Here is a 72,089-nt window from a genome sequence, read left to right as displayed (position 1 = left end):
TGACATTACACACAGCGGTGCAGACAGACAACATCCTCTATTGATGTGTATTGAAAGCCATGTCTTGTTTGTAGTTATCAATCAGTGCCGTGGCCTATTTTATAGACGGGTCATGTGTTCATTGATCAGCAGGGGAGGGTGGGGGTCATGTTCAACTCCAGCTGTGTCAAAGCAGGCGATCGATAAAACTCACACACTACGTTGTAGCAACCGACTAAGCTTAGTTCAAACTTTTCATGTTATTTTCTTGTGGATTGAAATGTTTGCTGTCAGTGGGTTATGTGTGTTCTCTGATCACATGACTTCCTGTCCATGCACTGATATCACCACAAGTCAGTATCACATCACACCTCCTTAGTGCTGATTCACACCGGAAACTCATTTGTGCATTGGTGATGAAGTGACTAGCAGTAAGTAAAACATGCAACATTACTTTCGTGATGCAGTTTATACTCCAGTGGAGCAGTCATTTATAATTGGAGGGTGAGACAAAATTAATATGATAGCTTCCTCTTTTTTAGACCCTTTTGTTCTCCTGGTTCCTTCAAAAGTCTGCCGAGACGGTTTGCTATTGGTCATCAGTACTAATTTGGGTGTCAAAGTTCACCAGAGGTCTATGTGAAGGATACCACAAACACAACTCGACATAATGTACACAAAGAAATTACTGATACGGAACAAGAACATCTCAGGTAAGTGTCTGATATTTGACCATGCATTGAATCAGGGTACATGTTCTTTTACATAAAGTTGTCTCTTGTTTAGATTAGGATCAATTAATGTCAGTGTCTTAATATATTTGTCAACCAATTCAAAGCTGCCAGAATTGTTAAAGAAAACTGTCATTATAAATCTTTCTGTTTCTAATCCCCTTCAAAGTACTCTCCTTGAGATGTGCTTCTTCCATCCTAGGAAACATTTCTTGTAGTTATATTTTATCAATGTGTCCAGAGTCTCCTGTGATTCCTGGATTTGTTCTACAGTAGCGAACCTTCTCCCTTTTAGTCTTGATTTTAGTTTCAGCAAGCTGTAGGCAGACGCTACTGAGCAGTGAAGCCGATAACTACACCTGTGCTATTGATGGCTTCGGGGAATATTTGGATCCCCCCCCTTCATGCCTTATTTGATTCTGTAGTACTGACATCACTTTTTGTGTCCACAATTTAAAGAAGGGGGTTTTATGTTTGTGTGTGTGTGTGACACTGTGTATGGCCTCTCTCTGAGTCAATGGGGATGTGATGAGGTAGATTAGGTAGACAGAATGTAGCGTTTTGTTCTTGACCTTATATCTTTGTGAAGACCATTTTGAGCTTTAAACCTCATGAGTGACGACATTTCATTTCTTCAAAGGGTTATTAGAGGGTTTGGACTTGTTTTTTCCAGTTAAGGTTAGAGTTTAGCTTTAGGTCCAAATAAGGAAACACATCATCCTGCAACACTGTTTAGGTGGATTAGGAGAACATTATAGCAATGTGGGTCCTCACAAGTACACTACAAACTGTGTGTGTGTGTGTGTATCAATTCTCCTTTCTCCTCTTCGATTTTCACCACTACTCCCCTCCTCTCCTCTGTATCACCACTCCATCATCTCCGTCTCTTCTTCCTCCTCATTTCTCCCTCTTTCTTCCCTCATCCTCCTTTCTCTCACTCTTCATCTTCCTCCCTTTCCCCTCTGCCTTTTGCTCATATCTATTTCTTCTCATCCATCAACTTCTTTTCCTATCATTTCGTTTCCCTTTTAACTTCTATCCTTCTTCTCCTTAACTCCTTTTTTGCTCTTCTTCTTCTCCCTTCTCTTCCTCCTCCCCCCAACATCTTCATCTTTCTTCCTCCATTTTCTTTTCTCCTCGTCCTTTCATCCTCTTCCTCATCACCTTTCTTTTCTCCTCATTTATGTTCTCCTTTATATACTCCCTTTTCCACAGTCTACCTCGCTCCCATCCTTAATTAACATCTTGCCTTTAATACTTCCATCTCCTCTCTTCACTTTATTCACCTCTCCCTCCTATAACTTCCTCCATCAGAACCTCATTTTCCTCTTTTTTTCTTTCTCATGCCACATTTTCCCTCCTCATTCTTCTTCTCCTGCTCCTCATCTCTCTTACTGCACCCCTCTCCATCCTCCCTCTCCTCCTATCATCATTACCATCATCCTCATATACGTTATTATATCTCTCTGTGTTTCACACACCCACACACACAGGTGACAAACTGAGGTGCAAACGTGCAGCGTTTTCAAATGTCCTCATTTATATGCTGTCTCACTGAGGCCATTCTAATTCCTGATAAAGACAGGAGAAAGGAGAGCTTCTCTGTTCCTTCACGGTATCTGCAAATTCAACAACTTCCACAGCAAACTCCTCTTTCTAATCACTTTATGTTCTACCTTTTCACCAAATTCAGCTTGCTTGACACTCAACATTACCAATAGTACAGTTGAGTGAAAAATTGTTTCCAAAGTTCAAAAGATGTTGCAATTAAGGCCTAAAAGAGAACATGGGTTTGAAGGAAATTGAATAGATTGTTTATAAAGATGGATGTAGCGATCACCCATTGATTCCATTTGGAGCCAGTTTGAAGCTCAGAGTTGTTATGGTCAGTGCCACCTTTTCCATTTGGAGCCAGGACCTTCCAGATAAGGAGTATCGGGTGTTGCCTTTCACACTCTGGAAACCCACTCCGAAGGCCGAAGCGAACGCTAGATTACTGCACACTTGGGCTAACATTAGGTACTTAAGCTAAATTTTGCTAACAAGGCAGTATCGTAATCAAGTAACATCAAACACACCGAAATATTACGACAGTAGTCTGAATTGGTGTGAGTCCCAGAGCCGAGGAGAGCAAGTGACCCCTAGCACACTTATTAGAAGGCCTGAATTTCGCGATTGAGACCATAATGACCGGTTGACTCAGTATTTCTAGAGAGAACTTGACGCTTTTTGAATGGGAGTCACCTGGAGCCAGCATCTGGCATCCGTTGATGGCATTGCACTTTAAGGTACTTCCACACTACCTTCAGCTTTAGGCCATGGTAGTTGCCGTTTGGTATGAAATGATGATGAGGGTTATGATTGAACTGGGAGGAAAAATATTATGTTTGTAATAGAAGATTCAATAAACACCAAATTTGCAGTGACTTTGTCTCTAAAATGAATCAATAATCATGAATCCTAAGCTATTTTACCCACAGGACATTAATATTTTATGCACTAAATTTCATCCATCACATCACGAGTGACCTATGTAACATCGCAAACATCAGTCATTTTTTGTGATGAAGCAAAATACCCTATAACCATACGGTGTGGAGCCTCTGCACTGAGTTGTGAGTGTGCTGGTGTCACAAATGTGATTCAGTTGAGTGTCCTTCAATTCAAGTACAAAACATTAAAAATGACCATAACTGGGAGTTAGGTTGTCATGCACCGTCAACTATGAAACACCCCACTGGCTCTATTTATTCTGGCATACTCTCTATCCTTCGGCCAGCATTTTTCAAGCCTCCATGAGTAGAATTGCAGACCTTGGATCAGCAGGCACGCCTCCCTGACTATCTTATTCTCAGCAACCTGGGAAATAAAAGCTGTCTGCAGAACAACTCTTCTCGTGTAGGGTGCTGCTGTAAAAGTCAGCCTAAAAACTACATGATTCTCACAACCTTGTTGCTTGATTTCCATTGAGAGTAACCAAAAGTGTTTTCTGTGAAAACTAGGACACATGAGTGCATTCCTCCTCCTCTAGATCTAAACAGGAGAGAGAGAGAGTTGTCTGTCAGCAAGATCAGTCTGCATGATAATACTATACTATATCTTATGCAGAAAGAATAAAAATGCATGCAAAAATAACATTATATTTATCTGGAGAAGACTTTCATTCAAAACATTTTACAGTTCTCTAATTAATATTGTTCTCTAATTAATATTCTAATACTGCTAAATTTTCCCTTTTCTTGTGTTTGCTCATTAAGCCAGAAATCTTCTGCCTGACTGTAAAAACACTTGACATCAGCAGACTTTCAATTTTTCTTGACTGTGATACACTATCTCTTCTTGCCACTAAAAACAGGAAGTATGATAGGATGTGTCAGGAAAGTGAACTAATCAGATATGCAATTATTACAGAATGATTTACCCTTAATCTGACCAACTATTAAAGAAGGATTTACCTTGAGTTTGGTGCCTTAGAGCAATCAGCCATCCTGATAGATCTAGCTCTTGGACTGAAATACCAACTGTATAAGTTCATCTTAACTGTCAGGAGTGGGATTTGAACCCACGCCTCCATTAGGAGACCAGAATTCCCTTTATTCAGGAAGGATAAACCTTGAGTCTGGCGCCTTAGACCACTCGGCCATCCTGACAGCTTTGCTTTCAGAGTCCAGTCTACCAGCCTTCTTTCTCTTTCAAAGACTGTGGACACATTATCACATCTCCCCTCTCTTTAAAATGGTGGGCTTTTCACTCCTCCTTCAAGTTGGGCCATTCAGAATAACTATAAACACATTTGTTTTCTGACGAAGTCGGACAAGAGGTCATGCAAACTTCTTTTTGGGCTTAACCTGAGCATTAGACCACTTGGCCATTCTTACTTCTCCAGTTGACATCGCCCAGACTACATAGTATTTGTATTTAGTAAACAATGAATATTGCGTTAAATGGTACCTCTTCTATTCACTAAAAGAGATAGAACTGTCAGGAGTGGGATTTGAACCCACGCCTCCATCCGGAGACCAGAAGTCCCGTTGTTCAGGAAGGATGAACCTTGAGTCTGGCGCCTTAGACCACTCGGCCATCCTGACAGCTTTGCTTTTAGAGCTTAGTCTACCAACCTTCTTTCTCTTTCTGATGTGGACAAGAGATAGTATGCAGCGTTTTCTCTTTGGTAAAATTACTAATTATTTCTGATGTGTGAGCAGCAGAAGTTGAACCTACACTTCTGTTTGGTAACAAAAAGTACTATTCGTCAGGAAAGACTAACCTTGAGTCTGACTGACCTATATAGCCGTTCAGAACAACTATAAACACATTTGATTCCTGAATGGACGAGGTTAGAGAGGAGATCATACGTATTACTTAATATTGAGCATAACCTGACCATTAGACTACTCTGCCACTCGGCATTCTGACTTCTCCGGTTAATGTCACCTAATCTACATTGTACTTGTTTTCAGTAGATGTTGAAGATCACTTTGAAAAGTACCTTTACATTTACAAAAAGAATGTCATCTGTCAGGAGTGGGATTTGAACCCACGCCTCCATTAGGAGACCAGAAGTCCCATCGTTTAGGAAGGATTAACCTTGAGTCTGGCGCCTTAGACCGGCCATCCTGACTATTTACTTTTTTCTGTTTAGTCTATCAAAAATGTTTCTCTCTAAAGAACAGAGTATACATCAACAATATAATCAGGCATTTATGACATAAGAGTGGGATTTGAACCATTGCCTTCACCAGGAGACTAGTGTATATTGTAATTGTATTCAGTACATGGTGAAGGCAGCATTGAAGGGTACATCTTCCTTTCAAGGAAAAATATTTGACATGTCAGGAGTGGGATTTGAACCCACGCCTCCATCCGGAGACCAGAAGTCCCATTGTTTAGGAAGGATTGACCTTGAGTCTGGCGCCTTAGACCACTCGGCCATCCTGACCAGTCACGCTTGGTTAGTCTTGTCTACCAAATTTGTATTTGTATTAAGTACAGTGTGAGCAAAGAAATCTCCCAAATATGTATCTTTATTCACTACACTGTAAGGATTGTATTCACTAAAACCTCTCTGAAGGGGATATGAACACTCAACACCACTGGGAGACCAAAAAGTCTGATTGCTTGGGAAGGACTAATCCTAAAACTGGTAACTTAGACCCTTAGGCCATCCTGACCACTTATCTTTTTTCTGTTTAGTCTACCAAAAATGTTTCTCTTTCAAGAACAGAGTGTACATCAGCAATATAATCAGGCATTTCTGACATAAGAGTGGGATTTGAACAATTGCCTTGACCAGGAGACAAGTGTATATTGTAATTGTATTCAGCACCTGGTGAAGACGGCATTGGAGAGTACATCTTCTTTTCAATAAGACATTTAATGTGCCAGGAGTGGGATTTGAACCCACGCCTCCATTAGGAGACCAGAAGTCCCATTGTTTAGGAAGGATTAACCTTGAGTCTGGCGCCTTAGACCACTCGGCCATCCTGACCAGTCAGGCTTAGTTGGTCTTGTCTACCAGAGAAATCTACCAAACATGTATCTTTATTCAGTACACTGTAAGGATTGTCTTCACTAAAAGACTAAAAATATGAACACTCAACTCCATTGGGAGAACAAAAATTCAATTATTTGGAAAAGACTAATCCTAAACTGGTAACTTAGACCATTAGGCCATCAGGGACTGCTTGTTCTTTTCCTGTGTAGTCTATCAGCATGTTTCTCACATCAGCAACATAATCAGGCATTTCTGACATGGGAGTGGGAGTTGAGCCCATGCCTTCATCTGGAGACTTGTGCGGTTCGAGTTGTGTGATCTATATTGTATTTGTATTCAGTACATGGTGAAGATAGTATCACTGATGATTACATCTTCATTTTCACACCAAAAAAATTGACATCAGGACTTCTGGAAGGTCTGAGTCTGGCGCCTTAGGCCATCCTGACTGTCAGACAACCTTGCATCTGTGCCAGGTTTCACAATATTGTTTAATAGTGAGCATCAAATACTTCCACTGACTGTGTTAAATGTGTGGTAGAAGCCAGATGATAGACTAAACCCAAACACGTCACAAACATCCTCAGAGACAAAGAATTTTTCCAGTGTAGCAGCACTGACATAGCAGCCATTGGCGGAGACACAGATGTCCAGGGTATGTCTAGGTTGATAAATAGCAAATGATGCATAAATAACAGATGTGCAAAATACAGCTAAATGTAAAAATATCCTGAAGACTGTATATTAGGCTCCCTGCACAGATTAACAAAAGTGATTCTTTTAAATCTTTTAAGTCTGGACACATAGAGAGCTGGTTGCAAATGATTTCTTGTTGACCATAATTGCTTCATATTTCCAAAACTTAAAGTCCCTCTCCAGTCATTAAAATTTATTTTCCTTCTTGCTCCTTCTTTTGGATGTTTGACCTTCATGCGTAGACTGATGTATGTGTTTGACACTAGAATGCTGCTTTCACAGTCATATGCTGAAGGGTGGAAGTTTCCCTGAGTTCACCTTAAATCTGACTTTAAGGCATGTACCTATGAGCATGATTAGTGAGATCACATGTAGTTTGGAGCCAATTGTGGACCAGTATGCAGTTTACATAAGTGTGATGTGGAAACTTGAAAACTTCAGTACCAATACACTGAGAATGGACGAGATTAGATGGTCTATTTTTCAATGAGGGACAAGGAGGGGAATTTTTAACCTGTTAATCAAACCTTTTTGTACAAAGACTGTCTTAAGACTGTCATCTTTAAGAAACCAAGGCCATACTCAAGTCACTTGGTGGTAGAGGTGGCTCCTGATGGGCCAAATTTGGGTAAATGGTGTGTCCATTATGATTTTAAAAGTTATGTTTATGATATACAGAAATTCACTGTAAGTAAATTAGTTTAGGGATACGAAAAGCTCCTCAAAGTTAAGCAAGGGGACCCAAGGTTGTCATAAAAGCAGCCACTGCAGTCAAATTTGTAACTGGGTCAAGAGAAGCAGCTGTCAGGAATGGTCTTTGAACCCACGCCTCTATTTGGAGACCAGATTCCTCAGCATCAGTTAAAGGAAGGATATCCCTTGAGTGAAAAAACACAGACCCATTATTTTATCATGTGCAGAAACCTTTATGCATTTTGTACTGTATCACTTGTCGCTGTTTTATTTCATTGTTTACATTTTTTAAAGTCTTGTGATTTCACACAGTAACCTCGGTGAACATCGGCTTATTCGCTAGTTGGATACGATGGAAGATCCAACTCCAGGTAGGAGTATTGAGTAATCAGGTTATGATTTGATTATTCTGTTACATGTACATACAATATGTTCCCCAGTATCTTTGCTTTCTCTGTATATTTATATCTACCTGTTTACTTCAGGAGAAACATGTGAGATTTATGACTGAGAAATATGAAGATATAAATAAATAAGCGAATAAATAAACATGTCAGCGGCAAGATTCTAACCCACAGCTCCATTTGAAGACCAGAAGCCCTGTTTAATGCAAATGGATTAACACTGAGCCTGGCGCTGTAAATCAGCAGCTTTCTACACTGATGTCAACATGGCATCTTCGCTGCTACACTTTTCAGACCCTGCAGTTGGTGCTGATCATTCTCTACATTCGCACCTTCTCCTCCTCCTCCTTTATTTTTGAGGTTTGATTAATGGTAGAAGTTGTTCAGATGAAGGCAGAGATGATGAATAGCTGTTATCTAATTCTAAGGGTTTTTTTTTTTTTTTTGCTCCAGTTACAAATCTGTCCTAAAATATGGTTTTGACTATTTGATGCCTTCATTTTGGCCAGATCTCTCTTTCTCAAGAGATTTCCTTGTTGAACAAAGAATACAAACAAATACAAAATTAAAAAAGTATTCATTATGCTACAAGTGTTTCTGGGGGTTCAGTCTTTACTTAAAATGTGCATGACAGCTGGACATTTGGTATGTGGCCAGTGGGCTAAAAAACACAGCACACGCTTAACTCATCATCTCTGTTGAAGATTATGGCGTTTCCCTCTGCCAGGCCGCGTAATGTTTACATTCAACATAATGATTAGACTGCACGGTCACATCTGTCAACTCACTAACACTCAAACACACACACATACACACACACACACACACACACACACACACACACACATTACCACTCCATTCACAGCTTTCCTCTTCCTGCTCTCCACATGTTATGTCATGTTCGCTCATCATGTAGTAAATCAATCGTATGTGTGCATCGATCAACCCAGATTGGTCAACAATGGCTGAAACAATCCAGACATACACATTTGCACACACACAAATATTAATACGTGTAGACATACATGTTCACACGGACATTTTCAGGTGTATGTATGGATGAAACACACACACACAAACTCAGATGAACAAATGCACTAAAGAATACAGATGTAAACATGGACACACAATGCATATTTTCATTCAAACACAGACTTTTATGTGCTCAGACAAAATTAAGGCCTCTCAGATCATCCGTGAAAAATACCTGCATTTGTTTCGCTATGTCTCTCGCCCGCTCTCTCTCTCCTTCCATCTGCCACACACCGAGGCAGAGGCTTAGCATCCATTGTATTTAACCCAGTCATCCTGGTGTGTACGAGTGTGTGTGAGCTTTTCATCCACTACAAAACACACGCCAGGAGAAGAGACAGATGGAAACGGAGAGAGAGAAATATCAGTCCAGATTTAGAGAGAGTCAGTTATAATGAAAAGAGAGATGGAAAATGAAAGGAAGTGAATGAAGACAACAATTCCTTGGCAACAACCCTACAGTGCAATATACACAAGGTGCAATAGAATGTATATAATATCCATTTATTGTCAAACCTGAGTTTAAAGGGGCTGTATCATGCACATTTCCAGGACTATATCTTTATTCTGGGCCTCTACTGGATGATCTTTTCATCATTTACATTTCAAAACCTCCTTATTTGTCTTATACTGGTCCTTCATGCAGCCCCTCAGTTCAGCCTCTGTCTGAAACAGGCCATTTCAGCTCCTGTCTCTTTAAGGCTAATGAGCCCACTGTGTTCTGATTGGCCAACTTTCAGAAACTGCCTAAGTAGACTCCTAGCAGCTAGCAGAACAAACGGTTGTAGTCGGCTTTCACTTCTTTTTCTCGTCCTTTACTCAAAATGGAAACCTCTCAAATACATCCACACACGTTTGATCTGAAATGAACAACGTGAGCAACCTATGGAACAACCTTAGAAACGAAGGCTTTTTGTGGGCATACACGAACGATTGATTTGATGGGGGAGGAGAAGTAATTTCAGAGCAGCCTGAAACCTACACGGGTGATTTCAATGATTTTGTCTGATTAGGCCTCTTCTCATGACTGTGTGGGCGTGTGCAGACCGTGTTTGATTCATTTCCCTGATTCTCGTGTTACTGTAGCTTTATTGCACCTGTTAGAGCAGGACAAATTACACCTTTCTCATTATTATTAGCACATAGCAACTCATGCAGTTCACAACACAGCCTGAGCACTAGTCTAATTAACAATAACTGAAAAACACCTGTGTGGATTTGCAGAGTCTTTAACCTGCCCAGAACAGTGGGATTTACAAACTCATGCTGTGCAATCAAACATCATTCCAACTCAAGTGGAGATCTCAAAGTTAAGCAAATATATCTGGCTGATGTTTGGGGAAATGTGCATAAAACGATGCATCAAGAATATCATATAGCCTTGGAACGAGCTGATACACTCTATATATACATATGTGTATATATATATATATATATATATATATATATATATATATATATATATATATATATATATGTGTGTGTATATATGTGTGTGTGTGTGTGTGTGTGTGTGTGTGTGTGTGTAGATATGTCAGTCAGAATAAGATTATTTTTCAAACCTTAAAGCTGCTTAAAGGGGAAATGAGAAGGAAAGTGGACGTTCAACGGTTAAACATTTTGATACTCGGCCAATAAACTTGATTCAGATTCTGATTGTGACATTCAGAAGGAGAGAGATGGATGAGAGAGAGAGAGAGAGAGAGAGAGAGAGAGAGAGAGAGTGTTGGCAGGTCATACAGTCAGCTGAGAGAGCGACAGAGTCACACAGAGAAGGAGAGAGAGAGCGAGGTAGAGACAGATAGGCAGTGTGGTGTAGCGACGCTGCGCTCTGATTGGCTGAGAGGACCTCTTGTATCTGAGTGGAAGGAATGAGAGCAAGAGAGAGCGAGAGAGAGAGAGAGAGAGAGAGAGAGAGAGAGAGAGAGAGTTGACACTGCCAGCCAACACGTGCTGCTCCGTCACATGACTCGACACTCTCTCTCTTTTCTCCAGCCCTTTCTCTCTGTCTTTCGATATTCACTCGCTCGCTCTGCTTTTTCTCTCCCTCTGCTGAAGCTCTGGTCTTTCCCCTCTCTCTCTCTCTCTCACTCTCCTCTTTGCTCTCTTTCTCCTCTTTGCTGTCTCTTTTTCCTCCTCATTTTGCTCTCTTCCCTCTTTCTTCCCTCTCTCTTGCATGCTCCCCCCTCCTCAATCCCTTTCTCTCCCCTCCTCTTTTCACCCTTCTCTCTCTCTCTCACTTTCTCTGTCCTCTCTTCTCAAGTGTCTGCTGCTCTCCCTGCTTTCATTCTCTGTTTTTTTATGCATTGTGTGTAATCTAATTAACTTCATTTGCATTGTTTTTTAAAGCCCGAGCGACAAAGTGCACGAAACAGCCAGTATAAATCACAGAAACACATTTACTATGTAACCATTTCTGCAAATTTCTTATGTAAATACATCCTTGCATTTCCTATCTGTCTCTCTCTTTTTCTCAAATTAAAATATGAGCTTTACTGGCATGATCATAATCAAGTACAGGGTTGCCAAAAGTAGCTTGTACAACATTTACAATCTCTGTCTTTGCTCTTCATTTCTCTCTGTGTCATCCCTTGCTTCCTCTCTTCCCTGTCCTCACTCTCCACCTCTTTTTTTTCTTTCCATTCATCTCTCTCTCTGTTCCTCACTCAGTCCTTTAAGTGTCACTCATTTAAATTCAGCTCCTCAATACGGTTGATAGTGTAGTCAGATGGTTCGTGTCTCTTCATGCTCCATGTTCCCCTTCAGTCGCAACAAACACGCTCTACTCCCACCTAATACAAACACAGATCTACAGCACACACAGGCGAGCATGTGTGCACGGGCACACACAAATCATATTGTAGAGGAAAGAAAGAGGACAGGATGCATTTTTTTTTCCTTTAATGCAATTCTTATTATTATAGAAAGATTTTCCAGCCGTGGCAGTATGAGAACAAACCTCCTACAGTGCATGAAACATAAAAAAAAAACATACACAGGGACATTTCTTGAGCTCTCTTTTAAATTCATACTAACCAGTATTTTGCATTTATTAAAGCCCTGACTGTGGGAAAACCAACTGGCAATTACCACAGCTTGAGACGGAAGCCAGTGCAGGAGTACCTTACAGTACAATACCACCAGCGGCCGCTGGATACTGGTTACAACTGACTCCCATTCAAAAAGCGTCAAATTCTCTCTAGTAATACTAAAGGACTCGCACTGAGTTGGACTATTGTTGCAATATTTCAGTAAGTTTAATGTTACTTGATTACGATACCTGCCCTATAAGCACAATTTAGCTAAAGTAGCTAATGTTAGCCCAAGTGTGCACCGCGCGGTGCACCCAGTAAGCTAGCGTTAGCTTTGTCTGAGGTAGCGAGTTGTGTTTGCAGAGCGTGAAAGGTCCTGGCTCTGGGCTTCGAACCGGCTCCAACACAGCAACCAATGGGTGATGACACACCTTGCTACATTCATCTTTATATACAGTCTATGGGGAAAACTCATTTTGGTGAAAGGATGCAGACCCAGTACCAAGAAAAAAAAATTCTTACAAAATATTTCCTTAATCAAGATTCCTTATCAAGATGCAATCAGTTCTTCAAAGTGAAACCCTTTAACCACCTCATTATCCTCACTTTTCTTTACACCGTATGAACATGACACTACTTCCTGCATTGAAACTGAATGCTATTAAACATAAAACATGTCCTGCAGAATCATCCAATGGTATGAATATAGTTAAATGGGAAAGTATGAGCTGAATCAACTTAAATCTTGGATACCCAAAAATAAGTGCTTCTATATAAGGTATAGAGTATGACAGGGGTATGCAGGGTGGAGGTCTTGGTTAGAGGTCAGAATTCTATTTATAACATGACCAAAAGTCCCACTGCTACACATTGACCTAATGTCCCAGGGCAGTGTTCCTTCCTAACCTCCTGGAAAAAAAAAAAGACGGCAACATTACGCTATCGGGAGGATCATAAAAAAGGAAGTTCAAGGTGGGAACTGCAGAGGAGGGAGAAAAAGAAGGAGCGGTGGGATGATGAGACACTGAGAGGGAGTGAAAAATAGAAGCAATGAGCTAAAAAACAAACATTCAGAAAGGCAGAAAATGGATTCAAACTCCAGCAGAGACAGAGAAGTCTGGTAATTTAGATTTTTACTTAACTGTAGTTGAAGAGGAGAGTCCAGATAGTACAGATCCAAGACCATCATACTAAGCATCCAGACCATCATGGATCTCATTTCAATCACTCAGTGGCGCTTAAATTTCTTATGGGAAGGATGTTGACAGAACAAACTTTTAAGATTTGGAAAAAATGATGTGTAAAGTAGTTAAATTTATTTCATCCTTTAGTAGATTCAGTGCAAACCATGTAAAATCAGAGATGATGCAGGATTTCTTCCTCGCTCATTGATTGGAATACTTTTCAGCAGCAGTGCGCTCAGTGCTGCCACCAGTGGCCAGAAGGTGTATAAATGTTTTAATCATTGGTACCGCTGGAATATAGCGATATTATCTCTTGTAATTGACACTCAAACTGGTGCAGACCAGTTAATAGACTGATATTCTTCCCTGAACCATCATACATTACATGTCTGTCCTGAATCACATCCAACAATACAAACACAGATTTATTTTTAAGTACTCACACATCTACATAAGTCTCGGTAAGTAAGAGTGCTTCTACGTGTGTATAGGTGACTGTAATGGTCCTCAAATCACAGTTATTTTTAAGAATTGCCGTGTAGCTTACATAACCTGAAAAAGTATGTCTCTAAAATCCAAATGTCTTATTTACTTAGTTTATGAACCTTGTGATGACTGTGTTTTCTCTCTGCGATAATGGATATTTTCAACCTCTATGATTTTTCCACTCTTTAATCAAGTGAAAAAGCCTGTTAGCGTGTTTATGACTGCAACAGGGGGTCAGAAGCTTAATTTTTTGGGTCACAAGCTAGAAAAGCTGTAAATCAGAGGATTAATAGTTGCTGTGCCAGCTCATATAATAAACAGGGAGCTAGGTAGCCTTGTGTCTTGCAGTCCCTTTGGGTTTATATTTATGCATGAGGAAAATCTCCAAGACGACCCACACCTTCGGTAAAATCAATCCACGACTCCGCGAGGGCATCCTTTGCATGGATTATAGGGCCTTTGTTGCTGTTGTGTGTGTCACACTCAAAATAAGAGTAAAGAAGAGTTTCTCAGATATTAGCTTTTTAGTCAACAGAGCACGCCCTGCAGCAGGTGGACAGCAGCGGTACTGATCCATATGCTGCTGTTTGCTTTGTCACGGCTGTCAGAGGGGAGGAACGTGAGACGAATTGCGCTGCTTGTGCTGAGCCTACAAGGAATATTGATCGGAGCATAAACACATGCATACTTGCACAAACACACACACACACATATGCATTCACATACACACAGGCACAAAAGGCAGATTTGCTCACACATGTGCAAGTGTGGACAGATCTATAAGTGATAGATGGACAGAAAAAAGGCCATGAGGGAACAAGTTTATATTTACAATGCATTATTCTCAGCTCTAATGCAGGGCTACTCTAACACAAGTCATACAGATCCACTTACCAAATTATCCACCGCATCACAGGTCCAGTAAAGCTGCTGTTGTCACAGTAAGTTACAGAAACTTCAGAACTTTGTACATGAACAGCGTTTCTGTATTAACGGGAGATTTGACACCTTCGTTGCGCAACCAAGTCCGAGAACGTGGGCACAAAAAGTGTGATGGCCAGGCGACACTAGTGTAAATGTTCATTAATGAGCCTGCTGCCGTGTGAGTTCTTCACTGTATTAATTGTTGAAAATGTCATTGATTTCACAATTATTCAGCTGAAGGCTTCAACTGCTGCAGTTTTGTGGTTCTCCTCTCCGTGTTTTGTGGATACACTGTTTCATTACAAAGAAAGCACAAAGGTATCACATTTCTCATTTCTTTCCACTCATCTTTAAATACAGTTTTCACTAACCTTTCTTTTTGGTATTGGCAAAAAAAAAAAAAGCCATTTTACCTTTTCAACTGGAGCTCCAACATCCAACAACAACTTTTCTAAGTCATGATAACATGTGATGTGATGTGATGTGATAGGGAACTTTTGTTTGCCTACTGAGTGTGTACAGTGTGCTCTAAAAGCTTCAGAATAGTAAATCCTGTATATCAAGGTGACCTTTAGGCAGGAAAAAAAATAATACAGAGTCCAACTGTGTTTCACCTCACTGATTCAGTGACTCACTGCCACTAATCACCTGCAACTCACAAGACGGTAGCCTCTGCAGGAGATTCAAAATCATTTTGAGGTGAATCTCCTGCATGAATCTCCTCCTCTATCAATATTCTTCATCTCTTGCGGTGCAGACAGTTCTTTATTGAGTGTAATTAAACTGAAGTGGTGAAGTGAAGTGAAGTATGTTTTTTTTTTTTTTTAAGTCGGACCTCTCTAGTTTTGATAAAAGAACATTGTGTTATCTGTGGAGTTTTTAAAGAGGCTACAGCTGACTTCTTTTTAAATTACTTATAACACTTTTTACTTAAAAAAAACATTTTATTACTCGTCCGGGGTTGGACTAAGAATCCAAAGTGCTGTCCTGTAAAAAGACTCAGTTGTCTGTTTAAACCAACTGTCATTAGCTGTTACCAAGAGTTTTCCAAACCTATTAAGTTCAAGACCCAATTTTTAGTAAATCTAGTGCTGCCCTGAGAATTAAAACTGGGGCTATGCTCATTAAACCAGCCTCATTAAACATCTTATTACTCTTATTACTTTCATTATGTAAAGATGTAGTAGCAATCCTCCGGTGAGGCGAGACGGTGATCCTGTGAGGCTCGACGAGCAAAGCATCAACGCTGGCGGAACTGAAGATTCAATTCCACATGGAGCTTAAAAGTTTTGACCGTTGTGATCACACACCCAAGCTAAATATTTGGTGCTACGTACTGTAAGTGTTACAGTTTACTTAATCTTCCTGCAAACTACCTCATTTACCTATAAGACTGATTCCTGATGAAACTGGTGACTTCTTGCTGCTCTATTTGCACTGTTGAGTCTGTGTTCAATAATGTACTGCCAAACAGGTCATTTTACTCATTATCATTTGGAGCTAAAGCTTCAATGTAAATCTGTGTGATTTGTTTGAATTGTTCTGATTTCTTTATGTATATAACTCTGCAAAAGTGTCCACAGCTCTGAAAGCAAAGAGATATCAAATGTGTCTGACAGGATTCAAGGACTAAATTGTGCAATGCTAACTTACATGTATGCACATAGGTATTTAGGATTTACTGGAAAATACTGGAAAAATAACCACAATTATTAATTTAAAAGAAACAAAAAACTCCTGTATTGTGACATGAGACTTGTTGCAGACGTGCAGTTTTGCTTTTTCCAATGCGATCACGATTTAGCTTTTTGAATTGTTTCCAAATTAACACTAACACATTTTGAACGTAGATACAGAAAAGTTTCATACATACGGTTTATGTATTAAACAACATGAACCAGAAAGAAAACAAAGTGTATGGCTAAATCCAAAACCATCAGCCAGTTTCACAATCAAAACCCAGTTTGACACACGTCGCTGTTGCTGGACAAACATGTTATGAAGCCAGAATATCAGCATTAACGAGCGTTCATGCATTCAGTTTAACTTACCACTTTTGAAATGGTTTCTTACTGAACCCATAATTGAGCAAGAGACACTTCACACTTCAAGTGAAAATGTGAAAACTGTGACACGCTTTTTATGTGAAAGTGAAGTCATGTTGAAATCACATCAGTTCAGGGAAATCTTTAAACATGATTCACAATTCCAGATAAAAAGGAAGAACACATTCAACATATGACTGTAATTCATTAAAAATTTTAACCAGTGAACCTGTCACTGAAACTTTTAAATGACATTTCAAGACCTACTTGAACACTTAAAAGTTTTCTATCATCATCATAATAATTGCAATAATAGTAATTATACATTTTATTCATACCGTGCTATTAAAGTCGCTCAAAGACAAAAAGTCGCGCACAGCAACAACAACAACAACAACAGATCAGCAGGAAAGACACAGTGTTAAAAGTAGAAATATACAGTAAAAAGACATTTAAAATTACCAAACTAAAAGCTGAACATTCGTTATCCATGTTGAAAAGGTGAGTTTTGAGCGCTTTTATAAAAGTGTCACAGGGCGTTTAACTTTTGCTAAAATAAATCAAATTATTCAATTGAGGCGTTTGCTTGTTTCTGGTTGACCTCTGTGTGGGAGTGTGCAGCCAGCAGACTGAGTGTGTGTGTGGGGGAGTGCATGGGTGTGACCCGGGTGTTACTGTATTGACTAAGAGTTCATGTGAAGAAAGTGTAATGAGAACTGTAAGTCATGTGTGTGTGTGTGTCTGTGTGTGTGTGTGTGTGTGTGCGTGTGTGTGTGTGTGTGTGTGTGTGTGTGCGTGTGTCTACAGTATGAAAGTACTTTGTTTTCTGTGAGATTTTATGTCTTTGTTTGTATGTGAGAGAAAAAGTGAGCAAACATTGACTCATCTGAGGAACAGAGGAATCAGCCACAATGTGGGCTGTTTATATGTGTGTGTGTGTGTGTGTGTGTGCAGGTATATGTGTGTCCGTGTGTGTGTGTGTGTGTGTGTGTGTCCAGTCGGCTGTGAGTGTGTGAGGCTGACTCAAAGCAGCGTGTGTGTACTCTGCGTTGGATGTGTCGCATTCTTGTCATTGATGTTTCAATGGGCCGGTGTCTGTTCACGGTAACTTCTGCTCTTCAGCCTCTAAAGAGGATAACAGGCTTCAAACGCCTCAGAAAACTTATTTAAGAGAGGCAAGTTTTTCCAGTGATAACATTAGTTTTTCCTCAAGTAAACATTCAGATATTCTTTTATTTACTATCTGTCACCGTTAAATTGTAGCATAAAGAAATGTTTTAACAGGCTATTAAATATGCTCATATGATGTTTCTCTGTGCTGCTGTAGGGAACGCTTTAAAAATGGATGAAATATGAAATATTTGGTGTACATAAAATATGAAATATGCAGTATATCAGCAGGTCAAATCAGAGGTTTGGTGTATTTTCTGACCTTGTGTTGAACTTTGGTTAATCCCAACCAGAGCAAATGTAGTTTTGAAACTAGACAATCTGTCATACATCTCACTGTTGTGTCTGGTTCAAGCAGCTTTTTTCTTTTTCAGAGAACAGATCAGTGCAGAAGTTGTGAAATTTCAGATCTTGTATGTAGTTTTGAGAACTTCTTGCTTAAAAGTCACAGATTCATTTCCACTTTGGATACAGTTTGTAGAGTAAAAGAGACGGACACAGAAGTGCCGGTATAAAAACAAGCAGGATATTTAGGAATAAATCTATTAGGATTGCAGAAGCATTAAGTTGCAGTAATTTGTGGGTGCAACAAATGTTGCAATAAATACTGTGGATGTGCATTTTTTCTTGTAAAAAGACATGGCTGGTGATTTTACTATAGTTTTCTTATTGTCAATGAATCTCATGTGCAGAACCAAACCAACAATGAACTCATCCTACTTACAAGTATTGTGTGTGTATCTAAAGCCTGATATATCTTATTCCTCTGTGCCGTAGACCTCTGCTGTTGTCCAAAAACTATTAAAAACATGTCAGTGAGTCACACCGCTGCACTGAGTGACATGTTCTTTCGTCCCTGAAGGCGGTTTTTACTGTAGCTTGTTTGGAAACAAGTAAAAAAGAGAATAAAAATAGCAGTAAGATAGTAACCGGCCACTCCTAAGAGCCGTTTCTAACCATCATTTTCATGGATGAAGGAACGTGTCACCCAGTGCAGCGGTGTGGCTCATTGACACGTTTTTAATATTTTTTGGACAACAACAGAGGTCTACGGCACAGAGGAGTAAGATATATCAGACTTAAGATAAACACAGAATACATGTAGGTAGTATCAGTTCATTGTTGGTTTGGCTCTGCACATCAGATTTGAAAAATATAGAAAATCAGCAGCCACATCCTTTAATTCATAATTTTTTTATTAGTTGCAGAAATATTACACCGTTTACATGTATAATATCTTATACATGTATTCTAAAATGAAATTGTTGTATTCATTATAAATACAGCTCTCAGAAACCATCAACCAAGATCCCAAACGCTGTATTTGCATAATTTGGCAAATATTATTACTGTATATTTGTCTTTCAAGATGTTTCGTATGAGTTTAAAGACAGATCACTTTCACTATTTCTGTCACAAATTCATGATTAATGTTGTAAACACGACTTCCTCTCAAAGAAACAGGAAACAGGCTCATCAGCTTTGTGACAAAACTGATGTATGTCTGAAGGTTATAACCATCCATTAGCTGAATATTCTGTATGTTTTGCAAAAGGGGAAAGTTAAACATAGATCTCATGAAAGTAGCGCTTGACTGCAAGAAAGTTTTATTTCCTTAAAGACGGAGGCCTCAACATTTCTCAAAAAACTATATAGACTCAGTGAGAGTTGTGTAAGGCACTCCTGAGTCAGGAACAAAGCAAAGAACAGAACAGATGATTCAACAAAGACTGAAGTGAACAACAGGACTTAAATACAGAATGAACTAACGAGGGAATAGGGAACATGTGACTAGACGGGAGGACAGGCAAGGTGAGCTGATTGGCTGGGGGGGGGGGGGGACACTGGGAGCAGGGCAGGCCTGACCTGGCTGATGCAGGGCAGCTGTGGAGGGAAAAGCAGGCTGGAGAGGAGCACAGGAGGCTTAGAGACTACAAGGAAATAACACAATAAAGACAGGAATGACTGGATAGTGACAGTGTCGAGATGTCTAGACCACCTTTACATCCAAAATGTGAAAGAACAGCCTTTCTGAGTTTGTGTAAAATGAGTAAAAATCAGCTTTTTGAAAAGACTTTTTGATGTCTTTAAGTTTGGAGCCAAGTTCACTTCCTTTCTGGCTGCTGAGTCTATTTTTTTTTATCTGATGTGGTGCGTTTCCTTACAGACGTTCGGAGGTGTTCAAACTGAATTCTTTTCATCTCAACTGTTGTTAGTTCACACCTACTTTCACACCGCCTAACAGCCCGCGGACTAGACTGTTGTTTCAACCTGACGGAGTTGGCTGGTTGTCAGCTGCCTTTCTCAATCGCTGTATGTAATCACTGCATGTGTTTTTTTTTCTTCTACAGAGTCGTCTGCATGTATAAGGAGCAGCCAGTCAGGATTATTGTAGTCATTGTAGTCAATGCAAATAAACTGTAACCAGGAAGAAAAACATTCAGGGCTTAATCAGTCAACCAATTGATTTCCTTAAAGTAACTGAATTTAAATGATAACAATAAAAATCCTTCAAACTGCAAGACTTGAGTGTTCGCCCCGTGAATCTTCTTCTTGTCAGACTGGAGAGTCTAAAGACTAAAACTGCACTGAAACCATTCTGGGACACTAAAAAACTCCAGACTAAGAATAATCTTTATTGATCCGCAGCTTTACAAGAAGAAATGCGTCTGGTTTCACTTCAGGTTTAAATGACTGAAACTGAGACTGATGCAACACATAATAGATCTTTGTTACTTAATATAACATATGAGAGGACTTGTGGCTGCTTGTTGGATATTACTGTTTGTCTAAAATTGTTTTGACAGTTGAACTTTTTGTGGCCTTTTTTTAATTTCTACTAATGTGTCACTTATACAACTTGGCAACAGAATAAAATAAATGTGACTTACGGTTAGAATAAAGTTCATTTTCCATGTAATCCAAACTGTAAATCATTACATGGACTCTAATTCGTTGCCATTTCCTTGGAAGTGATCCCGACTGATTTGAGAACACACCTTCAGATACCTGCCTGAATCAACAGCGCTGTCCTCACTTAAACCCGCCTTCAGCACACACACGGATGGAGCGGAGACAGAGGAGCTGGTAGAGGAACAGCGGAGGACGAAGAGACGTACAGTAGAGTGAGCGGTAGGTAGATGTTGGCATGATGGAGGGAACATAAATGCTTAAATTAACTAAAATCAACGACCTTGTTGCTCAATTAATAAATAAACCACATTGTGGACTGCTGAAGGAATGAATGTAAGAATGCATGTATGATCAAGGTGATGAATGAATGATTAATGAGCATGTCTTATTAGATTAATGAAAAGAAAGAGTGTGAGCAATATGAGGGAACATTTTAAGAAAGCGAGACAAGAAAACTATGGAAGCTTATTGCTGCCACACGTTATAACATGAAAAGTTTATTGTTATAACGATAATTTCACGTTATTACAACATGCAAACTTGTTATAACAAAATTTTTCTTGTTACAACAATATACTATTTATCTTGTTATAATGTGAAATGTTTTGTTATTACATGATAACTTATATTATTATAAATGCTAACGAGACAAGAAAACTACGGAAGCTTATTGCTGCCACGCTAGAAAACGAAAAAACAGATCATTATCACGTTATAACATGAAAAGTTTATTGTTCTAACAAGATGTTTTCATGTTATTACAACATGCAAACTTATCATGTTACATCAAAAAACTTTTCTTGTTATAACAATATACTATTTATCTTGTTATAATGTGAAATATTTTATGTTATTACGTGATAAGTTGTGCATATTATTATAAATGCTGTGTATATATGGCTCATTTACATGAATGGTTCTACTTCATGCTTGTGTTATTTATGGTGGATGATATTGTGATAAGTATGTGTTCACTCAGAAGGATTTTAAAATGCACGGCGCCGTACAGAAGGTCGAAAGGAAGTGGTCATTTCTCATTGATCAGCCGGAGGATCGTTATTATTCAGCTGACGTCGGAGGAGTCCACCAGAGTCCAGAAGCATTAACACACACACACCAAGGAGAGTGTGACAGGTCGCCGTCCTCTGACTCATTTTAAAGAAGCGCTTAACCAGGTGGAAGCGTGAAGATAGATCTCTCTCCACAGCCTTCATGGCAGGATGAAATGGCCGCAGCATGTTTTAAACGTAGATAGAGCCACGCTTTTATCTACTAACAGCTGGAGGAAAATTAACACATGAGATAGAGGGCACGATATATATACTCCTCTTCACACACCAGCACTGGGAAGTGGACCATTTCATGCGTAGTAGATGGAGAAAGTGTAGGATTGAGTGTCTTGTAGTTGGAGTTGTAGTTGTAGTTTTATTGCAAAAGGCCAAGTGCCAGTTCAACCTTGTTATAACAAGTTTGTATGTTATAATAACGTGAAAATATCTTGTTATAATGTGAAAAACATCTTGTTATAACAGTAAACTTTTCACATTATAACGTGATACTGATCCTCTTTTCTTTTGTCTGGTGTGGCAGTAATAAGCTTCCATAGAAATAAAGAGAATACCTGATACTGGAATTAAAGTCATCTTCATTAAAGGGACCAGTGTGTAAGATTTAGTGGCATGAACATGAACATGGGACATGAACATCAAATTCATGGTATTATATAATGTATAATCTAGTTGTAACAGTTTTATGCAACATATTTTACAAGAACGAATATGGGTTTTATCTCACATTTACAGGCTGCAATAAATGTGTTATGTAAATGTTTCATAATCAGCCAATCAATCAAACTTTATTTATTATATGGCACATTTCAAATCAAATCAATTCAAAGTGCTTTACAAGTGATTGATAAAATGAATAAGAAAACAATAAAAGTTAGGGAGTTATGATAATAAAAGATAATACAAGTAATAAAAATAACAATAAAAATAAAAAATAAAGTTACACAAAATAAATAGATTATAATAAAACAGTAAAATGTTAATAAAATGAAACAGAATAAAATATATAATAATTATGGTAATAAATAAAAGAAGTATATCAAAATAAAACCATACAATTATAAAACACTATATAAAAGCCAGACTAAATAGATGGTTTTTAGTTTATATTTAACATTACTATTATTTTCAGCTCCTCTCAGATCCTCTGAAGGCTGTTCCAGCAGCTCGGAGCGTAACGGCTGAAAGCAGCATCGCTAAATGTTTTTGTTCTGCTTTGCGGATCAGTTAAAAGAGAAGAACCAGAGGAACTGAGGGAGCCTTCCTGGTTCATGGTTCATTCATTCAATAAAAGCATTTCTGAGAAGTGCAAGGCCGCATAGCGCCTTATAAACTAATAAAAAATAATCTAAAATCAATACGAAAACTAACAGTTAACAAGTGTAAAGACTTTAAAATAGGATTGTTCTGGATTATTTGCAGCTTATTAATTGTATTCTTTGGTAAACCAGAAAGGAGCATTACAACAGTCCAACCTGCTGCTGATAAAAGCATCAGTGTCTCTGTGTTGCTCAGAGACAGAAATGTCCTCACATGAGATGTTCTTCAAATGATAAAATGCTGTTTTTTTGTGACAACCTGCACATGAGCCTTGAAATTTGAGTTGAAAGAGGTTGTTTAAAGCTATAATATGTTACTATTCTGCATTAAAATATCTAAAAACTAGACCTATGTTATATATTTTGTTGAGTTGTGTACTTACATTATTTCAAACCCAGAGGAATCAGTAATTTGAATCAAGGTAAAGGTCCGTTTCATTTGGTTGCCTGTCAGTGGCGTGATACCAAAGAGTAAACACGCATACAATACATCAGCGGCATTGTGGTTGAGCGCCAGAAACTGTCATAAATTGACTTTTATTCAGTTTTAAGCCACATTTTTATGATAAACTTTTTAGATCTTGGTTGTTTTTTAATCAGATGAAGGATTTTTGTCATCGGACGTCTGGATCTTAAGTTATCAGAGAAACAAGCTGAGCAAACGTTCGGCTAACAGCTCCTCCCGGACGTCCTCTTTCTCCCGAAACAGCGTGGGAGAAACACCGATTTTTAACATAAATCTTCTTTACTCACTGTTTTTACAATTTTATTCCCTGTGTGTGTTTGTTTTGGAGAGGAGGAGAGCTCTGCGGATAATTTGGCTGCCGGTAAAAAAACCTGCCGAGCGTCTGGATCTTAAGTTATCAGAGAAACAAGCTGAGCAAACGTTGGCAGCAGCTCGGCTCACGGTCCCTACCGGACGTCCTGTGACTGCAGAACAGCGTCAGAGAAACACTGTTTTTACCGGTTTTCATCACCAGGTCTGTTTGTTTTGGAGAGGAGGAGACCTCTGCGGATAATTCAGCTCCCGGTAAAAACATCCTGAACGATGAACATTGATGTAATCCTAACCTGGGGAAGCTGGTTGTTTAACAATGAAGACAACAACTCCCATGATCCCACGCTGCTTCACAACATCATCACACTCCGTCTTTTGTTATTGTTTTGATTGAGAGACGCTTAGCAGCAGAAATTACATATTGTGCGTTTAAATATGTTTCAGTTGCTGAAACCAGGTTGACTTAATTTAGATGACGATGCTGAAATCCGCAATAGATACCAAAAAAACATGTTTTAATTAAAAAAATTCTCTATTAAAAGAGGTAACTCCAAGCAACTGACACATTTAAATGAAATATAAAGCTGAAAAGTTACACTTTAATGTGAGTTTTATTTTTTTTATATATATAAATAGTCTGATATACATTGTTTTCATTTTAAAAAGAGTTTAGTGCGAGCTGCATTCAGTAAAGAATTAAACAAGAATGACTCACAGTATGAATGTGTGTACGTGTGTGTGTGTGTGTGTGTGTGTGTGTGTGTGTGTGTGTGTGTGTGTGTGTTTGTGCATGATCAACATTTTGGCAGGTTGCCTGTCATCCAACCTCTGCTACTCTGAAAATACGCACGCACACGCACACAGCCACCAGATGTAGCCTAGGCCAGATTAAAGAAACAGATTTCCAAAATGAGATGATGCACATGGAAACGACCTTCCTTGTGTGTGTGTGTGTGTTTGTGTGTGTGTATGTGTATGTGTGTATGTGTGTGTGTGTGTGTGTGCTACATCTACACTGCATTGTGAGGACACACCTAGCAACAAACGTTTGTGTCTCACAAAGTTAATCTTTTACTTTCGGGTTAAGACTTGGTTCGGGGATTAGGTTTATCATCAGGGTTAGAGATGCGGGTTACGCGTGTCATGCTTTGGTTTACCCACATTATATTCAGGGAATTAATTTAAGTCAATTTGTCCTCACAAGTATAGTTTACGTGTCTGTATGTGTGAGATAGATTTCCCTTGACGTGTCCTGATACTACCTCTATCCTCTGACTTCTTTTTTTTTTTTAATCTCACATCTGCCTTTTCACTCCAACCTCTTTCTCTCTCAGCCTCGACCTCACACTGCCGTCTCTCCATCTCTGTCTGCTGCTCTCTGTCTGTGGAAGAAACAGCACTTTAAATTCAGTTAGCTATTTTATAACCAGATAATAAAAAATAAGCTACTAAACTTTTGTTACATATTATTCATCCATCCAGTAAATCTACCTTTACCATATAATCCAGTCTTGTTTATGTCTGTAACAGTAATTTTCTGTGTCTGAGGCTTGTTTATTTTGTTTATTGGATCTATTTATTTCTGAAAAATGATCCACGTCCATCAGTAGTTAACCTTTTGTAATCAGATTTACACTCATTTTCTTTAACCCGTAAGAACCCAAAGTGACACAGGTGAAATCCTTATACAGCTTTATCCTTGATTTTTAACTCATGAAGTCCCTCAGTGACATCTACTGAACATCCTGGTGCAGTCATATGACAATGTGCGAATCTGTGTACCCGTGACATCACTTCCAAAATGGCGGTGTACCCGGTCAGCAAATGTGACAGAACTAGCTAATTTTTAAAAAGCTCGTTTTTTGTTACTAAAGGTAAGTTTCAACCCATTTAACAATTCTGATGCTTTAATAAGACCACATGTCTTGAACAAATTGATATAAAACAAGTTAGGGAAATATCGTTATGACATATATGTTACATTACAGATCTTTGACACTGAAGGTTCCTTGTGGTCCATTTTGGTCTGTTTTATATTCCCCATAATTTTCCATTGAGGAGAAATGGGTTCTTATGGGTTAATATAACTATGTTTACTGCAGTAGAAGAAAACAGTTAAATTACTTATTTTGCAGCCGAGTTTTAAGTATTTATGATACACTTAAGATTAAACCACTTCAACTACACAGAACAATTCATCAATGACCCGATGTTGTTGACATCTGATATATAAAATATGTAAACCCTCATTCATCCCCTATAGTAAAGTTATATTTAATACAAGCCAACACTTCCAGCACAGGAAACAGGTAAGAAAATCACAGCAGCTGTCGACCAATCAGATTCCTTGTCGGAAGCTGCGGGTTGTGTAAGGACTATAGTGTGTTTTCTACATGAAAGTAAGTGTTCAACACACCAACGCACGGCCATGAGATACAGGAATAGAACATGACTCATGTAAGAGAGTCTTGTCCTGCACATAGACACACATGCACACGCAAAATGCTAAAATATTCACTTGCACACAAACAAACACATATGTACAGTACACAAGGAAACACAGAACGCATGTTTGTGTGTGTGTGTGTGTGTGTGAGAATAACAAGAGGAAGCAGAGACTCACAGAGACAGAAACACACACTTAATGACTGATCAGCAAAGTTACATATCCTTGTAGTCTTTAAGACTGTGCTCCATTCATATCCAAATTCATAATCACTACGCAACTTGTGCTTTTCTCCCTTCCCCAAAAAAACACACACACATCAGCTGATTTAGACCAAACATCGTCTTATAGTTTTGGGCTTTAAGCCCCGTTTGAGCCATTATGTTGCACGCAGCTTCAGCTTCTGGTTATTTCTGGTGATAAACTGAACATTTTTTGGCGTTATGACTTTATTAGAACGACTTAAACACACCATTACTTTTCGTGTCAGTGAGGTTAGACTTTGTCATCTGGAGAGCTAAGCTAAGGCATTCAAAGGGCACACACCCGTTGAATGAACCGAGCCCTGAAGTGGGACGCAGCTTTTGTATAAAATTCTAAAGAACTTCATTAATCCCTGTGGAGAACATTAGTCACTGTTGTACCAAAGTATTGTAAGTAAAAAAAGGAGGCCCCAAAAAAAAGATGTCCATGCATATTGAGTGAAGGTGAGCTACAAAAAACCGTACCGTAAAACATAAATAATATATACAAGAATATATTGTGAACATATGGAATAAGTTCAAAAATACAATAATAAAAAATGCTTCATCAATGCTACCATTCAGTCACAAGTCTTTCTAAAAATTATCTCCAAAAGTTTTAATTGATTAAACACATCAGTAAACACAGTTGTTGGTTTGGGGAATTTAATCTGTGATGAAATTATTTGCAAGAATTGATTTTCTGTCAGCTTTTATTCAATGAAGTCTTAAAAATTAAACCAGGGACACAAAATGAGTGAACATCACTACACACACACGCACAGTCATGTTTCCATCACTTCAGAGGACATTACATTGACTTACATTCATTTCCTGGAGACTTGCACTATGATTTACAATATGGAGACTTGCTTTTTGTCCCCAAAAGGGCAGCAAGTCCCTACATGTGACTGTATGAACATATTAACTCCCCCTAAACATGAGTAATACCTGGTACACAGACATACATACATACAGTATACACACACAGGTTCACAGTCATGAGCATCTACATGTGTGCATTTACTCTGTACACATAAAAAAACATATAAACTATGCACGGACACACACACTCTTCTTCCTCAGTGTGTGTGTGAGACTGATGTGCTGCAGTGTGACTGACTGCAGGGATCTTGCTGTACAGCGTAACGCCGTGTGTTGCATGTCGTGATGCTGCTGCTGTACCAAAAAAAAAAATGTATCACACAAGCTGCTGTTTCTGAAAGCTTAAAACCTGCAGAGCTTCGTTTCACTGCACTGTGATGTCATACAGCTTTTACATTTGATCACAAGCAGCCTGCACTGAAATTAAATGACAAAGGTTTTCAGTATAAAATCACTGAATGAGTCACCAGAATATTGTCAGCATTCTTATTTTGATCAAACAGCTGATTTAATGACTTCCTGTATGTTTATATTAAGAAGTAGTATGATGCTCTTATATTGCTTCTCATGGATAAGACTGAAGTTGATGGATGGTTGCAAAAAGTGTCCAACTTTATCACCAGAGACCAGACTGAAACCTTCAATACTCTCATTAAAACAGACTTTAACCACAAAGGCGGCAGAAGAGAAAATGTTTATATGGATCGATTGTTTATCTTTTTTCAGCAGGAGGACTTAGTGACGTGCAGGAATTTGTCGAGGAGGTCGAGGATAAGCGGTAAGCAGTGAGTGAGGGCTGTTTTTGATATTCTACCTGTGGCTAAAAATAGTTTGAGTTTGGTTCCTGGTGTACAGTATGTACAGATTTATGAAAAAAAAAGAAAATATCTGCAAGTGCACAGACAGAAACAGTCATCAGTCACAGCTAACGTGATCACTAAGATGCTTCAAAATGTGTTTTAATGAAATGAAAGTCAAAACACAGCGAGGCTGAAGTGTTCAGATAACATCATGTGTGACCAGCTTCTTATCACTGCATCGATTAATTTGATTGGCCAAAAGTGTTTCCCGATGCTGCAGCTTAACCGTGAGGCTTACGGATACTTCTAAGATTTCAAGATTTTAAAAAAATTTCATTTTCGCCCTCCTCGGTTTATTTTTTATGCCTCTCTCCTATTCTATCTCGTACTCTCTCTCGCCCTCTCTCTTCCAGCACTTTCTCCCCGAGGTTTCCTTCTCTGGAACATCAGCTCTCTCTCTCTCTCTCCCTCTCTCTCTGTTCATCTGCCTCTCTCGCCCTCTTTCTCCTGTTTCCTTACCTCTCTCTCTTTTTCTGATGCTCTCTCTCTCTCTCTCGCTCTCTCTCGCAGCTTTATTTTGGTTGAGAGAGATAATCCCTGAGTCACGTGGAGAGAGAGGGAGCGAGAGTATTTCTGAAATGTATCGCTGGATGCATGAGTTGTACACGCACATGCACGCACACACACACACACACACACACACATACACAAAATGCATAGAGAAAACAGGAAGAGATATTGTGTGTGTGTGTGTGTGTGTTTTGCAGAGGTTATAAAGAAATAATGAAGCCCATTTGAACTGAAGTGAGAGGTAAAAAAAAACAAGTGTGTAAGAGAGAGTTGGATGGTAAATAACAACACACACACACACACAAATGCACCAAATCTCTGCCAGCCAATAGAAACAGCTGTTGTTGGATGGTCACCAAAACATCAGATTAATCTACAAGAAGGGGGAGGAAAGAGGGATGCAGAGAGAGAAGGAGGGGAAGAAAGGAAGAGGGAGAGGGAGGAAGGATGAGAGGGGGCTCGTAGAGATAAAGGGGGAGAGCGAGGATGGGGACAGGGGAGAGGAGGAAGAGTGGGAGTGATGGGAAAGAGAAAGAGAGAGAGAGAAGGATGAGTCATGTTTCAGGAGGAACGAGGAGATAAGAAGGAGAGAGAGTGTGATGGGAAAAGAGAGAGGAAAGACAATGCATCATAAATTTAACATTCGGTTTTAGCTTGAACACATTTCACATATTATTTATTTTTTTTTTTAAATGATTAAAACTCAGCAGTCCTCCTCCACCCCTGTGCAGTTAATATCATCGCTTTACACTGGACACACTTCAGCAGCGTTTTTCAGTCTTTCGCAGTCCAAATACAAATTGTGCAGCTCTGCACGATAAAATAAGCTGACTGGTTGATCCAATGCCCTGTCAGGAGGTGGGCTGGAAATGGAAAAGAGAAAAAAAAAAAAATCCATTCACATTCAAACAGCTATAAATGTATGTTCAGACAGGAAGTGAATTTTTTGACGCAATGCAATTACATACAAAGTCAAAAAATGCAAATATCTGAGGGTTCGGCAGCGCGAACGGACGTGAAAACATGTCTGCACAAGTTGAAAATGTTTTAACTTGAGTGAGAATTTTACATGTATCCCAGGGCTTTATGAACCTGCTCCATAAACGTGTACAAAGAAGAGAGGAGGAGGAGAGTCTGGAGGGAAATAACAGAAAGTTAGAAGCTGTACTGAACAAAAAGAACACATTCTGCATCTGTTGCATTACAGTCGGTACATTCGGTGTTTGGGGCAAACGGTCCAGCAGTCAAATTTCACACAAATTTGCTTCTCGTTTTGTCTGAAAACACTGTGACAGAAACGTCTCCAAGCAACAAACATGTACGTTCACTTTCAAGCAGCCTGGAGAAGAACGTTACAGCATTAATGGACGGAACAGATACACTTTTAACTGAGTTGTCTAACTCTACTTCTTTTTTACCCAACATGAGAAGCAGTATAATGCTGCAAGTGACCAGATATATTCAACCAAAAGGCCAAGACGGTGATCCAGAGCCTGTTTCAATCACTTTTGATGCAAAAGACGTGGAAATGGGATGTGTTAGGATTTACCCGAAACATTAAAAAATTAAAACTCCAAACTTTCCACACCACCAAAAGTAGAATTCTGCTTTTTTTGTTTGTTTTGTTTTCCTTGGTAGCGAGGCATTGCCTCGATCAGGGCAAAATAACATTGATTTGTACTTTGGGGTCATTGAGTACAAGGCCACTTTTCATATTTCTCATATTTTATTTTCTCTGTCTACACAGCAGCACTACTCAATTGATTAAAGTGTGTTTACAAACTCAAATAAGTAGATTTAGTGTTCTGTTGTTCAGCTGGAGGTTTGTTTTTTTTGTGAATGCTGATGCACTCTCTGAGCATTTAGATCATATGCATGTGTGCACAAATATGTGTGTGTGTGTGTGTGTGGCATTTGCAGGCAACCCAAATGAAGTGACATGATCTAATGACCTGAACACTGCCATAATGAGGGGAGAGTGTGAGACAAGAGACAGAGAAAGGGGAGATGAGCACAGAGAGAGGGGGGGCCAAAAAAGTGAGAGGAGAAAGAGAAAGATAGACAGAGAGCAATAGGGAGAAAGGAAGAGAAGAAGAGAGAGAGTGTGTTCCTCCAGCACCTGCCCCGTTCTCACTCCAGTGAGGGAGAAATCTCCCATAATTACCTCAGAGCCCACAGGACCACACACACACACACACACACAGGAGGAGAGAGAGAGAGGGGAAATCCTCATATAACCTCAGTAAATCCATCCAAAATGCTGCAAGCCGACAGCTCAGGCACTCTCTCTCTCGCTCGCTCGCTCGCTCACTCAAACAAACACACACATACGCACAAATATACGCACGTGGGAGCGACCGCAAGATGCTGAGAGGGAGGAAAAAAAAAACTGGGTTAGAGAGAAAGAGAGAGAGAGAGAGAGAGAATGAGAAAGAGGTGAAAAGCATAATCAGAAGAGAAATTGAAAAGACAGCATAAAAGAGAGAGAGAGAGAGAGAGAGAGAGAGAGAGAGAGAGAGAGAGAGAGAGAGAGCTGACATTGAGATTGCACAACAACAAAAAATAAAATATGAAAGGAAATCGAGAGAAAAGATGAAGGTTTTTTCCTCCCATGCAGATCTGGACACATTAAATAGAAAATGGTCCACACATTGTAACTAATGTGTTTTGTGTCAGAACAGGAAGTCACCAAACCTTCAAAATCACAAAATAAAACCAACAAACAGAGCGTTTTATAGATTTAATAACAAAAAATTCTCATTTTTAAACACAATATTTATAATTTTATGTCAATTTATATTAACTACTGTGAATATTTAACTTCTTTTTATTTTATTTTATAAGCCATGTATATGCCGGTGCATGGAAAGCACTTATTCACTCTATTCTCAACTGCCATATTCACTTTCTGTGAAAAGCAAGGCACTAACACCGTCAGCGGCGTGAGTTCGATTCCCACCGGGGCCACTGTGCTAAAAGGCACTCTGGATGAAGAGCGCCCAAAAATGTCGGTAATGCTTCACACAGTCTTTGCCGGGGGGGTCAAGTTCAGTTTGCTTTGTGTGGATGCTGTTTTCTGTTCTTTTTTATCAAACTGGCAGCAAATGGAAAACAGAACGCGTTGCTAGGCGACAGGTCTTGTTACTTTACTAGCTTTTAGTCTTGTGTCACAATTTGTGACCTTACGACCGTGTAATCGCTACTTTTACTGTTTCCTCACAGCTTTCCCTCCACAAAGAAGCACTTAACCGCATCAAGCTCTCAACACAGAGTTGCAGAGTTGTCATTTCTTCCTTTTTCAACATGGCGGCAGAAAACATCACAATGATGAGAGATACAACGAGGCTGCAGCAGTCGTCTTTAACACCAAAGCTACAGAAAATACTTGTTTGTATTTGTCTGGCAGGTGTCGATAATTGAATTTGCGTAACACGACACCACAAAAATAGTTGTAGTTAACAGTTTGACCAATGTCACCATGAGAAGGTAAAAAACAAATCTATGTGGACGGTTTAATAATTCTTGCTTCCGAATTGGTTAAAAAATCTAAAGCACTAAAGATTGTACAAAGTTGTATAGAGCTAAGTGAAAGTGGCTAAATCTAACATACATACAAGGTATTTTATGATTTTGGAGTGGTCTCTCTGTGCATCTTTGCCAACTTAAGCCAAACAAATAGTGGCTTTTACGCTCTCTGTTAAGTTTATGGACCCTTCTCGGAGGTGAAATGTATAAAAACAAGCTTGAAGTTCAGATGTTCTGTGTACAGAGGAACCCTTGTTAATCTACAGCTGCTATATATTTTTCATAAATCAGTGCCTCTGTGGTTTCCTCTAAATTAAACATTTGTTTGCATGACGTGTGAGAGAGAGGGACAGATCCTGAGAGCGGGTGTCTCAAGCTAAGAACGATATTAAATCAAAATAAGTAACTCTTGAGCACAAATGATCAAATCCAGAGCAAGAATTAACTCATTCATGTGCACTAATTATTCATTTTTTCCTCCATGACACCTCCAGGGCTCCGTATTAATGTGTCAAATCAGTGCACAAAGACTATTAAACTGCAGGTAACCCTAGCAACAGTAGACCTACCTGCTACAGTTGCTAGCTGCTAACAGTTAAGCTAACTGGTGAAACAGACCTGACCATGGGTTAAACTGACTTCAAGTAACTTTTCAAACTGTCTTTTTGTCCGTGTTTAGTGGCAATGGTACAAGTGTGATAATACACTCTGAGGGATCCTGACATATGAGATAAATGGATGAGGACAAATGATGCCACAGCGCTGGCAGGTATCTGTTTAATTAATGTAACACGACAACTCGAACATCGCCTGACTCGAGACCGGTCACGTCTTTCACTTTTTTCAGTGATTAAAATAGCTTTGTTGTTGTGCTCATCTAAAGGCTGATTAGTGGTGGGTCGCTCCACACTTTTGATAAGAGTTGCACAATGTTTTCAATTTATGTTTCGGCGAAAAGTTTCAGTCGTCTCCGTGGTAACCAGACACTATCCTCCAGCTGGCTTGTTTAGTTACATTATATCATCCCGACCAGGACTAATTAAACAAGGATGTTACAAGTTATATAAAGTTACAGACCAAAACATTAATAAGGAAGTTCAGTGAAAACTACAATGTCCATGCAAATATATGACAGTGTCCGTGACTTGACAAAATTCTCCAGGTGCGTGACATGAAAGGAAAGTGTCGAGCGAAAATATGTCATTTCTGTCAAGCGACACTTATCAAAAGTGTCGAGTGACCTACGATAAATCAGCCTTTAGCCTTCCATTGCCTTTTAACATTTTCAAGTGTGGTTGAAATGTGTTTATTCTCCGGGCAACTGAGCCTATCAGAGCTATGTAGGTCGGGTTATGAATGTGAATATTTTCTTCTGTGCCAAAACAAAGTAAACAGTGACAGAAAAATGGCAACAAGTGTGGTTGAAATCAATGTAACTGTAACAGCTTGTTTGTTGTAAGTCCATTTACAGCTCTTAGATAAGCATATTTCTTAGCAGCCGCTACCCCAGCGGCTGTTTGGAGATATGCTGGAAAGGACGTTGACAGGACAGATAAGATATGTCACTTTCTACTGATTAATTAGAGCAAAAAAAACAAAAAAAAAAAACAAACCTCTCAAACAGAAACAGCAAACATGAACAAAATACCAGAGTGAATAAAAAGAAAACAGATAAATTAGTCAGAAGTTTAACCGTTCTTCTAAATCTGTTGTAACCATGGCAACAGTGCTTCTGCTTCACTCACACTGGGGAAACAAACCTAACTATCAGTTAAACTGACTTCAAAGAAACTTTTAAACACAGTATCTCTTTTTGCCTGTGCTAAGTCAGCATGTTGTAAGGGTGGTAATCCACTCAGATATTGAAAATAAATACTCGGCGAAGGAAACACACTTGCACGAAACGTACAAATGTGTGTCACCTACTTAGATTGAAAAAAATAAAATATAAAAATCCTAGGTATCTCCCTTCATCATGTTTATCATAGAGGTACTAATGATATTCATATGTAGCCACATATAAATCAGATACTTAAATACCCTTCTTTCTTTCTTTTATTCGTAAAATCCTAAATACCACCATTTAAAAACCCTTTAACACCTCCTCTGTGTTTTTTTATAGACCTCTAGTGTCTCTATCTGTAGTTTATTGCTTTATTGATTAAATCTGTTTCAGTTTTCAGGTTATCTGAAACCAAGCATGGTCTTATCAAGCAAATTGCTGACCTGGTACTACTAGTGTGTCGCTATCAGAGCGGGAAGTTATAAATGACTCAGACTTTGTATTGGAGCAACTGAAGATTTACTTTGAAGTTGTAATTACTAAAATTAAATTTAAGATACTGTATGTGATTTGTCCCTGCGGTCAAAACTCGCTCATATCTACATTTTTGGCACAATTGCTCTTATCAACAACGGCTTAAACTAAATGTACCACCGAGGCTGCAGGATAGGAGGCACACATTCGACTTAAAAACATATATGTAGATGAACAAAATATCCATCATCATAATCCACTTATCTAAAACACCAGTTTGGCAATAAAGGTATTAATTGCACCGTTGACCTGTTTGCTCATTCAACTTTGACCCCCTGTGCTCACTGTAAACATACACAGGGCTCTGACAATAAGGATATCGGAGTCTTAAACTTTATAGGCAGTCTGGATATAAAACAGTCTGATTATGAAACCACTTGGCTTTCTTCCTGCCTCTGATTTATTCAGAAACTTATTGTGGCAGATAGTTTAGCATAAATCTGACATCTCTTTAACACTCACCATTTTTTTTTTCCTGATTGAATATTTTGTAGTCAAAGACCAATGACAGCCAAGCGAGTGATGCATTCATCCAGTGAGGTACAGGAAGGGTTCACGCTGATATTCAAATGAAGGAAATGTCAAATATCATCTGCTGTGACACGTCATTGTCTAGTCGCAAGCATCACATTACTTTCTGAACAGCCAATTTAAATTACATATTATCTCAAGCTCATTCATCCAAGGCCTTGCCAGACAAATATAACCAGTTTCCAAACCATCTTAAAAAACAAATTGAATGTTTATCAGAGCATTATGATGATTATTTTGTTAAAGTTACCCACATACCACTATAAAACTCACCCACTAGGCATCATAATACAATTATAACACACATTTCAGGTAATAATCATTGTAAAACCATAACAATTAACATTTAATAAAACACATTTTGCAACAGAATCTTTCTAAGTGAAAAATGCAATGCAGTTCACATCAAAACATTTCTTTATTTTCTTTCTTCTTACTACTTATTTAACTTCATATGAGACTTTGCAAGGCAGGAAGTTTGATTTTTACATTGATGTAACATATGAATGCAACACTAGACTTTAGATCATGAGATGTTGAAGTATCCATCAACCTGCTCATGAACACTCAACTAGATCAATAACATCATAAAAAAAACAAGAGTGAGGAGGTCAAAGGTCGAAACCACAGCGTCCCAACAGTACCACGACACTGACATTAGGTGGAGGGCAGAATGTGTAATCTCCCTGTAGCTCTGACCTTTGACCTCATTACCATTGGCTGGTCGCAAGCAGGTAGCAGAAGTGCCTTAAACCTGCATTGTTTCTAATGGCCAGCAGGGGGCGACTCCACTGGTTGCAAAAAGAATCCTGATTGTTTGGAAGTCTTTGAGAAATTGACCCTATTTCTCACTTGATTTATAGTTAAAGTCTTCTTCAATACAGCATGATGTTCATTTTGTAAATTATGGTCCCATTTAGAGTAAAATAGATGATAAAACAGCATATGCTTTAGGGCGTTAATACCTTGTGATTGACAAGTCGCTACCACAGTGACAATGTTGATTATGTTACATAGCGATGGTGTAACCACATATTCACAGAGTAGAGGCATAGCTAACAGTATTTCAGTTTGCATTTTGTTTTAATGGTTTAAGACCTGTTTTTTGCTAGCAAAAATTAGCATCAGCGTTAGCATTATCACAGTTAACCATAGACTGCAAATGCATCATGCTAACCAAGCTAGCAGCTAGCGCTATAGTCAGCTCAACCCCCTTGTCCAAATGTGGTCACTTCTGGCTCCAAAAATCAAAGATGGCGACAGTTAAAGTGCTAAACTCAAGGCTTCAAAACAGCAGTCCACAAACCAATGGGTGACGTCACGGTCTATGTTTGGTAGCGATACAAATAGGCTTCTGAATCTCTCACTGCATGCAATCAAATGACACTGTCAGCTTTGACTGTCTGTCTAAAAACATGACATCCAGCCCAGTTCTTTGCAGGTAATAAAAGTGCAGCATAGTTGACAGATTCAAACTTGAACCCCTGAGATTTATCGTCACCTCCATTCATGTACCTGAGGGAGTTTGAAAACAAGGCTCAGTGAGTACACAGGAGAGAGAGGAATGTAATGTATAACTATTAAAAGCAGAGAGATAAGAATTCTAATAACATTCAAACATGCTGCACCGTCTCAGCTCTTTTAAGGTTTAAAAGTAATTGGTGTAATTTATTCTCCGTTTCCCTGTCATCAGTTTTAGAAAGTGAGATGAGCAACATCAGATCTTTTCCTCGTATTCACTGTGATCTTCCTCATTCCAGAAAAATAAACGCAAGATTTCAGTGTTCATGTCAAAATTTTCTTCTCATCACACAGAAAAAAAAAGCCAGTGAAGCAGCATTTAGTCCTCCAGAACCCAGAATGATGAAATACTTCTAGGTGGTTGGTGGCTCCTTGCAGCATGATGAGGCAGGTTTCATCACAGGTTTTTACAGAATGACTCCCCTGAAGCTGTGGAATAAAAACCTTCCCACAGCAGATTTCTCTCGTTAGCTGAGAGATCAGAGAGGAAAAAGTCCATCCTATTGTTAGCAAACAATATGAACAAGCTGATGACACATTTGTTTAATAAGGTTTATTAAGTAATCTATTGCTTTTATTAACATAACACAAGGAAATGTGGGATCAACAGGCTTAAAATGGCCTGTGATTGACATAAATAATGAAGTTATATTTTCCTAACGACAAATAGAGTATATAATTACAGCAGAGATCCAAAAGAAACATCTAATGAGGTTATATATCACCATGCTTCCTTCCTGGAATAATGAAACTGCTTTGAGATTTATTTTTAATCTGTGTGGAGGTGATACAACTTGGGGTGTTGCGAGACAGAAAGTGAATTTTGAAATCCGGAAATGTCAACAGCCGACAAAATAAACATTGCAGAGTAGTTGATGTAAGTGTTTCTGCACTTATGTTGCTGCTGGCTGAACACAATTGCCAGTAAAAAAGCCATTCCTGGTCAGTGTATGAGGGCTACAGCTGTCATAAACATAGTGTTACCTGTTTTATGCAGGTCTAATGCAATTGTCCTCCTGGAAACTGTTTGGTGCTACTATGAGCTACATCATTCATCATTTGAGTGTCTTATCTGACTGTTGTTTTTCTTCTACATTTTTGCTATTCTGTACTGGCTAATTGTGATAATGTCTTGCTATCAATAGCCTCTTGGCAAGATCGAGGATAGAGAGCTCAGGTACGAGCCAACTGGCACCTGCGGTCCCGTTGGGCTCTGCTTTGGTTATTCTTCCCTTGATTTCTTTCATTTTATCCCATCAAACGGTATTTTCGGGGAGTTTTTCCTTGCCAACATGAGGACCAGCATCTGAAAGCCCCGCTCCTAACCCTTAATCCCCTTTGCAACATCAAAGTCGGAGGTTCTGCATCCGACAATTTTTGTGACGTTTTGAAACAGATATCACACCAGGTCAGTAGAGGTGAGGAAGTATGTAAGGTTTGGACTTCACTCTCAAGCTCTCTTTTTTTTCATCCTTCACATAACTACATCCATCACTTTTCACATATACAGTAAATGCTTTTAAGGAGAGACAACATTGTGTGCTGTTATTCCCCATTTGTACGGTTCATTGTGTCTTGTCCCTCTTTATGATGGCAGGTTTTTTGCCCCACCTTAAAGAATAAACCTGGTATAAATACTTTTGCTTTTAGTTGTGGTGACACTTCCAACAAACTAGTTGTCCAGCAAAAAGTTGACCGTGATCAACTTTCAGTGCAGTGGACAATGTTAACTGGTACCTTAGTGCATTGGCCAATCCAATACATACAATAACTTATAGCTTGTAGCTTCTAGCATTGTGCTAGTTTTATTGTTTGCAAGAAAGGAGAAAATTATTGCATCTGTGAGTTGTAAAACCCTGCCTCTCAAATAAACTGCTGTATTCGCCCTCTGATAAGCCTTAAAGCTGAACTCCCTGTTTGCATTTCATCTTCTAATCAATAACCTGTAGCAATACGCCTACACCAACAAGCTCATTTAGGTTTGTTTTTTTTCTTTAGTGGGCCATTATCAGTCAGATTGTGCCATTACGTGTGATTGCCAAACGATTTGAGACTGTTGCTGTGATGAAAGCTTGTAAAAATTAGGTTGAGTTGAGTTAACTTGAGGTGAGCATGAATAGTCACAACCCTTTATACAATATATTGTGCAATCAGACAGTTCTTATTACATATTTAAGGGCTAAGAGCAGTCTAACTTCAGCCCAATACTTTTCACGCTCCGTGTTAAAGCTCAGGTGATTTTTCCAGTAGAAAATCTGACAGGAACACAATTACTTTACCCCCAAATCCCGCCTCCTAATTACTGATGACATTTAGACCTGTTAGCCCTTGAAAAGGCCACGTTGTCGCCTCACAAATGTTAAGGCAAAGTTAGTTTTTGTCATCATATCCCTTGATTACATATCAGGAGTTTAGAGCACCTTCAGATGTAAGACTGATGTAAAACCTTGGCCTCTGATAAGCTATCAGCCTCTCCTCTCATTGCAAGGTGAACTAGAACAGGCTCTGGAGCACCCTTGAGCAAGGCATCTGAGGTAAGAAGTCCTAGTGACGCTGCCAGCTCCCATTGGCTGAAGATGTAGGGCCATGTGTAGGCTATAAAAGGTAAAGCAATGAATGAGTCCATGCTGGATTAGTGTGTGTTTACTCTACTTTAATTTCCTTATCTTGATCTGAAGCTGAATGACCTAATAGGGCAAACACACCTTATAACTGTTGGGTGGATTCTGATCACGACTGACTGGGTCAAGTTGGAATGTTAAAGTCCGTGCCAGTTGGCGTTAACAGGAGACAAATAATACAGTTTATGCTGTTCGGGGATTAGGCATTTTTTCATTTTCAATTTGTGCAGACACGTCTTCGCTTCAGTTCACACCTCTTAGAATTAATGTCTGTGTGTGTGTGTGTCTGCTCACATCTTTTACTTCTCAGTCAGTCTAAACACACCTAAAGAAGTTGTGTTCTTGCAGTATTTGGGTGAACGCCTAGTGACGGGAGCCTAATCATAGTCCATACTTCACATTCAGTCACTCTCAAAAGAGGTCACACACACACACACACACACACACACACACACACACACACAGAAAACCTGGCTGTATTTGAAATGATGTGTAAAGCCATAAAATTGTGTTGTTATTTATGTCTATTATCAATATACTGCTGCAGACCAAAGGTCCCTGAATGCTACAAGTAAATTACAGCCACTAACACACAGATAGCGTGTGTGTGTGTGTGTGTGTGTGTGTGTGTGTGTGTGTGTGTGTGAAAGAGAGAGAGAGAGAGAGAGCCATGTTGTTGTATTGATTTGTGAGCCTCTTGTGAATTTACATGAAGCTAATTAAGCACTATAAAAACACCGTTAACTAAAACTGAAAGTACACAAGGTTTAGAGCTCATAAATCAACACCAGGCAACACACACACACCCACACACACACACACACACTAACACACACACACATTAAATGTTGTGCAGTTTAACTAAATCTACTTGATTCAATTTGGTTTCACTATGTTCATCTGAAGAGCAGAGTGTGTGAGGAAGAAAAGGAGGAGAAACCGGTGGAGTAAAGAGCAGAAGCACAGTTATGGCAGCAAAATAGGAGACAGAGAGGAAGAGAAGGTAGAATAAAGAGGATGTGGAGGATGAAGAGGCATGTTGGGGAAATTACCATAGGACAGGAAGGGGGGGAGGAGGAGGAGGAGGAGGACAGGTGAGAAGGAAGGTGAAGGGGGATGAAGTAGATAGAGGAGAAGGAGAGCAAAGAGTAGAGGAAGATTAGGGGTGCTGAGGTAGAGAAGCAGATGGAGAAAGACATGTTCGAGGAAAAGGGGGGCGAAGACGGGGTGAAAGGAGGTAAAATGGAGATAAATAATAGTGGAGGAAGGGTGATGTAGAGGTGAGGGGAGGGGGAAGGTCTCTCTCTCTCTCTCTCTCTCTCTCTCTCTTTTCCATCCCTCCATCAGGCTTTAATCTCTCTGGGTTGAGAGGATCAGAGGTCAACCAGAGGACTCTTAGTGAACAGTGGGAAAAGGATCTGTCAGCATGCACGCACACACACACACACACACACACACACACACACACTCACACACACGTACAGTACACACAAACCATACACCTCCAATTATCCAGGTACATGCACGTATATACTTTTCTTTTACCTATTGCTCTTTTTTTCTACTTTATATTTATTTATTATCATTATGACTAGTAGATGCTGGTGTAATACTAGTAGAATTTCATTGTGCAGTTCACTGCTATGTTATTCTGTGTATTTGACAATAAAAACCTTCAACATTTGTTGTTTTAAAATATATGGTATCAATGCTTGTTATGCTGAAAATTGTGCATTTGCCCATAGATGTTTTATCATTATTTTCAGTTTTATTCTAAATCTTTATGACTTGATTGGTATTTATTTTAGGATATAAAAATTAATAAAACAATGTAAACTATCAGTTGAAATTGACATTGAAAATACCTTTTGCAGTGGAAACATTTGGCAGTGTCACTGTATATATTTTTAGCGCAGCTCTGCCGCTTACTGTAAACTACAGTAAAAAGTGTCCTATTTAAGAGGAAACTGACAAATAATTGATGTGTGCGAACATGAGATATGGGTGAAATCCTGTTGGATCTAGGAAAAAGATTAATTTATTCATTACTCTTTTGCTAAAAACTGAAAATAATGAGCCTATAGTAGCATATCATGCTACATAAAGCATACAATATGTGTATATATGAACACAAATTAAGTACAAGCCTATAAGCTATGACTATACTATGACTGTAGATGCAAAAACACATTTTTGCAGCAGGCAAATGCAGTGAAGTTATGCATTCATGCATGCACGCTCTGTCATTCTCTCTATCTCCCACACACACACACACACACACACACACACACACACACACACACACACATTGCAGTGTGTCCCCCCTCTCATGTGACTCAAGGACAAGTATCAGTGGCCGAAGGTCAGCTGGTTCTACATGAGCGGTCGGCATTCCAGTGGTGTCACACTCAGAGTGTGTGAGTGTGTGTGTGCGTGCGTACGTGCGTGCATGCATGTGTGTGTGTGTTTGTGTGTTAAGGTTGGTTGACCTCTAGGTAACATTTGCATTTTAACACAGCAGGAGCATTACTGTGACTTTGAAGGGGACTCTCTCTCTCTCTCTCGCCTTAGTTACAATGCAACCGAAAGTGTGTGGAAGTACATGTGCTTGTGTAGAATCGTGTGTGTGTGTGTGTGTGTGTGTCAAGTCAAGTATATTTTATTTATATAGCGCCAAATCACAACAAAAGTTATCTTCTGACACTTCTTTTCATATAGAGCAGGTCTAGACTGTACTCCTTAATTTACAGAGACCCAACACTTTCACGTGAGCAGCACTTGGTGACGGCGGCAAGGAAAAACTCTCCTCGAACAGAACCGGACTCTAGATGGGCGGCCATCTGCCTCGGATGGTTGGGTTGAGAGAGAGAGAGAGATGCACAGCAACAACAATAATAACAATAACAACTATGATAATAATAGACATGACTAATAATAATAATAATAGTAGGCATGGATGTCAATCAGGACCACGGCAGCAGGCGGTCCATAACCGTCATCCACAGAGACCTGCAAGACGAGAAAGCACAAAAACTCCAGGCAAGAAGCCAAGTTAGTAACATGCATTAATGGGAGAAGAGGGAGAAGAGCAGACAGTATCATGAGAAGTCCCTCAGCAGTCCAGGCCTATAGCAGCATAACTAGGGGATGGTCCAGGGCAAGCCTGAGCCGAGCCTAACTACAGTATAAGCTTTATCAAAAAGGAAAGTTTTACTCTTAAACATAGAGAGGGTGTCTGCCTCCCGGACTGAAACTGGAAGATGGTTCCACAGGAGAGGGGCCTGATAGTGGAAGACTTTTCCTCCTATTCTACTTTTGGAGACTGTAGGAACCACCAGTAAGCCTGCATTCTGGGAGTGCAGTGTTCTAGTGGGGTAATAGGTTACTATGAGCTCTTTTAAGATATGCTGGTGCCTGACCATTAAGGGCTTTATAGGTGAGGAGAAGGATTTTACTGGGAGCCAATGCGGAGAAGCTAAAACGGGAGAAATATGAGCTCTTTCCCTACTTCTTGTCAGCACACGTGCAGCTGCATTCTGGACCAGCAGGAGAGTCTTTAGAGACTTGTTAGGGCAGCCTGATAATAAGGAATTACAATAATCCAGCCTAGAAGTAACAAATGCGTGGACTAGTTTTTTCTGCATCTGTTTGAGACAGGATGTGCCTGATTTTTGCAATGTTTTGTAGGTGAAAAAAAGGCCGTCCTTGAAACTTGTTTTATGTGGGAGTTGAAGGACATATCTTGATCAAAGATAACTCCCAGATTCCTTACGGTTGCGGAGCTTGAGTTGAAAATGGCTGCGACTCCACCTCCTCGGCCTGTGTCTTGAGGAATGTGATTATTAATATGACTGGAGGGAGTGGATTCATTGAGGCTGACGTATTCGTCATGACACAGCCAGGTTTAAGTAAGACAGAATAAATCAATATGATAATCTGAGATTGGTTTATTATTACAGTTTTAGATGACAAAGATCTAATGTTTAAGAGTCCATATTTCATTCTCCTATTTTGTTGTACTATTACAGAGGTGGAGGTTTATTTTTATTAGATTTTTAAGTATAACTCCTCTTTTTGTTTACTTTAGATTTACTGGGACTGGGAGGCAGACGTAGTTTCTAGGTGGTTTTGGGTGGGAAATTTCCCTAATGGAAGCGCAGAGAAGCGTGTAGGACTGCAGCTCTGCCTCCTGGTCTCAACTCTGGGTTGTCATGGTTTTGGTCTACTAATAAACTCGGCCATTTTTCTAGATATGAGAGGAGCTTCATCCAAACTTAGATGTACGCCGTCTCTTCTAATCACACCAGGTCTTCCCCAGAAAGTCCAACAGTTACCTCCAACACCCATGTCATTGTGTGTGTGTGTGTGTGTGTGTGTGTGTGTGTGTGTTTGTGCGTGTTGGCTTGGATCCTGGTTGTCGCAAGTTCCCATTACAGCTGCTATTGATCAGTGGTTGGTATTACACGTGACTGTGTGTGTGTGTGCGTGTGTGTAGATGTAGATGTAGCTGATTGAGGGCCTGCTTAGATTTCATTGTCCATTGGTATGCACATTAGATGGGCCCTGTGTGTGTGTGTGTGTGTGTGTGTGTGTGTGTGAGTGTGTGTGTGAGTGAAAGGTGATGATAATAAGCCTCCCATCTAATTCTGCTGGCACCAAGGCCATCTCAAGGCTACATCACCTTCCTCTGGAGTGTTTTCTTCTGGATCGATGCTCTCACACAGAGACGAGGCGAGGAGGAAGAGCTGTGGTCGCCGTGACAGAGGAGAGCTGAGGTTAGCTTAGCTCGGTTTAATGGAGTCCACTGATGTTTATCTTCAAAGAACGGAGATCTGCTCTTCGATTTTTGGTTGATTTTTGAAAAAAATCTGCTCTTGTGTGTTGTTTCTAAATCCACTATGCTGACGGAACAAATACCTGGATGCAAAAACCTAAATAATATTTATCCTTTAAGATCTTATTCCAGGCTCTATACAATACAGGAAAACGTTACTCATGTTTCACTGTAGTCTGATATTAAACACAAGTGACAGCTGTTGGTCTTTATAGCATCCCTAGATATTGCTGAAACTGGCGATTATTAATTAAATTTGGTAAAAGTTTGGCTTTGCTAGGTGTGTTTTACTTAGAAATCATTAAAACTAGTAGTTGGTGGATACAGGATTTATCTATTAATTCATTTTTGATCAATTCTTAGTGTTGCAACATGCTGTAGATCATCATTTGTGTATTTTGATGCAGAAACAAATCCATTATGAAATTTCTACACAATTTAATGAATTCAAATCATTGCCCAGCCTTGGTGTAAGTATCCACTCTAAGTCCTGATCTATATTTCTGCTTTAAGAGACTGTGCTGCACCCACGATGTGCTGTGTGCACACAGGCTCCGAAGCTACGCCCCAGGTTACACCGTCGCTGACCTTGTCAAGAATGTAACTACACGTCACAGCTGCGTGATATACTACGTGGTGAGTGTAAGAACCGTGATTAGTCAGCTCAGGCTGTTTGTGTTTTCTGCTGATGGTGAAGCAAGTTGAAAAAGGCTCAGTTATCTTCTCCTTTTAAGTAACACACACACACTTACTTACCAAGCAATGCCGTTTCCACTGCATACCTTCTACTCACCACTCTCTCTCTCTCTCACAGTGAATGAAACAACATAATCACAGTGACTGCAGGGAACAGACTGAAACAAGTTAGATCTTCCCACTGTTGCTCATATCTCAAAGTAAATGAGGCAATGTAAAAAATGTAAATAAAGTTACTGAGGGGAATATAATTAAAGCATGACATGATATCCCCATTGTTTAGTATTGCAGAGGTGAAATCAAAACCTACGCTGGAGTCATGTATGGCTTTTTAGTTAAGTTTAATGTAGTCTGGTTTAGTTTAGCTTAATTTAGTTTCATTTAAGGTTTACCAGTAAAAGCACAGGGCTCTGTAGATGGTGATGTGAGTCAGTCTAGTTAAGTGTTGTCCTGTGGAGCTGGACCCCGAGAAACTGACCCACAAATTCAAGGAGTTCCAGATTAAACATGCAGGCGGAGATCCAGCTGCTAAAGAGGAAGCCGGCTCACGCGAGCAGGATAAGTTGCATTGGCGAACGTTGGAGCAAAAACATCGGGGACAGTAAAGAGAGGATGGAGAAACTGGAGGGATACTGGATGGACCAACAGTCCCTGTGTAAGACTGTGGATGAACACCTGAAGGAAACCCAAGCTCAGTACTAAACCCTAAAGAGGAAATACAGCAAAGCCAAGAGACTGATTAAAGAACACCAGCATGAGGAGACTGAGTACCTAAAGAAGTATAACGAGTAATAAAGAGACTATTAGTGCCGTTTTTAATTTAGTTTAGCTTGTTCAATTCTTTCTTTTGCAGTTATATGAAACCTGTAAGGCATAACAATCATTTTTATTTGCAGTGACAATATATAATTAATACAAATGATTATGAACGTAGCGTAGGAATAATATTCACATTGCTTAAGCATGAAGTTGATACTGCTGCGTCTCTGTTTTGCCCTCCAACAAGATGGCCTGACTCATGTAACATGTGACCTCCCCTCAAACAGTAGGAATATTTCCGTTGACCTCTCGTTGACCTTTCACTCCTTACAGTACAGTAATACCACATGTAATTTCATAAGAACTGATGCGGGGGGGTGGGGGTTCTTGTTTTTACCACATCGTGCCTAACGAGGGTCAGCGGGAGGTTGCCACCGCCTGCGAGGCTTCCTCTGATGAGTTAATATGCATACCCACAGCCGGGGGGGCATTTAATGATGGGAAAAATAATGATGAAGATATTGCACGTGTCATATCGGAGGGCAGGATAGAGAATCCAGGTCCTATTTCCCCGTCATTCGTGTTAAATTTCGCTGCATGCAGTGGTCCATACCGTCCAATAAAACTTGGGACTCTTATCTCCAGAGAGGTGATTTAAAGAGCGTGAAGATGACTGCAAATTAACAACCAGACCTCCTTTTTTTTTTTTATCATGTTCCTGATCTTGAAATTCGCTTTTCTCATTTGTGTGGTAGTTTGATTACTTCAATTACAATACGACAGTTAACGATGTGAGATAACAGCTCAAAAATGATTTATTTCTATCGGCGTTGCACAAATTAACTGTTAAAAACCTGCAATTACGCTGCAGGCTCGTGGTGCTGCGTGTTCTGGAGGAGAAGTTTCTGCTTTTGTTGAACTGTTGTTGTCATGATTCGCTATGATTGGCTCAGCCGTTTCAGAGCTGCGGGACTAGTGATGTGACTGTCTGAGTATGTATCTATTAATCAGCACACCCTCCGATCTATATTCCTCTTCACTCGGACCTTTTGCACCGAACGCTGCTGCACATACATGTAAGTAAGAAAAGGCTCCAGGATGTTTATATAGTAGTTAATCAACTTTTGTGTAAACAGTGTCATCGCTCTTGTCAATCAGATTTATGTCTTTTTAATATCTGGTGCAGCTTTTCTTTTCAGGAAGCGTCTGCGTTACTTTAGATAATCTACAGACCTCAGAGGAGACAATTCTCATAGAAACCACCTTTATGCAAAGAAATTGTCTCTATGAAAAGTGATAACAGCATTCTGTTTGGATTAACACTGACTGGAAAGAGACTATTGAATTTTTTTAAAATGAAACTTTTTTAATACTGCCAGCACCGAAACATAATTCAATTTACCTGCTTTGTACCGGGGATGAAGGCAGAAGTCTCAGAGACGGATATCACTGCAAACAAAATGAGACAAAAAAAGTCTCTATTTTTAACTGATCCTTTTATAACTGAGAAGTTTATTTGAATATGTCCTGGATTATAATTGTGTTACGGCCAAAACTTGATCTGTATTAAACAAATTGCGTCGTTACAATGATACTCGGTGATTAAATCTGCAGCCGAGACGCCGTGTGTGTGTGTCAGCTTAAACATAAATCATCTCCAAATTCACCGACGAGAGGAAGTTGTCATGTCGGCCTGGTAGTTTTCCTCTTCTCCTCCTGCTCCTCCTCTTCTCTCTGACTCAGTGTATTGCTCCCATACAACTATTATGACAGTTGGCTTGGAGGAATTCAAAACAAGAACACCCCCACTCTTCCCCATGGGCAGACAACGTCCATAACACCCACACACACACACACACACACACACACACACACACACACACATTCAGACCTATGCCTGCACAGGGTCCTATACAGACAGACAGACACAGAGACACTCAGATAATGGTCACACACACACACACCGCAGCCCCCACCTCTTGTGTTTTCATAACGCGGTGTAAAGGTTAAGTCTGGCTCTGCTTGTTTAACGTGAACACACACTCACACTCACACACACACACACACACACACACACACTCACCGCCACTGAAGTGGAGAAAAACAAAAAGTCCTAACGCGTCCTTTAACCCCTGGCAGGTGTAGGGGAGGGGTCGTGGGTGGATGTATGGATGTAGGGGCCGATAGGCTGCGCGGGAGGCTCGAGCCCTCGGGCGAAGAGCAAAAAGTAAGAGAGAAGGATATATTTTCTTCTATCTCTAGTTATATATATATATATAGTCATGCAGATAGTTTTGGTTTCATTGCAGAAGTTTTGGAAGTTTCGAGATTTCCGCTGCAATGCAATGAAAATGAATGGAAGTTTGTTTTGCGGTGGTCAAAGCGTTTAACAATTACATCAGCAATGTGTCTTTCCAAAAAAAAAAAAAAAAACTGTCCCCGGTCGCTCGAGGCAATCCACAAACCTCAAACTGTGCAGAGATTTCAATATTTCCGAACTATAAACAGAAAATATTTCCAAATGAGAACATGTTGACAGTGAGTTCAACGTGTTTTGTCCCTTTTGCCTTCTTTTCATGTTTCTGCCTCTCACAGCAGGTGTTGACGACAGCTGGAGTCGCTTCAGAGAACAGCCTGAAGCCAGCTCCCAGGTAACACCGCACACACACACATTCACACACGCACACACACACACACACACACACGCACGCACACATGCACAGGTATAGTGGCTGCAGTCATGATGGAGCCTGGAGGCAGTCATGAGTGATTGGGTTATATACAGTTTTACTGTACTGTAATGCTGTCTTGCATTTAAAAAAAAATGTTATATAACATGTATGAACATATACTCACATAGTTTAGCATTTTATCTACATAACTACAGTCAGTTAACCTTGTTGATAATGTTGTCATGTGACCAACATTGATTTTACTTTAACATAAAATGATTTGTGTTAATTTGTTGTAATTTTTGAGAGACTGTGTTGCCTCACAAGAGAAACATAACACAATAAAATACAGTAAATAAAAAATAAAACGTAATAGAATAGAGTAGGAGTAGTGGGTCTCATAGGAGATGGGGCCGTTATGTATGCTGTTGGTATTTGTTTATGGTATAAACAGCGCCGTGTGTGTGTGTGTGTGTGTGTGTGTGTGTGTGTTCTGAATGCTTCTCTAGACATGATGTGTCTTCTGTGTGTTTGTGTGTGTTGCCAGTGCAGCATGTAGTGTGTATTTGTCTGCATGAGTGTGAGCAAATTTCTATGTGTATGTGAGTGTGTGTGTGTGTGTGTTACCAAATGCGAATTGTGTGCACTCGCATGTGTGTGAAGGTCACCATGTGTATGTAAGTATGTGTGTGTGTGTGTGTGTCATTGTGCTCATGTGATACACTCTGCAAATAGCAGCGGGCCACAAAAGAGAGCAGACACCTGCCACTGCTCCCCGTGGTATGATAGAAATACAACACACACACACACACACACACACACACACACACACATGCACACAGAGTTATTCCCTGGCTGAGAGTGATAATGCTACTGCCAGACAAAGGGAGGAGACAGGCGAGTGATGATAGTGGTGCAGGGAAAAAAGTGAAAGAACAAAAAAAAAAGAAAAAAGAGGAAAAAAAAAAACATAGAAGAGAAAGAGAAGGAAAAATGGGGAGAAAGATAATGAAAGTGAGGACTGTTGTGTTCTCCTGACTGGAACAAGGTTGAAGATCAGAATAGATCCAGCTCTTTGAATCATTTATAAGCCGTGCTAATGCTAACCGCTAACTCTGCCCAACATGGGAAACCTGCACAAAACACTGACATTTTACCCTGTCAGCAGCAAAATAAAACATTGAGTGTGTGTTTATGTCCTGATTAATATTCTACATAGAAACTTTATTTTAATGTAAGGCCAAAGTCTGGTTTTTGCATGTAACCATAAATAATGAGATTCCCATCAACACCTGTATGCTTGGACAGTTAAAAAGTTAGACATTAAGAAAACTCTTTTTATTAACATGCAGAACGTGTACTTCACTTCTTTTTGTTTTTAATGTAATCTGCTAATAAAAAGTGTCAGTCTTAGTATCCTGGTGTGAGCTGGAATATTGATTTTTTTTTTTTGGTTTATCCTGCATCAGCTGTCACCCAGGAGAGAAGCACTGCTGTGCACAGGGTACCTTCAGTTTTATGCCAGAATACACCTCATCAGCATATCTCTTGACTCAGAAAATTCAGGATCTGGACTTTGCATTATTATGGATTTAGTGTCTATGTGTCAACTCATGAGAAAAACTTTTTAAAAAATCCTGAATATAAACAATTAATTCATCATTATTACAGTTTTTCTCGATCACTTACACACTATAACTGGGCCTATTAACTAAAAATCCCCAAACCGTGACGCCGTCTACCAAAAAGACTCATTTCCCAAACTATAAACACTGTTCTCCTGTTTTCACTCATGCTCGTTTAGAAAGCGCTGGCATTCAATATCATTAACTCAAGTCATCACAGCTGGAACCCAATTAACACACAATTCTCCGGGTGGAAACACTAAGAGTCAAAATTGCTCACTAGTCTGAACCTCGGGATAGATAAATAACAGGATCAGTTCACTTGTTTTGGAACAATGGATCCACAAAGACCTGAGGCATAATAAATGTGATTTATTTCTTTATGTATAAATTGTGGTTTTTATTGGTTAATACTGGTAAATACATGGAAATTATTTTACTGTATTCTACGTTCTGTATCAGTTACATATTTTTACAATACATTTAATTTTTCACTCAATTCACTAACTTAGACTGCGCCATTTGTGTATAGTTTAAATAGTTTATTTGATCAGCAAGATGGTTCAGGAAGGAATAAGATGAGGGGCGATGGATGTTAGGGTCGAGGGGAGGCGAAGGACGCCGGATGTGGGTCGCCGTCATGAAGGAGGCTGGAGCGTTGAGGAACCCGGGGATGGAGACTCAGAGTGGGGGCACGTCTCGATGAGCAATTTTTTGCTTCATCATCCCCCGGTGGGTCCTATGATGAAAGAGAGTAGAATTACTGGGAGGGAAGTATAGGCCCTGGCGTGCATGTCTTTATGGTGGGAGGAAACCGGAGTTCGTAACCCAAGACCTTCTTGCTGTGAGGCTACAGTGCTAACCACTGAGCCACCGTGTCACCCGCTGAGAGGAGAGAGGAGAAGGGGGTTTTGGGGGCGGGTGGGGTTTGAGAGAACCGAGACAAACAGGAGAGGTGGAGGCTTGGCGTGCTTATATATGCGCGCAGGTATGTGGCCGGGAGGAACAGGTGATTTGGGTTAACGAGGCGCAGGTGTTGTGAATTGGTGAGAAAGAGCGGGACATGGTCTTGTTCCTGAACTTAGTTATTATAATAACTTCATTTTCAGTTTATTTTACTACAGTACATTGAGGAATTAAAAAAAAAAATGTGTTGTGTCTTTATATTGTGTTCAACGTGTAAAGAGGTTGTTCTGGGGGAAACCATAAGTGCCATTATTCATTGCAGTAACAGGTTTTTATTGGTAGTGTTTTGAATGGATCTCACCAGTGTGTGATGGCTGGTTTGTGTATTTGAAGGCTTTTGTGTGATGTCTGAAGGCAAAGTTTGGTTTAGATGTAAGATTGCACAATGTGCGTTTTGTGAGAAACACTGAATGTGGACGTAATTCCTGTTTGTTCAGGAGAAAACTCCACAGGCCACCTTTAAAGTTAGGGAAAGATTGATGTCATGTTTTTCATACTGAAAAAGTCAACAGTTACACAAGCTTTTACTTTTTCAGCATTTAATCCAAACCACACAATCCATAACTACACAAAGGATGCAAGATGGAAACCTCAGTCTCTGGTAATAAAGTGCTGCATTCTTGAACCCATCACCCTGAACCCGACTGACTGGGAGACTCTTAACGGACAACAACAACCTGCAAGAAGAGGATCACATTATGTTCTTATAGACACACTGGCAATGAGTTTACCAGTGTTGATTTATGAGTTTTGATCAGAGTTGGTGGGTGACAGATCCACATATTAAGGAATCTGCAGGAAAATTCTGTTAATACAACTATGATACAGAAACTGGAAAGTAACAAATACTGAAGGATCTTTAAATATGGTTTTCATGCATATGTTGGGAGGTTAGCTGCTGCAAATGTTTAGTTTGTTTCTCATCATTTAAACATTTGCAAACATTTTGCATTGTTCCAAACGCAATGTGTCCATACTTGATATATGTGAAAGAATAAAGCAAGGTTGATTAACAAACTTTACTATGTTTGCCTTTTTACAGTAGAGATATATTCATTTTCCAGTGACAGTTGTATTCTGCTCCTCTTCACTGTTTCCTTTATGTTACAATACAAGCTAGCAAGGCTATCAAAAACTAGCCTGCTAACTCCTCCGACTGTCTTTGTCCATCACACGATGTTCCCCTTGCAGGTCTTATTATCCACCACCTTCCCTACAGCTTCTACAGTGTGAGAATGCTTCTTGGGCTGGAAAAAAAACATTTCCAGGCAGCAATTGTGTTTTTCTTTCCAGACATATTAGGCAAAAACCATTTAGTGGAATATAAATGTAATTTCTGGGAGTCGGGGTTAATTCTATTCTGACAGTTTGGGCAAATGTGTTGAATATCTAATTGGAGTCTTTTTGTTGGGATTTTCCTGTGTTGATGTTAATTTTGGACAGAAAGAGAAACAAGTTGTTCTCATTGAGACGCACGGATGAACTAACACGTCTTTTTTTAGGATCGTACCTCCTGTCCTGCATGTTAATGGAGGTCTCAGTTTTTAAGAGCTTTGGCTGTGTTTCACCGAGAGGTTAAATGACTGTCAGCCTGGACTGTAGGAAGTTTCGCGTTCACCGTGGGAAGCGCGTGTGTGTGTGTGTGTGTGTCACAAGAGATGAGACAGCACAAGTGTTAGTATTATATGATGAGAGACGTGCACAGAAAGAGAGAAACTCAGAGGGGAAAGAATGATAATAATAATAATTGCTGAATAATATTTTATAGTCATGTTGTTTGAGAATCACATAGAAATGATCAAATCCTCTGTTACTGTATGTACTGCACTTTGTTTGACATTTAGACACTTTACCAACCACCTGATTCAATTCCTCGAATGCGAGTTTGTATTTTTATTGCAACTTAATTATGCAGATTTACTGTTGAACAGATTGTCCAGGATGTAAACATGCCACAATGTCGTACAAACAGACATTTCACATTATTATTTCACTGTAATATTTCCCATTTTTTTCCATCTCTGTGCCCATTTTTTTTCCTGTGGCCTTTTATTTTAAAGTTTTACAGGGTAGGACGTGGGCAGGCCTGGCTCCTTTCTACATTGCTGACCTTCTCGTCCATGCATTCTAGTTCACAGCCCGAGGTCTGCTGACCAGTTGTCGCTGACAGTCCACCGAGCCGGGCTGGACACAGAGAGCAGGAGGCCTCCAAAGATCTGGAATAGTCTCTCACGGCCTCTTTTGAATCTCTGTTAAAGATGTTTTAAATTAGCTTTGAAGTTGTTGTTTGTGTGTGTGTGTGTGTGTGTGTGTGTGTGTGTGTGTGTGTGTGTGTGAGAGAGAGAGAGAGAGAGTTGGCAGGTGGATTGGTGCGAGAGGTCAGACATACCAGTGATCTTAAAATGAAACTGAAACACTTAGCATGCTTTGGTAGTTGTGACAGCACTCTTAGCACCTCGCCACACACACACACACACACACACACACACACACACACACACACACACACACATTTCCCACTCAGTGAACAAACTACAAATCCTCCTTCCCACATCACTCTCATCTGCCCATCTCACCATCTGACCTTGGCTCTGATTGGCTGCCGTTCACACACCTGTCAATCTGAAGAGGGTGCACCACTCGTTTGGCTCCCAGGCGATGGCATCAGCCAATCAGGATGAGCCGTCCCTCTTGGTGAGTACATCAGCGGTTTTACACACATTTCCACAGATTGTATTTATATTACAGTGTTTATATGGAGATTGTTGTTGTGGTCAGGAGTTAATTTTCTAGAAAACTGATTGTGATTTGCTTTACTGTTGCACAGCTATGAATTCATGTAAATGTAAGTAAAAATTTAATTAAAGAAAGCTAAATATTAAGTTATGTTTCTAAACTGCGTGGAAAATGTCAGTTTGAAAAGGAGAAAGAGTAGTAAGTCAGTAAATTTCAGTAAACAAACATTTCTTTTAGTTTTTCTTGGTGTAATCGTTCCTCGAGTCACAATTAATATTTAATGATGATGTTTCAATTCTGAAGCCAAAACAAAATTCTCAGTGCTAATGAGAAACAGTGGAGACTTGTGTTATACAGTAGTATTACTCACCAGAGTTTGCTGCAGTACTAGTGCACACACACACACACACACACACACACACACACACACGTACAGTGCTGCTCTGGGTCTTCTCCACTCTCGCAGCGCCGTTGCTTCTTCAAAGGTGTGTGAGTTCATATTTCAGTTATGAAAGGCACGAAGAGAACCGACCTGAGTTGTTTGAAGAGTGACTCACACACACCTCCCGTCTCCCCGCACTCTCCCATCAACTCAAGTTTATCTTTCTTGTTTTGTTTTTTTTTTCTGAGAGTTTCGGTCACTCTGTTGCTACGGCAACATAAAGCACAGTCATCACTTGAACCCTGATAATCTCAGAATTCCTCTTAAATTTCCACCCAAGTAGCTTCAAGTTTAAATGAAATACTTTCCCATGCATGTTTGAAATGTTCAGAAATATGATTCATCAGCCTTCTCCCCATGCTTTATCTACAATAGAAACTCATGTTCAAGATCATAGATAAAATATCAACCAAACATACTAAAACATACCAAAGATAAAGATTTGTTGGTTACAGCTTCTCAGATGTGGAGATTTACTCTGTTTTATTTGATTGTAAATTTTTTGACTGTTGGACAAAACAAGTAGAAGCAATCTGCGGATACTTGGGAGAGACTTGTTTTCTATCAACATTGGTTTCGTTTAAACTATGACCTTGATCTTTCCTTAACCAAGGACAGTGTGAAAGTCATTCTTGACCTTGGAAATAGTAGTTTGACAAATAATCTTAACTGAGAGATTTCCATACACTGATGAAGACTGCAGGATGTGATTGAAAGGTCAGAAAAAACTAGCAAGTGCCTTTTAATTGGGCAATCAAATAGTCTCCAAAACTGTCAATCTCACGGTGGCACTAGAGGAAAAGTCAAGAGATGTCCAGAGTTGATAGGATTCATCCTCTGGGGACAGTGATCTGTACATTCATCCAACAATTGTTGAGATATTTTGATCTGGACCACAGTCGTTGTTCGACGTACTGACAGATCCACATTACTGACAGGAAGTACATAGTTTCTCACCTTTACACATGTGGGCATTAATGTTGGAATGCTGGTTTTGGAAAGTTAATACTGACGTCAACCACAGGGATACCAGATTAGAAAACACTAATATGGGTAATTATAGTTGGAAGACTTGTTATTGGCATGCCAGACGAGAAAAATGTGATAAAGCACATCATCTTCTCTCACTCTGTCACCTCGTATGTCTCTATCCTCCTCTTTGTGAGTTCCTTCCATTATACAGTAGCTGAACATTATTACACTAAATATTTCATCTGTCTCTTTATCTGTCTCTCACCTACTGTGGAGTTTCAGCTGTAGAGACTCTCGGCACCGTTTAGATGCTGCTGCTGCTCATCTATCCATCTCTCCAGTCGAGCAGTGACTCGCACAGTAAAGCAGAACTTCACTCTAAATCTCAGATGACTAATACATACATAGCGGCCCTGCTTTTCCTTGTTCCTCTTCACCTCCTCCTCCTCCTCCTCCTCCTCTTTTTCCTCACCTCAGTTCCCCGTCACCTGCTTTTACCTTCTGCTCCTCCTACGCTCAATTCAGACTGACAGCAACAAACAGTAGCACGAAATTCAATTCATTTCCTGTGTAAAGAAGTGCTGAGAGGTCTTTTCTTCGACAAAGTTGACTTTGTGGGTTTCAGAGAATATCTTATATTGTGCAAGTAAGTGAGTATCTCAAGTTGCAAAGGGGATTTTTAAAACTGCTTGCCTTTCCCATCCCGAATTGTCCCGTAGTCTACATCAGTTGCATGATGGACTGCAATAAATTAAAGATGCACAGTGGAGTTTCTTTATAATAAACATGTTCAGTGCATTTCCTCTAAAATATTTGCAAAGCCAGTTTCAAACCTTTCAATCAGTGGAGCAGTGTGATATTATTGGCTGAAATGTGTAATTAAGTAACATTAAACACACAGGAGGACACAGAACAAACAAAACAGGGGCCAACTTGTAAAAGCTTCAAAGCGTCCTTCAAAGGATGCCAGTGGCTTTCAGACATTTACCGGGAATCCACATAGAGAGCGAGACATGAGCGCTACTGAAACGTTTTATCCGTTCAATCCGCAGCGATAACATCTCTGTCCACAGAACCAGCTGTCTGTCAGCAGCAGCTGGTTCAGCCAAACTGTCTTCACCAGGCTGCTGACTGCAGAAACTGGCAGAAATGTACTGAACCAAAATAGTCTCCACGTAGACTCCAGGGGGAAGAAATTAACATTGTTTCTATTTATCGATTCATTGACTTTATATTCTCACCCGCTGTAAGCAGGTGAGGAGAATCTGTCTGTAATGAAACCAACAAACCTTCACCAATCAATACAGATACCGTTAATAAACTCAGAACATATAAACAGAGGGAGATTTATATGGTTTAAACAGCTGTCTGTGGAGATTATGCTTCACTACACACGACAAGGGAGAAATAAAGAGTGTTTAACAAACGCGGGTTGATGCTCGGAGTCAGAGTGGATTCATACATTTGATCAAATAGATAATGACAGACATCAAAAACACTTCTAAAACACTTTCTATGTGGATCGGCAGTACACAACTCTTGCCTTTTAAACAAGTTACCTGAATCCACATTCTTTACCTTTTAATAGTAACCATTTCATGGTAAAATTGTCCCACATTAAGCAGGTATGTGCCTGAATATATACTTATATTTAAGCTGACACTTTCCAAATACACTTTCCCATCCATCCATCCATTTTCTGCCACTTTACTCTTTCAGTAGCTACTTCCTTCAACTCCTCCTGTAGTATTCTGATATCATTCAGGATATAAGGTATCGTCCCTCTAGCGTGTTTTATGTGAGCCCTGGGGTTCCCTTCCTGTTTGAAGCTCCTATAATACAGTACCTGCATGAAGAGGCATCTTAATCAGATAGAAATATACATTTATACCTGAAGATTATTTAAACTCCTAAAGCTAAATCCTAAAGATTTCAAGTTCAGGTGTTTCCTATAATCAGTCAATCATGCTTTCAAACTGTGTGTTTATAATTTACCTGCCAAATTGTCATTACGAAGCCTCCAGGACATGTTGTTGCGTCGCCAAGGAAACACAGTCAGGGAGAAACATTCATCCATCAATGTGTAGGCAAATAGTCACTCCGCCATGATGAAGAGTTCAAAGGTCAATAAAACTCCTACGGCTCATAAACTCACAAACTTATGTTTCCAAGACAGCAGGTGAAAGCAGAATAAGATCTTTACAGTATTTTCACCGAGGATATCTACCACCTGTGAGGGTTTATCTTAATCACACTGCAGATTTGATGTCTGAGGAAAGTTGAATAACTTTAGTGTTTACTAAAGATGTTCGCCGTGCATCTCAAAGGCTTCATCAGTTCTGTCTGTTGAGAAGATACGACTTTACAGGACAGAACTCTGTAGTGTAGAGCAATGTAAAGGCCAAAACACATGAGACCAGCAAGTCCATGTCAACAATCACATTCTCATACAACTGCAAGCTGATGTGGACAAATCATGGGGATAAATACCAATACTTCCCACAAAAATGACAAATTAAACAGCCAAATGCCTTCAATCATAACTTTAGACCAGTAATCTGGGTTCAACTTTCTCCACACATGTATTAAAGATGCATAATTCACCAATATAAGACTGTGAAAAGACATTCTGGAAAGTACTGAGTTGGATCGGTTGGCTGGTTTGGCCATTTTTTACATCCAAATCATAAAGCACGATTAAAACAGGGTGTTATTTACCCCTCGTCCTCTTCCCTCCTCCTCCTCCTTCTCTTCCTGCAGTCAGACCGAAATCTGCCTGGTGAAATTTACTTGCATGGTGCGGCCAAAAAGAGGGGGAGGGCGGGGGGGCACGCAGGAAATGGTGTAGTGTGGTAATTATAAACTGTGGGAGTTAGGATGGTTAGCGTACTAACAACTGTCAACAAAGCTGTAAATTATACAGCACTTTTACTGCCTTTACTACATTTTACTATCATTATCCTCTGACTGTCTTCACACTCACTACAGTCAACCAGCATCTCTTCTTCTCTGCTTCTTCTATTACTTCACTGCACAGTTATAAAAGAAGAATATATACAAACAATATTTCCTGAATGAGAGATCAATCCCTCGCCTATCTTAAACCCGGCTGGACATTGAAGAGCGTTGCAATATCATGAGTCAAAGTTCAATCTGATAGAAGGAGGCAGGTCAATTCATATCCAGAAGCAAATGTGTCCCCTGTTCCACATAGACACGAACGGGAAGTCAGTTTTTGGTCCGACTGCACTTTAACCCTCCCTTATTCACCTGACCTCCTCTTCCTCCATCCTCATTGTCAGATCTTCATTGCCTCCCCACGCGTCTCCCTGCCTCTTTAACTTCTTTTCACCTCCTTTCAAAGGAAAAATATGCAGCACCTGCCCCGAACTCCCTCCGCACTCCCTCATTCACGCCGCAGATGCAGATGCAAAAATATAATATAAGACAGGCAGACGCACAAACACACACACAGATTCAAAGTCATTTTCACAAACACATCTCATATACGCTCATAAATGTGCTTATAAAGAGCTATATATGTCATTTTCTTTCACTCTCACACATACTGCTGATACACACACACACACACAGTTTTCCCCATAAGAGCAGTCCAATCTATTATTGAGTAGACCGCCATCATTTCAGGGCCTGAAGGTCACTGGCATCAATAACTCTGCTGGTAGCCACTAGACGACCCCGCTATCCACACACGCACACATAGCCAGTCACATGACGGAAACTCTCAGTGCCAGCAAAACCTAATTCAACGAAAACTCAATGTAGCAGCAGGGACCAAGGCTTCAACGTAAATCAAGGTGATGTTATTTTGGAAGACGGTGACAGTGTGTAGATTGAAATACTTGTACAGTTTCCACATGCTTTTGTGTAATTCTTTCATAATTTGGGCTAACCCTCTTAGTACAAACAGTTTGTGTTTGGCTCTTTCTGGTTTCAATATGACAATGCTCACATGCACAAAGAAATGTTTTGTCTGTTTGGTTTGGAAGAACTTAACCACATCCATCATCTTTGGGAGGAAACAAACGGCAGCTACCGAAGCTTCAGGCTGGAGCAGATGTAGAAGTACCTCAGGGTGCCACCAATGGCCGCTTGAAGCTCCAACTGACTCGTATTCAAAAAGCGTCAACTTCTCTCTAGAAATACTAGGTCAATCATTTTTTCAACAAGTTATTATGATCTCAATTGCTACATTTGGGCCCTATAATAAGTGTGCTGGTGGTCATTTTGGGAAATATTGCTCTGTTAATACGATTTGAAGACTTATAGTAACTTCGATGTCTGCCACATGGGCGTTGATTGACAGCTGTGATTGATAGTTGAGTCACTTGCTGCTCTCCTCGGCTCCGACACTCACACTGAGTCTGTTATAATACCTGCCCTGTTAACACAAGTTAGCTAAAGTAGCTAACGTTAGCCCCAGTGTGAACCACTTGGTGTTCACAGTAAGATAGCGTTCGCTTCGGTTTGAGGTAGCAGGGCATGTTTTCAGAGCGTGAAAAGCAACATCCCATACTCCTTATTTTGAACGTCCTAGCTGCCGACCATAAGCAGCAACTCTGGACTTCAAACCAGCTCCAGTGCAAGCCAACGGATGATGTCACACCTCGCTATATCCATCTTTGCATACAGTCAATGGGATGAACTTGAACGCCGACTGTGAGCCAGACCTTATTGCCTAACAAAACCTGGTATTAAGACTTCCCAGGAGAGTGGAGGCTGTTACAGAAGCTCATGATTCATGTATATAATAAATCAAATATGTGATGCAGGAAAAATGATCTAACAAAGTCTTGTGAGTGGTGAGAAATTGAGCCTCCTTGGGCTGTTTCTGTGCGACTTTGATCCTTGTTTAAAGGCGACTCAGGTTGATCGCAGCTCCTTATCGCCAACCACTTGATGTCTTGACAAAGTTGTGTTTGTTTGTGTGTGTGTGTGTGTGTGTGTGTGTGTCTGTATTGGGGGTTTAATGAGGTGTAGCTCAGTTATCGGGTATACTCTGTGTCATGCTGCTGTGTTGCTGTTAATGGTTTGCCTTTGAGGAAACAAAGTGCTGCAGTAAGCATATCAGCAGCAGGATGGGTGAGCGACACGCAGCAGCAAAAGCATGAAGGACGAGCAGGAGACCGAGAGTCACAGAGGTCAATGGTGTGTGTGTGTGTGTGTGTGTGTGTGTGTGTGTGTGTGAGAGAGAGAGAGAGAGAGAGAGAGAGAGAGAGAGAGAGAGAGAGAGAGAGAGAGCTGTGGTTTACTCATTAACCCCTCCCTCCATGTAATGCAGGTACACACACACACACACACACACAGACTGTACAATACTTCTATTTATCCTTATTGACCTACATGTTCTCAAAAATGAGAATCACATGCTTTAAAAGTAAATAATCCATAAAAATACTAAAACCCCATTTGTAACACCTTTCATACATAATATGCAGCTCAAACTGCTTTACATAGATTTGCATTAAAAAAACATTTTAACACTTAAAAAATGGAAACACTCACTTAAATAATACAAAAACGAATATAATAAGATAACATTTAAATAAGATTCAATAAAATTGAGCAAAACTAGATACTAGTTAAAAACATGAGTCTTAAGATCCATCTTTGAGGAAAGCAAAGCATTTATTATGAAAGATATAGATTATATCCTATTGTCCTGTATTTGTTGTTCTTGTTTTTGGTCATTTTTTAATGGAGATTATGCTTTATTGTAAGATACAGTATACTGTGTATTTATTTTACATCATTTGGTGAACAGTTTGGCCACTGAAGTGAGAGAGAGAGAAACAGAGTATCTCCATCTAAATCTCTTAACAATGAATATAATGACTCCATGTCAAAGGCTATCTGGATTCATGAGATGAATTATGGCCGATGTGTTTGTGCGTGTGTTCAGATTTCACATGTGGGATTAGAGCATCATCATCTGGCTAAAAAGGGCGGAAAGTTCAACATCTGACCACTGCAGGAACTCTGCAGATTAACAGACTGACAGACTGTTTGCTTTTCTTCCATTCAATACTATTATTACTGTTATCTAATACTATTATTACTACTACTACTATTAGTACTAGAGCTGCTTTACTGTAACCTTCACTGATACAACTGTTATAATTACTACTAGTATTGCAACTACTGCTTCTGCCACAAACTGTAATACCGCTGCTACAAGTATGATGCTAATGCTATTACTGTTACAAGTTATATAATAACAAGGGATAAAATGACAGTGTGTAATGTGAGAGGTGTCACTCGTGGCAATGAACCTACAGAGAATTATCTGCGACTCTGCAGCTCCTCTCGGCTTCACGGAGCTTTATAGCGAGTTTCAGCTCATTGTTTAGACGTCCAGCTGCAACTTCACTGTTTCGTTTCACTCTCAGCGGCTGCAGCAGGCAGCTGTTTCTAGAGAAAAAGCTCTTAAAACCCACTATACACTACCTTCTCAACACCAAATGGCAAATAGACAAAGTTAGCGACTAGCTGGTGAACACAGTGGAGCATTTAGCAGCTAAAGAGCCAGATATTTCCCTCAGGAGTTGGTAGACAGCAAAAACTGGATCTGGACAGACTGCTGGATGTGGAAATGAGCAACTGTTTGCCAACAAGTTCAACAGATCAACTTAAAATGTGATGTCAGTTGTGTTCACAACTGCTCCACTGCCCCCTAGTGGCCAAAAAATGGCTAATGCAGGTTTAAAGCAAATACAACAAGCATTACAACTTACTGTTACTATCATTACTACCTCTGTTGCTGTTAGGCCTACAGTGAGTGATTAATGAAGTTTAGTTCAAGCAAGAAGACAATTAACATTTTATTTCATCATCACTGTGTAGCTCCCTCCACCTATCGGTCACTATCCAATAATCTCTCCTGAAACTGTTCGCGGGCTTTTCGAACATCCAATGATCATCTTAGCTGCGGGATATTTGAATCACCATACTTGTTCTGTCTTTCTGCTGTAATTGCAGCCTATGCTGCTTCTCTGCATCACTACTCCACAACTTCACCACTACTACTACTGTTACTGTCACTATTATCATTCATTTCCATTATATAACTATTTAAACAACCAGTACGCCGACTTATTACGTGACTATTGCCATTGCTGTTACTTCTATTGCTATTACTGTGCTACCTCTGCTTCTTCTAATTGTCTTACTGATACTATTATTACTGCTACGACAAATACGGTTGCTAATAACCCCACCATGTTTCCTGGTACCACTACTACTGTCACTTGTTCCACTATTACTACTACAACCACCGGTACTTCTGTTACTATGATTACATCTGCTAATGTGCACTGATTCATTTTAATATATGACCAAATAGGCAGTTACTCAAGAAGATTAAGGGCCGGGTTACACTAGAAAAGATCTTGTTTGTCTGAACGGCGACACTTGATGGCGGGATGAACAACCTGCCGTCGCAGAGGGGAAGGAGAAATTGTTTAAAAACGGGGATGACAGTGCACATTTTAAGACAGCCTCTCCTGGAGGACATTAACAGTGTTGTTCTCCACTGTACAAACAAAAACAGTCAGAAAGAGTTCAGTCAGGATACTCACGTCAAGATTTAACCATTTATTGTAACAACATGCATTTTATTTTGCTGGCGTGTCTCTACTGGAACAAATGTAAGGAAGCATGACAAAGATTGTCCCTGAACTCATAACCCCCCGTGGCAGAGACTGAGATACACAACATTTGATGAAAACATTAAAAAGAAACATTAAATAAATCACAAACAAATTAATGTTAATACAGGAGTAGGCTGGGGAGGTTTGAAGCAGGTAGCGGTGTTGCAGTGACGGGCAGAACTCAGCATTGTTGTACCGCCTGTTGAGAGAAATAGGTCATGAACGTACATGATTTCAAGAAGGTTGTATGACACATGTGACTATAAACTGGCTTCCATGCCTGCCTGAACTACTACAAGGCTCCATTAAAAAAAAAAAAGTTAGAGTGTGAAGTGTGAAGAGTGTACGCATCGGCGATTTCGGAAAGTAACAGAAATTGTTGGACACGGCCGAGTTTCCAAAGCTGTTCTCCTGTCCAACTATCAGTTCTGATGGAGTATAATGGTGCCTTTAGCTGCTCACTCATCCTCTTAGTCATCATCATCATCATCATCATTTATGATTCTGTAATTTATTCTTTATTTTCATTGTAAATTATTATATGTGTTTTTATGTCTGTCTTGGCCAGGACGCTCTTGTAAAAGAGATTTTTAATCTCAGTGAGACTTTTCCCAGTTAAATAAAGGTTAAATAAATAAAAATCATCATCATCATCATCATCATCCTCACACCGGCAGAACTGGTCAATACGGCAGACTGACACCTCCCAGTTTCAATCCTTGATCCTGACATCCAGCCGCTCGCCTACCGGTCGTCTCTCCGCCTGTCTGTCACCGCTGTCAGGCCGGAAGCTGTGCACATGTCTGGCCTGAGCTGTCAGTCACCGTGACCTTTGACCCCGAATGTGTCATCTATCATCAGCACCGCAGTCTTCTTGTCAACAAGAAACACAACAAGACAGGAGCTTTCACACTCGCTGCTTTCGTTTCCTCTCTTCTGTCATCCCACAACTTTTTTTCAGCATCACATGAACACTTTCCTCTCGTCTGTTGTCAGCGAGCTTCAGGGTGCTTTGTTTAACCTGGACTTTCACCTGAATAATGGTTTGTGAATTGCTCAGTTATCCTTATTTACCTTTTCAGTTATTTATTTATGCATTTCCTCTGAAATTCTGTCTTCATTCAACTCCTTTCCTACATAGTCATTGATCAATCTGTTGTTAATCTGACTCATCCAGTTAGAAAACAAATTTAAATTAGCATATTTTTCCTGTTTTCTCCCCATCTGGATTATCCTCACCCTGAGCACTGTGAACTCTGCTGTTGACCCGTGAAGGGCTGCAGAAAGACACGGTGTCACCTGCTGTACCTACACACGAGGAATTCAGAGGAAATGATGCATGAATGTCATCTGCTCAAGAGTTACTGTTTATAAATGTATCTTATTGATGCTGTAATAATTAAGGAATTATCCAAAAAACTGTTCTTCAGGATGCAAAAATGTATTTTGGAGTAAAACATAACAGAGTACAAATGTTTTTTCTTTCATCTAAGTTAAAACAAAATAGAAAAATTTAAAAATTAAAAGCATTCAATTGGTGAAACATGATGAAACACTCAAAGGAAATGTTGCTTTATTTCTCACAAAGTAGCTGCTCAAGGAGTGTTTGCTGCAGTGTTAAACCACACTTTCTGTTACCAAAGTAACCGAATCAATCAGACATGAACTCTTGAGGATTATAACTTTGAAAAATTGCATCAACTCGGCAAAACTGAGATTCTCAGGCAGGCGAGAGAGCGTCGGCTCAATGGATGAAATATAACAGCGTAATTACTTTTCTATAAGTGAAGAGATTAATTTAATTACAATGTGTTCCAGTTGTACAGTTAATTTTCAACTCGCTGCACTGATAAGCTCTCAGCGTCGGTTAGTGTTTCAGCTCAGAGTTTAACCTGATAAGACAAACAAAAAGTAAAACCAGTTCACATATTCAACACTGTAACAACAACAACACACACACACACATGCACGCACACACACACACACACACACACACGCTCATGACCCCATATAAACATACGGATTTAAAAAGTCCATAGTGACATGCATTCACACACATATACACACACAACATCCATAAACACAAAAACACAAATGTACACTTTCACCTGACCATAAACACCTAGAAACACACACAACTCCATGCACACACACACACACACACACTCCTACACTAGATAAAGACACAGGCCGTTATTAAACTGTAGAGATTATAGCTGTGATGATCAGTCGATTAATTGATTTTTAATTGATTTCGACCTGAAATTAAACTTTTTTGATGATTAATTAACCATTTTGTCATTTTTCCAATCAAAAAAGCCAAATATTTGCTGGTTTAAGCTTCTAAAATGTGAAGATGTTTTGCTTTTCTTTGTCACATCTGACAGTAAATTGAATATATTTTGGTTTTGGACTGTTAATCACACAAAACAAGCAAACTGAAGACACTGTGGGCTCTGAGAAATAATGAATGACATTTTTTGACAATGTTTCAACATTTTTTAGACTAAACAATCGATTAATCGTCTTAATAATTGTCAGATTCATTGATAATGAAGATAATTGTTAGTTGCAGCCTAATTGAGGTTCAAATTTGCTAAAATACCCAAACACACAAGCACATTGCTCACACTTTAACACCTACACACAGTATATAATATGTATGTACACATGCATATTGAACCAGAGGTCAACACTCCATTTCACCAGTGTAAGTGGAATGTGAAAGCCCTCAAGACTAATTTATAAAACAGTATTGATCTATTAGGAAATAGGGCAGCACATACACACACACACACACACACACACACACACACACACACAGTCCCACATTCACACAGTCATCTGTTCTCTTACACTCTGATATATGTGATGTCACTGGGAAACGTGTGGATGTTTATGTTGATGTGTTTTCCTTTATGTGACTGCATGTGTGTCCCTTTCATAGTACATATAGTATAGAAGCCACGCCCCCCTCGCCATCCATCCACCCATTCATCATCAGCCTGTTTACAACCAAACAACCAGGTCAAACAGAGCATGAGAACTGAGGGGAAAAGAGTTGTGAGTGATCATAGTTCACACAGACACTTAAGTATAATGGTATACATTTTATGATATACAGTAAATCATTGTATATATACAAAATGTAACCGTACCATCTGGAAGACTATATTTTGGTCGTAAGGTCATATTTGTTTGACTTTGTCTAATGAAACAAACAGGATGTGAACATGCAGAGACCCAACTAACTCCAGCGTGGCTCCACCCACCTTCAACCTGAGTCTAATCAGCAAGAAAAACTGAAAACACCTGTGTGAGTGTGCAAGTATAAGTATTAACTTATTTTTAGGAGCAATAACCAAAAAAAACTACTTTAATTTGAAGTTATTTAAAGGACATTCTTAGTTTACTGGAACTTTCTCATTTTGACAGTTTGGGCCATCATTTCGGTTAAAATAAAAAATCCTTTTCAAGAATTTGTATTGGTTTTTTTCTATTTCTTGATTTCATTGAACTTATGTAATTTGTAATTGCACTGCATATTTTTGGTTTTATTTCTGTGAAGCACTTTGAAAACTTGTTTTTGAAAAGTACTATAGAAATAAAGGATATATGATAAACAGTACTCATTGAGTTACAGGAACATGGTGATGTCGCATGAGTGGTCAGATGGTTGTAAACAAGCCAGCAGTTCAGCTGGACAATCTAAGCCACTTTTTTTGAGGTACATAACAACTCACTTAGGTTTTTAGGAAGTTAGGAAGCAAGGTGACAAGCCAAGAGACAGTGAAGTGATGAGTCAGACAAGATGATCACGGTTGGCGCCATCTTTTCCGTTTGGAGACAGGACCTCCCAAATAAGGAGTGCAGGATGTTGTCTTTCACGCTCTGGAAATATGCCCCGCTACCTTAGACCGAAGCTAACGCTAGCTTACTGGGAATACCAAGCGCTGCACACCTGGGCTAACGTTAGCTTCTTTAGCTAAATTGTGTGAACAGGGCAGGAATCATCATCAGGTAACATTAAACTTAGTGAAATGTTGCGACAATTACAGTCCGACTCAGTACGAGTCCCAACTGTCAATCACAGCTGTCAATCAGTGACAACACAGCAGACATCAGCGCTACTATCTTGTTCAAATCTTACTAATGTAGTAATCATTTCCAAATCGACCACCAGCACACTTATTAGAGGGCCAAATTTTAGTGATTGAGACCATAATGAACTAATTTCTAGAGAAGTTGAGGCTTTTTGAATGGGAGCCAGTTCAAGCATCTAGCAGCCTTCGGTGGCACTTTAAGGTACTTCTGTATTGGTTTCAGCCTCAATCTGTGGTATTTGCCATTTGGAGGAGACACACACTCCTAAAACAGCAAATTAATTAGAGGTGCTGGTAGACAGATTACCTTTGGAAAGAGCCAAGCTAGCTGTTTCTGCCTTGTTTTTGTGCTAAGCTAAGCTAACCGGCTTCTGGCTGTAGCCTTATACTTAACTGACAGATATCTAAATTGGTATCAATCTCCTCCAGAGAGTGAATAAGCATATTTCCCAAAATGTCAAACTATTTTTTTTTAGGTAATTTGATTGTGTCGGTAGCTCATTCCTTCTTATCAGAGAGGCAACAAAACTCTCTTTCCTACAGAAGACGCAGCCGGACAGAAGAAAGAGTGAAACTTTACTTGACTTTTTTAAGGAAAATTGGTTCATGTTATGTGTTCTTACTGTTTTGATAAAAAAGCGCCCCAAAAATAAATTTTCACTTCTTTGAACTCCGAATCACCTCATCACCAAACACAGTGTGGCTGCAGCTGGCAGCAGCTTGCCATCCAGATACTGACGCTCATATTTAATAGACGACCAGAGGGGAGCAGCATGAATTCAGTCTGAGGGACGAGAGAGCTGTTAGCGTGCACACACACACACACACACACACACACACACACACACACACACACACATACATACACACAGGAAGAAGAAAATGCATTTTGGGATTGATGTGTATTGACTTTGGTATAAATCTTGGCATATCACAGGCTGTCCACATGTGCAGACATAATATATAGGTGGACATGCACACAGATACACATCAACACACACACACACGGACACGCACATTCATATACTCATATACCCAAACATATGATAGATGGGATGCATATTGTTTATCAGGGACAAACTTCTTTGGCACTGAAGAAATATACAAAACAAGCAAGAATTTGTGTGTACACAGCAAAAAGAGATGAGGCGATAAGACAAGACAAGGAGAAAGGAAATAGCAGGAGAAACTGAAAAAAGAAACATGAAAATATATATAATAATATATTATTATATATAATAAGAGAGGTGAAAATGCTTAAAGAATAAATTCTAGAAGAATTTCTGAAAACTTAATGTGTTTATGGGATCTCAGATGACCATAGTTAGTGCATTAAATGTAATTCATGCCACCAATATGCCGGTACGGATGACATCTTCAACTGGAAATTAAATTAATTGTATATTTTTGTTTTCTGTTTTGGTTGGTTGGCAGGGAGACGGAGCGAGACAGACAGGTTACCAGTGTATCCAGTCTAGACCAGTCCACACATGACGTCATCCAATCTGGACTGAGCTTCTTAATGAGAGGTTTATCTTATGGACTCACTGTACCTATCTGTGCCAAAGCCTTTTGTGTGTGTGTGTGTGTGTGTGTGTGTGTGTGTGTGTGTGTTCAGCTAAGGAAGTAATCTGGACAAATGTCCTTGAGGGACAAAAACAGTCTCTTGTCTCTTCACACACACAGACCAGTGCTTTGACTGATGAGAGTTTTAGCAGTTTTAGACTAAAGCCACCAATTAGGAAACTCTTTCTTTATCTTTCTTCTTCTTTCTCTTTATTTTAGATGCAGATTTGACTTCCAGCCCATCTTAGCACAAACGCTGACAGCTAAAGGAAACAGTTAGCCTAGCTCACTCAAAAGTACAACAACAAGACAACAAGGGATCCGATTCAGGATTCAGGACCGCGAAGGACACATCTTTGTAGACCACGTCCTCCTTGGTCTACAGAGGATTTCTATTTGCGTCACCAGCTGTCTGTCGACTGGCAACTTTGACAGCTGTAGTTGACAATCTGGACACAGCTAGTGGAAATGGAGCCAGAAATTAAAAAAAAAAAAAAAATTGTTTGTTTCACCATTTATTAGAGGAAATGGAGATACTTCACCACCGGCGTCATCACATGATGTGCGTCAGGATGAGAGAGGACCATGGCCAGATAAATTAAGATTGGTTAAACTGTGCCAACAATAATGTTAACATTAGCTAGTTAACAACAGTTAGTTAACATAGTTTAGATGTCTAATGTCATTTAACTTCGGAAATATCATATAATTTCATATTTAACATAACCCTAACTTTACTTTAATATTAAAATATGGAGCAAATTTCTAAACAGGTGTTATTTGGATGATCATATATTGGGAGTCTAAATGGTCACTTTCTCATCTGAAAATATATTAAAACTTAATAAAGAGTGTCCTGAAGGATTCACTGGATCCTCCAAATTCGGGAAAAGAGGCTGCATTTGAAGAATGGTGGAGCCAGATGTTGTACACATTCTTGGCTTAGCCCAAACCCAGGGGTGTCCGGTCTCCCCCTTGGAGATTTTTTTCCCATTTCCTGCAGCTATATGAACTATTTTTCAAGCCATTTGAAATAACAGAATGCCTAAAAATCTGTTCATCATTTGGGAAAAACATGATAGTTGAAAAATAAATCATCTGTAAAGCCTGAATCCAATTTTGTATCTAATTGTTCTCCAACTGTCTTCATCATTCACAACAAATGTTGAGGATGACTGATTTTCACTGCAGCCACCGAAAAACAGGCAAAAACTGTCTGATTATTTACTATTTACCACTATTTTTAAGTTACATAATAGAGGTAGGGTAGGACTTTAGCTTTACTAATCTTGAAACCTATTTTTGTTATACTATGCTGGATTAGAGTTCACAGAATTAATGTTTAGCTGTCAAAATGCTACATTTGAATCCATCCCATAATAATCTGGGCTGCTCTAAACAACAATGCCAAGTAAATGTGATCTTCAATACTCTGAATTTAATTTTAGGCCAATTATATTAGATTTCTTCAGGGAATAGCATGGTAGGATAAACAACATGGGTATATATCATCATATTATGGTACTTTATTTGATCAACTCCTGGTTACTTTGTTCCCCTTTGCTTTGCTTTTCTTCTTCTCTCACTCTCTCAGCTGCACTCATTTAATGTCCTCCACTGAAAGGAGAAAATATAAAAGAAAAAAGTATCAAGATTTCTGATCATAAACTTAATGTGCAAAAAAGATTAAATGCATATCTTATTCCCTTATATCTGCGTCTGGCACCTCTGTTCACCTTTACTCGTTCTGTTCTTCGCTCCTTTCTTCTCAACACATTTTCATTTCTCTTCCTCTTCACCTCTTCACCTGCTTTCTCCTCAAGTTTTCACGTCTCATCTCCTATTCTCTCCTTCATTCTTTTCCTCACTTTCTCTTTCACTCCCCTCTTTCTTCTCCCATCCTCACTCTTCAAATCCAGACTTCCATTTCTGTCCTCTTCTCACCAACTCTCCGCTCCTGCTTTTACAGGTTTTCTTCTGTCCTTTCCTCTTCACTCTCTCTCTCATTTTGGGCTAAATGCTAACATCAGCATGCTAACATGCTCACAAGATATGCAAGATTGCAGATATTTGGTCATAAAGAAGATTGGAGAAATTAATTTTTATTAATCTTTGTCATTTGATGATATCTAAATGATAACTAACAACTCACCAAAGTTATTGCAATTCATCCTGAGGGGACATGAATGTCTGAACCAAATTTCATGGAAATCCATCCAATAGTGTAAAACCACAAATATGAACCTCATGGTGGCGCAACAGGAAAAGTGAGGAGATCTCCAAAGTCATTAGGATTCATCCTCTGGGAACCATGAAAAGCCAATCTGTATAATATTGTTGAGTTATTTCAGTCTTGACCAAAAGACCAACCATCAGACCAACATTGTCATCCTGCTAGCATGACCTTTAAACAGTGAAATAAAGGTGAAATATAAAATGTAAAAATTAAATGGACTGCAAGAGAAGGTAAACATCTGGTCAAAAACAACAGTAGAAACCACTGTAAACAAAACTATTGATGACAATGAATGAGAAACTAGCTAGGTAAAAAAAAAAATAGGATGACTCATCCACTGCGTCATCTTCCAGCTCGATCCTCTGCCATGCTGGCCAGTGTGCCAACGTCTACCAGACATGTGAGCAGAGCGTCTCACTCTCAGCTCACGTGCATCTCTTTCATCCACTCCACTATCCGTACGCACAGGCTCTATTTTTGCCAGAGGACCCACCTCTCTGAAGCATAAAATTAACTTGTGGATGTATTTAAATGCATATGTTTACTGAGAATTGACTTAACACAGTATTTATGTGTTTACTTCATATGTGACTGACTTTGTCTTAACACAAATACAACAAAACTAGTTTTTCTTCTTTGTTAAGTAAGTTGCAAGAGAGATGGAAAAGGATGAGACAGAAAAGAAAGGTGTGTGTGTGTGTGGTAGACACAAACAGCTTTCCTGCTGCTAACACACTGTTCAGGAAATATAGATACAAGACAGCTTGAGGTATCACTCTTATTAAACTGAGCCACGCACAGCAGCCACAAAGCATCTGTTACCGCATGTGTTTTCATATTGTCGGTAAAATACATAAAAATATCTGCAAAACACCTCTACGCTATATTAGAAATGCACCTGCTGAGGAACAGATGCTCGACTTCTGAAACTACTGGTGGACTTTGGGAATGAGACGTGACAGGGTGATGGTGCAACAGCAGCACGGCACCATATCCAGTGGACGTCCAGTGGTAGGAGTTGTGGAAGAGGGAGGGGGGTATTTTTTTTATCTTAGACCAGCAGGTTAGCCCTCCTTCTAGTCTTCGTACTTAACTAAGCTTATCATGTCCTGGACCTATGATGAATCCAATGCACAGAGATGAAATGTACATCTGTTTTATTACCTGGCTCAGGGTGAGGCCACGTAAGTCAGACTAGTCGTTTATATGTCACCATTTTGAAGCCAAAAGCTTTGTTAGAAATTGATAACACTGTCAAAACACTGTCTCCTTTTTTAGGTAACATGCACTCTGAAACATGTCGACATTACAACTCTTTATTAAATCAGGCCAGTAATACTAATAGCATGACAAGCCATAGTGCTGTATAAGCATCAGTTCAGATTCAGGTTCTCATAGACAGGACAG

The 72,089-nt window shown here is 39.6% G+C and overlaps 1 long non-coding RNA gene and 4 other non-coding genes across 6 annotated transcripts; 1 reads left to right on the top strand and 4 right to left on the bottom strand.

Moving 5' to 3' along the window:
• Nucleotides 1-4,251: 4,251 nt before the first annotated feature.
• trnal-caa (transfer RNA leucine (anticodon CAA)) lies at nucleotides 4,252-4,360 on the bottom strand. The gene is made up of 2 exons: nucleotides 4,323-4,360; nucleotides 4,252-4,297 (listed from the first exon to the last, which is right to left on the bottom strand). It is a non-coding gene; the product is annotated as a tRNA-Leu (tRNA).
• A 329-nt stretch (nucleotides 4,361-4,689) lies between these two features.
• On the bottom strand, nucleotides 4,690-4,798 carry trnal-caa (transfer RNA leucine (anticodon CAA)). The gene is made up of 2 exons: nucleotides 4,761-4,798; nucleotides 4,690-4,735 (listed from the first exon to the last, which is right to left on the bottom strand). It is a non-coding gene; the product is annotated as a tRNA-Leu (tRNA).
• Nucleotides 4,799-5,540: 742 nt separating this feature from the next.
• Nucleotides 5,541-5,649, bottom strand: trnal-caa (transfer RNA leucine (anticodon CAA)). The gene is made up of 2 exons: nucleotides 5,612-5,649; nucleotides 5,541-5,586 (listed from the first exon to the last, which is right to left on the bottom strand). It is a non-coding gene; the product is annotated as a tRNA-Leu (tRNA).
• Nucleotides 5,650-6,089: 440 nt separating this feature from the next.
• Nucleotides 6,090-6,198, bottom strand: trnal-caa (transfer RNA leucine (anticodon CAA)). Its single transcript has 2 exons — nucleotides 6,161-6,198; nucleotides 6,090-6,135 (listed from the first exon to the last, which is right to left on the bottom strand). It is a non-coding gene; the product is annotated as a tRNA-Leu (tRNA).
• Nucleotides 6,199-42,328: 36,130 nt separating this feature from the next.
• On the top strand, nucleotides 42,329-69,619 carry LOC137189896 (uncharacterized). 2 transcript variants are annotated; one of them, XR_010929759.1, is made up of 7 exons: nucleotides 42,329-44,180; nucleotides 44,753-44,875; nucleotides 45,054-46,770; nucleotides 48,290-48,345; nucleotides 53,018-53,651; nucleotides 68,315-68,409; nucleotides 68,666-69,619. It is a non-coding gene; the product is annotated as an uncharacterized lncRNA (long non-coding RNA). The 2 variants fall into 2 exon arrangements; XR_010929758.1 differs by lacking the exons at nucleotides 42,329-44,180; nucleotides 44,753-44,875; nucleotides 45,054-46,770 and adding an exon at nucleotides 46,780-47,921 and having other exon boundaries at nucleotides 68,666-69,612.
• Nucleotides 69,620-72,089: the final 2,470 nt, after the last annotated feature.

This window comes from Thunnus thynnus, chromosome 9 (assembly GCF_963924715.1).
Source record: "Thunnus thynnus chromosome 9, fThuThy2.1, whole genome shotgun sequence".
Taxonomy (NCBI): Eukaryota; Metazoa; Chordata; class Actinopteri; order Scombriformes; family Scombridae; genus Thunnus; species Thunnus thynnus.
Note: the sequence above shows the minus strand (reverse complement) of the source record. Positions and strands in the feature narration are given on the sequence as shown.